Source organism: Phascolarctos cinereus, unplaced genomic scaffold, assembly GCF_003287225.1.
Source record: "Phascolarctos cinereus isolate Bilbo 61053 unplaced genomic scaffold, phaCin_HiC Scaffold_1;HRSCAF=81, whole genome shotgun sequence".
NCBI lineage: Eukaryota > Metazoa > Chordata > Mammalia > Diprotodontia > Phascolarctidae > Phascolarctos > Phascolarctos cinereus.
In genome coordinates, this window is record NW_027555514.1 from 198560416 (window position 1) to 198632504 (window position 72089).

Sequence of the window (72089 nt, forward strand, 5' to 3'; positions counted from 1 at the left end):
AATATGTAGTGTAGTCAAAAAGTCCCAGATTTGGAGTCAAAAGACTTGGGTCCAAGGCTTACCTCTGATTACTTACCACCTTCCTTACCTTTGTCACTTAATCTCTCTAAGCCTCACCTCATTTTCAAAATGAGGAGTCTGGACCATGTGATGGTGGTGATTTTAATGATCATAATTGCTTTAATACTTAAAGTTTTACAAAATCCTTTATACCCATGATCTCACTGTATCTTCATAATAAGTCTTTGAGGAATGCTGTCATTCATTTGAAGAGGACCACTTAACATCAAGGATGATGTCCTACCTTAAGCAAGAATTGGATTTAAGTGAGGCAGAGTGGCCCAAAGTCATCAGCTTCACTTTTGCTTCCAGAGTCATAGAAGTCCAGTGGCAAGACAACTATTATTTTCCCCATTAAATAGGTGAGGATACCAAGGCTGAGAGAGTGACTTGCCTAAGGTTACACAGATAGTGTTTGAGGTAAGATTCCAATCTGCACTTCCTAATGTCAAGTCTGTTCACTACAGTGACCAGTCAACCAGAGGTTCTTCCTGGGGGGTGCTGGAATTATCCAGGGTGGGCAGTAGCAGTCTTGGGTACTATTGGGGGGTGTTGAATAAAAATAAGTGGGCGATGGAAGGATAAAGAAAGGTAAGAAGAGAAGGAAGAAACTTTTGAAAAGCCATTTGTACATGTTTCATCTATTGTGTGACAGAGTTAAAGTTGTAGTGATTACATTTTTTTTTCCCAAATAAGCACACAAAATGCAAGTTATAACTGCTTAGTGGTCAAATCAACCTACAGATCTAACAAGCAAGTGTTGGCTGGCAAGTGTGTTGTTCATTGTCAGGAAGGCCAGAGTGTATGGGCAAGAATATGTGTGTGTAATGACTTGTTTACAATATGGCACTATACGGTTACATGATGCAATATTGAGTCATCAAAATTTCAAGGCAGGAAAAAACCCACAAATTTACAATAAATTATTAAATGTAAGATGTCTCATTTAAAAAAAACAGTTTTATGTTTTTTTTTTGAAATGACCCACCCTTGGGGGTCCTGAGTAATTTTGTTTTTGAAAAGGGGACAATAGGCCAAATAAGTTTGGAAACCTCTGCATTATGCTGCCTCTCCATAGATTATGTCTGAGGTTTCTTTCAGCAATAAATTTTATGATCTCTTAGGGTTCTAGGTGTCTGATTTTGAACTCACAAAGGAAGACATGGATGCCCTCCTCAGACTGAATAGAAAGCTTCTCTTGGATGAATTAAGGAATTTACTTAGGAATAAGTTAGCTTAGCTTCCCTTCCTTCTGCTTTAAACAGTGTGTATTCTTTCAATAATAATTACTGGACATGATTGCTTGTAGCAGGGAGGAGGATATTAACACTTTCATTGCTACAACAAAAGCCATTTAAATTGAGGATCAGCTTTGAAATACTTCAGATATGACAGATCTTACCCTAGATCCTAAATGCCTGATGTCAGGCAAGGTAATTCACTGGAATTTTGTGTGTTGCTGCTTATTTCAAGTTCATTTCCAATTTCAGAGAGTCAAATACTAGGGAACAGACATGGAGCATTTTCTGCTCAAGTTTTTCATTTTGCTGCCTAGGTGGTTGCAGGATTTGGGATGGGTTCTTGGCAGATCCAGATAATAATAACCAAAATAATAGCTAACAAAGAGCACATATGTTATAGTTTACAATTACTATCTCATTTGATCCCTATAAGAACCCTGAGAGGTAGGTGTTATTATTGCCATTTTACAGAGAGGAAAACAGGTAATCAGGTCATGTGACAGGCCCAGGGTCACATAGCTAGTCAGTGTCAGGGGGAAATTTGAATTTAGGGATTCCCAATTCTGGGTCCTGCTTTCTGTTCACAGCACCAACTGAGAAATTGAAGGTGGGACGGATTCCCATGGGGTGAGTGTTACCCTCTGTGAGCAGAGTAGTGTGGCTTCCAAGGGAAATCATCCTACTGGGGGACTGGTGAAAGATCTACAGGAAACTTCCCCACCTAGTTTGGGGAAGGTCAAGGGTTTTCCACAAGCTGCTTCCTTACACTTACTGAGGATGGATGTGTCTTAATACTGTTATGGGGAAATACCCCCTCTCTGAGTTCATGTGGCAGTTTTTTTTTTTAAGTTGATTAGTCATGTCCCACTCTTTGTGACCCCATTCGACGTTTTCTTGGTAAAGATATTGGAGTGGTTTGCCATTTCCTTCTCCAGCTCCTTTTACAGATGAGGAAACCAAGGCAAAGAGGGTTAAAAAAGTGTCTGAGGCTGGATTTGAACTCAGGTCCTCCCGACATTAGGGCTAGTGCTCTACCCACTGTACCACTGCATTACGTGGTAGGTAACTACTGCTAAATATACATTTACCATCTCACAGAAATTATAGAGGTAAAAACCTAGATTTGGGGGCTAGGTAGCACAGTGGATAGAGTCAGGCCCTGGAGTCAGGAGGACCTGAGTTCAAATCTGGTCTTTATACTCATACCAGCTGTGTGACTCTAGGCAAGTTACACCCCCAATGGCCTCAAAAAAAAAAATAGAACCGAGCCATAGGTTTGATTATTATTATCCTTTAGCATGGATTATACCTGAACAATTATTAGGATTCTAAACATACTTCTCTAGGCAAAATTATAGCATTGACATTGAAATCATTGTTTTACAAATTTCAATCCAAGCCTATGCTTCCTTCCATGCCATAAAAATTGAACAAACTTAGGTAAAGACACTGATGACATCATACATCCCCTAAAGAAACAAACCTCAGCAAACCAACTCTCCAGGTAAACTAAGTCAGGTACAGATTAGAGTGTTCACAGCCTGATTCAGGAGGAGAATTTACATGTCACCACAGAGGCTGTTGCTGTTGCTGTTTGTCCTTTGCTCTCCAAGAGGACCATGACATGAGGGAGGTGATGCCAAGACATGCAAGTGAATTGGATTTAAGTGAGGAGGCTGTGCACAGTCACCAGCCTCACTTTCTCCTCTGAAACCATCTGGGTTCAGTGGAAAGATACAGATCAGGATGACTGGGCATGGTGCTGTGCGGTGGAAAACCTTTGCCTTTTTAAGCTAAGGTTTTGAACAGATCTCAGTTTCACTGAGACAACACCCATTCAGTGATTAAGGCTAGGTTAGAAGGTCTTTAACATATCTCAGTTTGAGGCAACACCCATTCAGTGATTAAGGCTAGGTTAGAAGGTCTTTAACAGATCTCACTTTGACTGAGGCAACACCCATTTAGTGGCTAAGACTGGGTTAGAAAGTCTTTAACAGATCTCAGTTTGACTGAGGCAATGCCCATTCAGTGATCAAGGCTAGGCAAGAAATGAAGCAGAGGATGACCTCTTTACCTAGTCCATAAAACAACAACCAATCTGGGAGAAACTCCTCAGGGTCTCAGACCAAAGCAGAAAGGATTACTGTTTACATTCACTCTGAACCAATCAGGGCCAAAACCCTGACCACGTGGGACTAGGCCTGGGACCTTTTGTTGGCCAATCAATGACAGCCAGAGGGATTTGGGTCACTGAAGAGTCAAGGACAGTTTAGATCAGGCCCATGGGCTGCTTCCAGCCCACCAAAGGATTTTGGGCAGCCCACAAAAAATGGACAGGATGTAAAAGAAAGTAAACACATAAGGAGTGCTTTGTCTCTGCCCCACTCAACTCACTATTGTGCCCATCATATAACTTCGCAGGTGGGTTGCCACTGCTCACTCTCTCCTGTTTGTCACATGACCTCCAGCAACCAACCATTATCAGTCTATCTCTAGCCTGAGAGGAGCGATTTCATGATAAATAAAAATTTTAATAATTGTACTTAATTGGTGTTAGTTGAAATTTCCTTTTTTTAAAAATATAGTTTATTTGCAAAATAGTGTATTCATTAATTATACCTTTCCTTGGAAAGTGAGCTGCTAAAAACCCATCTGCAGCTTGAAAAAGTTTAGCCCACTTTAATTTTGGCCCCTACCTAATGCCAAGTTGTACAGATACTTTTTAGTATACTTTTCAGAAACTTCCTCTGGCTTCTCATCTAAGGAATGTTGAAGGCTCCAAGTAAATTTTCACATCCCATAGGGCAAATTTTGGTGAGGTGAGTTTGATTTTGAGAAACACTTTCAGTTAAATGAAATTTGCAGTAGAAATGGCCCTGAGTCCTGAATAATAAAAGGCAATTTCAAAATTTCCATAAGGATACCTGAAAGCCCATACAAGGAAACATGGAGCTCACAAGACAGAAAAACAGGGCAGCTTTATTGAGGGGAGATACTCAAAAGTGAATGCAATGGTTAGGGTCCCTGGGGGAATGCAGCACATTCCCAGGAAAATCTAATGCATTTGTATGTATAGATTTCTCATCTGGATTTAGCTGGAGCAGACTTTGAGGGAAGGGAGTGAGGAGCCTGGACCTGGGCTGATGGAGTGGAGGAGGAGTGGGAGTGAGAAGAAACTTAAGAGGAATTGGAGGCCCTTAAAATTTATACCCAGATTAGCTTTGGGCACTTACTGCTGTTCTTACTCTGATAGAGATTTGTTTTTTTCTTGAGCTCAATAAGGTTTGTTCCTTTAATGGGTTGGAAAGGTTACAGTATAGCTTACAAGGTAGTTTGAGGAAGGCTCAGGCGTGTTTTCTGGTTTAGGCAGAGCCCAATGAGATCCATTAGTGATACAGGAAACCTTGAGTCAGTAGAAGCTGTACACAAGAGAGATGACTGATCTCACTTGAGCCCCTCATCACCTGAAGAGGGCCAAAAACCTGCACTAGCTAATTGGAGAGTATGATCTGAGCCCTTATCAATAATCCTTTGCAATACCAAAGTTCTCCTGCTGTGTCAGCAACCCCAAGAATGGATTAAACCAACTGGGAGCTTTTCCCTGTTCAGACTGACTCTACATCACTATCACAGGATCATTATCTTGATTAATGGCATGTCTTTTGTTATCTTGTTGTTTTATGGCCCTCTCTTGTTAAGACACTACCTTGTTATGACACTCTCTTGTTTTGTGACATTCCCTTGTTTATGGTTGACAGAAACCAGATTTGCTGGGGCTACTTTCTTGTTCTATGGAACCTAATTTTGACTGAGAAAAGACAGGCATCCTGAGTTAGGTGAGGAGGGAGGAGGGAACACTTCTTTTATCTATGGGTATGTAATCTCCTTCAACTCACCCTTTTTTTGAACTCAGTTCAACTGCAGTTCCCGTGCATGGATGCCTGCATGCTGCCCACTTTGAAAGAAACCTAATTGTATTTGTCTTTCTTTTATTAGACTGAGCTCTGGAGGTTGACAATAGGCACTCAGCATTCTAGCTACCAGGAGAAAGGAAAGGAGGAGCAGGTGGGGCTTACTGCTCTGCCAGTTTCTTAGGGTTATTATGTCTTTATCATTGACTCAGGAACTCAATCAAGCCCACTGACCAAAAGACATTTAGGCTGTTGAGGATGTAAAGAGCCACATTTCAAGGTCATTTGGTCATGGAGGGGAGGGAATATGTTGGTAGGGTGACTAGCATGATTGGAATACTGTTCCTCTTCATATCTACCTTCTGGATTCTGCCTTATTTTGTCCCTAAGTGGACCTCAAAATGGTGCTGGTTGTAAGGCAGCTCCTTCAGCATTTGGCATAGTTTTAGCAGGTGGGGTTAAGAGAGAAGGCAGCCTCCTGGCTCACATCATGATGGAGTTGAGGTAAGAATCCTGAAAATAAAGAGGAGACTAGGTTAATCAGATGGGGGTGGGAGGACATTGCATGGCTCCCTATCAACAGACAGCCGTCTTGATTTGGTATGGGGAGTGTTCTCTCTAGGACTGGAGCAGGCTCCCACTCAGCCTGAGGGATTAGCTGAATAGGTATAGCAGGAGACTGTCTGGGAGGATAGAGAAATTGCTAAAGCCAACATTCCCTGGCTGTTGGCTTTTTGACAGAAATTGGGCTCCAGCATAGTAAGACTGAAAGTAAACTAAGTCAGTAGATTCAGTAGTTAGAGGCTTTCTGAGACCTCAAAATGAAAGGGGAGGGCAGCTAATGGAGCCACTTAAATGAATGGTTCTCTTCTGAAGGAATACTGACAGGTTCCAGTGAGTAAACTCCCCTGTGATCTGTGACCCAAGATGATGATTCTGCTGGGGTTGGAATCCTGAGGTTGGAGGAGAGCAGATGTAGTAAAGACTGGGAAGCTCCCACTAGTGTTAAGAAAGTGCTAAGCTTATGCCCATCAGTGCTTGTGGAGGAAGAGGATGGTTGTAGAAGTTCAAGCTGAAACCTGAGGAGTCTCTGGAAGGATGGTTTCCAGGGGCATGATCCAGTGGAGAAATGCTGAGAGGCTCTCAGTACAGGACTTCCATAGCCTAGAGGCTCTTTGAGGTTATAGATTTAGAGAGCCAACTAAATTTATTAGAACCTCCAGAAAGTGGATATTTTTTGTCCCTTTTTAGGTAGTTGAGATGGGGAGTTATTCGGACTTCACCTTGTAAAGATGAATTCCGGGTTGCAGTCAGCTTGCTAGTGGGCATCTGGATGGATGGGAATGAAGTTCCTAAAGGAAGTGGATTTGAAAGACTAGATTTATGCACACTTCACCCCACCACCTGCCCTCTAGCCTGGCACATCTTATGTTTAGCCTGTCTCAGATATAATTGGATAGTGCTTTCTCCAAAAGTTCAGACTCTAGCTATGGGTCTCCCACACCACACAACAATACAGGTATGGGTTGATGAATTAGTGAAATATGAGCAGGAGGCTGGGACAGTTTTGACTTGAGCAAATATGGCCAAATCAGCTCACGAACTTAGCTTTCTTCTCTTTTCCCCCCTTCCCATCATGTTGCTCCCTCTCTGTGATCTCTCCCTCCCCAACCACTTCTTCCCTATTCTAGCCTTCCATCTGCAGTCCTCCCACTCAGACTCCCCCACCATTCTTTAGGAATAGCTACTGAAAAAGGGATAGCAATCAAATTTAAGTCAAATGGAGACTTTGTTTACTCACTTTAACATTTCAATGCAGCCATTTTTGTGGGGAAGCTGTAGAAAGGTGATCATGACTTGCTGTTCCCCCACCCCACCCCATGCAACTTAATAACCATGCCACTCCCTCTGAGCTTTATTGAGCAATAGAGTATAAATATAAACAGCCAGCGATTCTGTCCATTAGTCTTTGCCACAGCGTGAGAGGTTTCTGACTTTGCACAGAACTGACCTGACCTGTGAGGTGAAAGAAATGGCTCTTTCCAGCTCTCATAGAGTGACAATGAATGATGGGAATACCATCCCAGTGCTGGGACTTGGTACTTATGCACCTAGGAGTGTAAGTATAGAGAGCATTGGGGTTTGCGGGTGAGGGTGAGTTGGACACTGGAAGGGTAGATGAGGTATGTTATTCTAATTCCCTTCTCATAACATAGCACTCAGTATGGCACAGAGACTCTGGGGTAGAAATACATAATTACATGTCAAATACGGGACAGCGAATTTCTGTATAAACCTGACACTGTAGTAAATACATCACATCTTGAAGTTAACCATCACCGGCAGGCCAGAGAGCCTGGAGTTGTAGTTCTTCCCAGGTTGGAAAAAGACAGCTAAGGTGAGATCAGCCCTCGGGTGGGAGGGAGGAAGGTTTTTCACTAAGCCCAGAGTTTGCAAAAGCTCTTGGGAGTGTGTGAGGAAAGGAGAGGACCATCTGTGGCACACAGTGTCTGCTGTATCTGCCTTTCCCATCTTTGAGACCTTGACAAATAATAATTAAATGATCCAGTAGAGAGAATGTGGGGCTGTATATGATGCATGCTTGATCCAGGAGCCAAAGTGCTAAGAGAAAAATAGAGGTTTTGTCACCTGCCTTACTTCTGCTTAGTCATGTTTTTTTAAAAAATTCTGTTGTAGAATATTTGCCAGATTTAATATTATTTTTTAATTATTTTCATTGTGTTTATAAATTATACAAATCTTATAAACTATAATTATTACATAAAATTAATTTAATTTAAATTTAATTGTATTTTTTTTTCAATACAATTTTTCACCTGTAGTTGACTTGGTCCTTAATTTTTCCTAGTATTCCTTTGACTGAAGCTTGTGGTCGAAAACAGAACCACACTGGAGAGAAAGACCTTGCCCAGGGCAAGGCAAGGAGCTCTTTTGGCTGTGAAGGCATAAGCACAACCCATTTCATAATTACACTTTCAGTCACAAAATTACTATGAAGGTGCACCATCTTTGAAGTAAATTTCTACCAGAGACAGTGTCTTATAAGAGTAACGGTTGTAGTCTATGGACAGATTACTTATTGAACCTGTGTGCCTCGGGGCGGGGGAGGGGTAACATGGATGTTGGAAGATGTGTGGATGGATTCCCCTGACTTCCTGGGGGGTGAGGAGAAGGGACAGCTTTATTTCAAATACAGGTGCAGAAAATGCAGGGTCAGCATGAGGGCATCTGGATATTGAAGGAGTCTGAGCATTAGGAAAAAGAATGTATGTCAAGCGAAGCTGTTTTGGGGAAGTATCCATGATGCTGTGTAAATATTGCAGCTAGTAAAGGGGAAAGAGACAGAAAGGTAATTGTGGGGTTGTATTTTGCTTAACATCTGAGCGCAGATGGGAGCCAGCCAAGAGAAAGAGGTTTTTTCCAGCCCCATCCTTGTCTCTGCTTCCACATAGTGGTCTCCAGAGAGCAGGCAGTTTATTTCTTCCTTCATTCAGGATGGCTGGGCTCTTGAAGTACTTTGGGTTTTGTGGGGAAATAGCCCAGGTGTGGAGAGATCAGAAGTCACAGCTCTGAACCCGTTCTCTCCGTAGGTGTCACTGTCTCACTGTTAGACATGCTTTGTCTGCCTCCTCCCCTTTAGTTCTGAGGTGAAACCAGGACTTTTGGGGGGAAGGCAAGGGATGGAAGAAGGAGAAGGAGTTGGCAGTTATCTGCACTAAATTTTATGATTGGTTGAGGTTACATACGATGAAGGTCTGGACTTGCTGATTGAGTAGCTGAGGAAGGGTACAAGCCAAAGCAGGGCTACCCTAACAAGAAAATGGAACATGGTATCTGGAGACCTTCAGGCTAGGGAGAACAAGATGGAATCCCGTTAATACTTTCTGGTCTGTTAGCTAAGACACTGCCCCTAATTTCATGAAACATACAAACCAAAAGAGAAATAAGACACAGACACAGAAAAACTATAAATATACGTTATATGATAACTACATTAGAGAGTTATACTGCAAAGAATTATGAGAAGTTTGAAGTAGAGATAATAACCAAGTGGGGAGATGGAGAAATGGGATAAGGGAAGGTTTTCTGGACAAAATGATATTTAAATGAAGCTTTGTGGTATGGTTAGGAATGCTGGCTGTTCTGCATTGCTCTTATGTGTAATTCTTCTCCTGGGGTAGCTATATGGCTCAGTGGATTAAGCCCGGAGTTAGGACGACTTGAGTTAAAATCTGGCCCCAAGCACTAACTAGCTATGTGACTCTGGCCAAGTTCTTTAACCTGTTTTCCTCAACTATAAAATGGGGTTAATAATAGCAGCTACCTTCAAAGTTCCTTGGAGTAGGAAGTCCACAAAGTAGTCATGATAGTAAATCAAAGTCCAAGTGTGAGAAAGGACTAATTATGGGATAGTCCTTCTCATTTTTTACATGAGCCTGTGAAAAAATTTGAATCTGTCTGTGACCTGGAGACATCATCAAAAGTTTGATTACTAGGTGATGAATATTTTTTGTTCACAGAACTTCATGAAGTATTTTCCGCTAAGGAGTGCAAGGGTTGCTATCTGCATTAGGCCCTGCTATACCTTCAAACCAGAGTTTTTCAATGTTTTATTAAAAACAAAAAAATGCATAGTCTTTTTTATCAGGTTACTTAATAATCTATACATAATATTCTTTTGTATTTATTCATTAAGTGTATACAATAATAATAAAATTTCCCCCAAACTTCCAAAATATAATTTACATTTTATACTTACAATTTAAAAAGAAAACATTTTATTCTACCTACACTTAGGAAAATTCAAAATATAAAACAATAAAATGCTAATTACAAACTAGTTATTAATAAGTTATATTTTATATAGACCAATCTGTAAGAAAGAAATGCAGCAATATTTCATATACTTATTATATTTATAAAACTTCATGTTATATTTCTTTATTTTGTAAATTTTGTTGAATGTAAGTAACATTTAAAAAAATAAGTTACAACTTGAAAGATGTTTAATATGATAATCAGATATAAACAATACAAGACAATCCTTCCAAACTTTTTCATCCCTTTTCAAATCTCCTGGGGCTCTTCCCCACCTAGGATCTCAGTTGAGAACCTTGCCTCACGTTTTACTAAAATAATTGAGGCCAAATGCCAAGAGCTCCCTCTGAGACATCTTCTGCCACTATTTCTTCCTTGCCCCTATCTCACATGAAGACTTACCTTTCTCCTCAACAAAGCAAACCCCTCTGTGATTCCATCCCATCTTCCTCTCACTTATCTTCAATCTCTCCTACTGGCTGTTTCCTTTCTGTCTACAAACATGCTTTAAAAAAAAAGCCTCACTTGATCCCTGCTAATTATTGTTTCATATCTCCTCTCTCCATCTATAATGTCTCTACTTCCTTTCTTATCTCCAACTGCCTTTCAGATAAGTCAAACTGGATTTATAGTAGAAGTCTTAAACTAAACATACTCAAAACAACTTTCCCCCTAAACCTTTCTCCTATCTTGCTATGGAGGGCTGTAATCCTCCCAGTCCTGCAGATCACTCCTAACTCTACTTGTCCCTGTCTCTCACCCTTCATTGTTTTGCCAAGGCCTGTTGATTTTACCTTTGCAACATCTCTCATATACGCCTACTTCTCTCCTCTGACTCTGCCATTACTCTAGTGAAGGCTGTCACCTCACACCTGGGCTATTATAATAACCTTTGATGAATCTACCTGCCATAAGTCTTTATTCATTGCAATTCATCTTTCATTCAACCACTAAAGTGATTGTCCTAAAGCTCTGGTCCAATCATATCACTCCCCTGCTCTATAAATTCCAAGGGCTTTTTATTGCTTACAGTATCTGGTATATTATTATAAGTAAAGTGATATATGCACATATTTTTTTCTACATTTGATCTTGATCTTAAGTCATGATCAAGTTTTGCAAAGGAGTCATACACAGCTGAGAAATAGGAATACTCATTTCTATTTCCTTTCAATAATCATTAGAGGTCTATCATATTTAAGTTACATAAGATTCTATTCATGTTCTTAATTTTTCATTTATTTTTTGCTATACTTATCTATAGCTGATGGGGTAAATTGAAGTCCTTATTATTATAGTTTTATGGTTTGTTTCTCCTTATACTTCATTTAGTTTTTAATTTGTTTTTAATACTTCTGCCCATCGATTACATGTATATTAATTATGAAATCAATCCATTGTGTAACCTTTCAGTAAAATGTAGTTTTGTCTTTATCTCTTTTAAATTAAGTCTATTTTTGCTAATACCTTGACTAAAATCATAATTGCTACCCCAGCTGTTTTGTGCTCCGCTGAGTCATAACAGATTTTGTCCGAACCCCATATTTTAATTCTTCGTGTGTCTGTGTCAAGGATGTTTCTTATAAACAATATATTGTTAGATTTTATTTTCCAAGTCCATTCCAACTTCTTCTATTTTATGGATGAATTCATCCCATTCACATTCACTATATTTTCTAATTTTGACATTTCTTTTGACTTTGTTTTAAGAATTGTGTTGTCTCCTAGAATCATTCATTTCTGTTTGATCCATTCTGATTTGTAAAGTTTGTACCTCTTCTGTTAAGCTACTGGTTTTCAGTTCTCTCCTCCATAATTCTGGTTTCTTTTGTAATACCTTTTTTAAACTCATATTATTTTTTCAAAGAATAAGAAGTTTTCTTGTGAGCAAGCCTTTTTTTCCTTTGTGGTTTTGATCATAGAAGTTTTTGCATCATTCTCTTTGGTTTATTCCTTTGTCATCTCGGTATTCATAAAAGTTTTATACTTTAATTTTTGTGTAATTCATTTTTATTGCTGAGGCCCTAGGTGTTGAATTCTAGGTCTCCTCTACTCTGGGGGATCAGATCAAGTTGAGTATCTTTCCTTTACAACCTCAATTTTCTTTCTTTAGGCCTTTTTCTTTACTATGGACTCCAAAGTTCTCACTTGTGGTCAGCCTTAGTTAACAGCTTTTCCTTTGAATAGACAGAGAAAAGAAGGAGAAGCCTTTCCCTTAATTCGTATTTATTCCATGCATACCCTCCTCTGGTGGGAGAAACCTAGTTGAAGATTTTTCCTTAAGAAGGAGAAGGAGCAGGACAGCTAAGTGGCACAGTGGATAGAGCACCGGCCCTGAAGTCAGGAGGACTTGAGTTCAAATCCGGCCTCAGAGCAAACACTTGACACTTACTAACTGTGTGACCCTGGGCAAGTCACTTAACCCCAATCGCCTAAAAACAAAAAAAAACAAAAACAAGCAAAAAAAAAAGAAGAAGAAAGAAGGAGAAGGAGAAGGAGAATGCCAGGATCAAAGACATCTCCAAAGGTCTTGTGATGGAAAATACTATCCACATCCAAAGAAAGAACTTTGGAGTTTGAACGCAGATTAAAGCAGAGTATTTGCTATTTTTTCTTCTGTTTTGTTCCTCTTTCTGATGGTTCCTCCTATTGCTGCTAATTCTTCCTTACAACATCACTAATGTGAAAATGAGTTTAATAGGAATTATATGTATAGCCTATATTAGATTGTGAGCCATCTTGGGGAGGGATGGTGGGAGGGAGAGGGAGAAAAATTTAAAACTCAAAAGCTTATGGAAATGATTGTTGATACATCAAAATAAATTAATAAAACACTTTTTTAAAGGGAAAAAAAGAGGAGAGGTTAATGTCTTTTTCTGCCACAATCTTTTTTTCCCTTCTTTTTATTCTCTCTTACAAATATAGTGATAGTACCTAGACTCTGTGGGAAAAGCTGCTAAACTGGGTGCTATATTCCTTGCAACCCCATAATTTTATTTCCTGAAAATCATTTTGGGATATATATCATTTACCCTAATGTGACATATAATGTTTGTTGTTGTGCAGTCATGTGTGACTCTTTGTGACCCTATGGACGACAGTACACCAGGCCCTTCACTATCTCTCAAAGTCTGTCCAAGTTCATGTTCATTGTTTCCATGGCACTATGTATCCATCTCATCCTTTGCTGTCTCCTTTTCCCTTTAATCTTTTCCAATATCAGGTCTTTTCCACTGTGTCCTGTCTTCTCATTATGTGGCCAAAGCCTTTAAGCTTCAGCTTCAGTATTTGAACTAATTTAAGTATTGCCTGATTTGATCTCTCTCCTTGCTGTTTAAGGGACTCTCAAAAGTCTTCTCCAGCAACACAATTTGAAAGCATCAGTTCTGTGGCTCTAAGCTTTCCTTATAGTGCAACTCTCAGAGCCATACAGAAATATAGTATACGTGTAATACAGATATCACATTTCAAAGCACCACTTAACAAGCTACTTCAAATCAGGCTAACTCTAGCAAGTGTAAAAAAACATACATAATGACAACATACATACAGTATTACATATACATGTGAAAAAAGTGTAAAACATTGTTACATGTAAATCAAAACTAAGTAACATTGAGCTGAGTAAGTAGCCAGTTACACTTCAACATCATTATTTAGCCTATTTATTGGTTTGATGGTTCTAATTCTTTTATGATTAATTGGTCTTTCCATATCTGTACCTAAAGTGGTTGTTGGCAAAATCTCACTACCAATAGTTCTAAACTCTGTGGTTTGCCCTCTTATCCTCATTAATACTATACCTGAGGTTGTAGGTATAAACTCCCTAACAGTAATTCTAAACTTTTTGCCCTGCCCCTTTAGGTGATTCTAGAATTTTAATTTAAATGAGTGGTTATGGATAGCAGACATCAAGTTAATTTTCTTTCTTTTTTTTCCTTCAATCCATGATTGGTAGTGACTCTCTCAAGTTTATCTTTTTTTCATTTTCCCTCCTAATGCCCTAAAAATCCTTCCAAACTTTTCATTGTTGAAAGCTTTTCTCCTTGTCCTTTAAGCCTTACTGGTTTTGCAATGCGAATTCGGATTGGTCAGTTTTCTGGCAAGGTATTCTGCTCTCATGTGGTAGCCTGGAGCTCAATATACTTAAAACAAAACTTTCTATTCAACTATGGGCTGTGGGAGGAGTAAAAGCATGCAATGTAGCAGCATATCCTAAAATTGAAGTCTAAACCAAAAAATTCAGCTGACCTGGGCATCTGTCTATCTGGCAAAATGTTTAATTCTCTCTATTACCTAATAGCCCCTTACTTCTTAGAATGACCAAGTGGAAAAATAAACAAGCATTAGGATCTAAAGAAAACAATTACAAAAAGCAGCTGTGTGTGGAAGAACTTGAGTAGTACTTGACTAAGGGAAAGACAAGCAAGGGAGAAAGTGGAACTGGAGAGATAAGAGTAGAGGGAAGGAGAAACAATACTTAAAGGGCCATGTTTAGGGAAAGAGGTCCATTGGACTAAGCTGTCTTTATCCAGGTTGAAACTCTCTCCCTTTGAATCCTTAGGTTCCCAAAAGTGAAAGTGAGATGGCCACAAAGATAGCTATTGAAGCTGGCTACCGCCACATTGATGGGGCTTTTGTATACGAAAATGCAAAAGAAATTGGACGGGCAATCCAAGCGAAGATTGCAGATGGGACAGTGACCAGAAAGGACATGTTCTACACGGGGAAGGTATTGTTGGGAGGAAATCAGGGATTGAGTTTTGTGGGATTTTTTTCATGGTAAAAAAATGTGACCAAATATAAACAATATCCTATGTGGAACAAAGAAGAAGCCTCCAAACCAAGAAAATCTGAAAAAAGAAAAATGAATTATGCTGCATAAAGGAAAAGAGGAACGCTAGCTAGTGCTGATGAGAAACAATGGAATTGAACTCCCGGTCATTTAATTTCAAAAGCAGAGTGGCCATTAAGCAAGACTCACACTTGCACAGGGATATTGATTATTAACAGATACCATCTTTGCTCTTTAGGAGCTTACACTCCTATAAAGCAGTGTAAAATAGCTAGACATTTAATTTCTCAAATAAATAATTAAGAAATCACCTCAGGGACAATGAGAGAAATGAGCATCTCCAGGAAGAACTATTAAGTAGGTATAGTGACCATATTTTCTGAATGAGCAGCTGTGAGCTTATTCTTCTCATTATGACATGCCAAATGGCATTTTCTTTTTTTTTTTTTATTCAGTGGACTCACTGCTCTGAACTGACAATTTCATAATTATACCAGTAGTTTAAATTTCATCTTGAAGACTAAAATCTAAATTATTCCTACTTCTCCTCCTTATCTTTCTAGCTCCAGGCTTGTCTGATATTTTTTGTAAAACCCCTGATTCAGAGATGTCTCCATACTGGGTGTACATTCACTCCCAACCTCCTTCAACAGGCAGTTCAAGACCCTTGCTGTAGTGGATAAATTTCTCTACTTCCCAAAGAGGTCCCTTTTGCAGTTTGCAGAGCATGTGGCATCTGTTTTGAACCTCATAAGAACTCTTGAAGGTAGATAGAATTTATTCATTGTCTCTCATTTTACAAACAAAGAAACACAGGCACAGAGAGGTTAAGTGACAAGGATGAATTTCAGCTATTTCGTAATTTTTTTGTAAATTGGCCACTCTGGGGAACTCAGTCTGCTCTCCTGGTATTGCCACAATTTGCTGTTCTGCTAGGAATTGCTTTGATAAAGAATACTCCAGGTTACTTTGAATGTTCTTTCACTCCCTTTAGCTTTGGAATACGTACCACCGCCCAGAAATGGTCAGGCCGGTCCTGGAAGAGACTCTGAAAAACCTGCAGCTTGATTACATTGACCTTTACCTTATCCATTTTCCCATCTCTTTTAAAGTAAGTACTAGACCCCCTCTAGGTATACAAAGACATTTTGACCACATTTCTCCCTTTTCAGCCTTGGCATTTTCAGCCCTGCTTCTGTAAGAAGTGAAGGAATGCTTTGTCCTAATTTGGGCTTTGTCTCTAGAGGACTGCAGATTAATGCTTTGACAGGAAAAAAAATCATTGTTGATAGGATTGGGTGTCAGTGTCCTCATATTTAAAGTAGATGCCTACAAGTAAACATTTCCTAAATATCCTGATTTAACCTTAAGAGATAAGGCTGGTCATGGTGGTGAATGCCTATAGTCCCTGTGTTGGGAATTCTCTTGACTTGTGGGAGAGGCATACTGTCAGCAGGACCAGTGAGTATGGGTCAAAGATAGGAGGAAAAAACTTAGAGATTTATTAGAGTACTAAGGAATCTGTCTTCTGATAGCAATTCATATTCTTTGATTGAGTATAGATTTGGTTTTATGACTTCAGGCTTCTTAGAGTACACAGCCAATCAAACATTGCATAACAATTAGGATAGAAAAAAAGCATTCACAGAAAAGGCTTGGGGTATCAGTCAAAGGAGAAAAAAAGGAGTATTTGAATGCAAGTGTGGGATTTACTATCAGAATAAACAATGTTTAAAGGCAGAGGATAAGGGAAGAGAACAAGTTTTACAATTAGTCTTTGACAATTGTGTGAACAGTCTTTTAGAGAAAAACTTCAGTGTCTCTTATCCAAGGATAGGAAGAAACCCCAACAGTGGAATAAGTCCATTGTCAAGGTCATACTCACATTGCATAGGCTGAGGGACTTTCTAATGTTAGACCACCAGGAGGTTTGGGGATTCTACATTTTTATCCATCAGGATATACATGACTATTTGTGTTGCTTATTTTTTCTCCCTACCTGCTGTTCGGTAGGCTAAGGCTGGTAGATCCCTTGAGTTCTGAGCTCTGCCTATCTATTGTCTCCACCAAAGCCAGCACAGACCTGGTAAGGCCCCAGGTTGCCTCAGGGAGAGCAAACCTGCCTAGGTAGAAACAAGCAAGATTGTCCAATTAATTTATGTTAAAGTTTTATAGATAGGTCCATACACATTGGAGTTATCTTTGCACAAGGTATGAGGTGTTCTAAATCTAATTTCTTCCATCCTACTATCCAATATTCCCAGCAGTTTTTGTTAAATAGTGAGTACCTACTCCAGTAACTGGAGTCTTCTTTTTGTTGCATATCAAGGGATTAGATATATTTGCACCAGTATGTGGTATACTTAATCTGTTACACTGATAAATCTCTCTCTTCTTTTTTTTTAGTTGGATTTACAATACTTTTAAAAATTATTTTGGGTGTTTGATTTAGTCATCTCTGAATTCAGTTTCTTAAATGGGGCTTTGTTCCAGGGCCAGGCAAGGGCTCTTGCTGGACTTTTGGGTCAAGTGGCTTGCTCTGCTTGGTCTTGGCTTGGGCTCTTGCACTGACCTCTATCTTCTAGAGTTTGGCTCCCCATGTTCTTTGAGGTTTAGAGAGCTGGGTTTTCTAGGCTATCTGAGAACAGAATGTTCAGATCCCCTTAGCTTTGGCCTTGGCTGTTCTGACCTAAGTTCAGTAGCACCTCAGTATTTCTTCCATCTGTTCCACCCCAAGGTTTTCAAGGCCTGCACCCTAGGGCTTACTCAGGTGAGTCCTCCGTTCTTGCTAAACCTAGACTGAGAGCATTGCAGACTAGAGATGCCACATCTCTCTAGGAAGCTTTGCTTGGGGGGAGAGAAAGGGCTTTTCTTGTCTTTGGGCTGCTGGATGAATTTTTGTGTTCTGGAGTAGAAGATTTCATTACTTGTTTTTCTCATTAATTTCTTGATCATTATTCAGTGTGAATGAAGTTTAGTTGTGCTTGAGTGGGTATGTGGCAGCTGGGCTGCCTGCCTCTACTTTTGGAGGCTGTCTTCTTTAACAGTTTTTGAAATGCAAAGGAGAGGGGCAGCTAAGTGGCACAGTAGATAGAGCATTGGCCCTGGACTAAGGAGGACTTGAGTCCAAATCTGACCTCACATATTTACTAGATGTATGACCCTGGGCAAGTCATTTAACCCCAATTGCGTCCCAAAAAATGCAAGAGACAAAAGAAATATGAGAAATTTCAAGAAGTCCAAGTAGCCTTAAGAGTCTGGGTGATGGTCCAGTGCTTCCATACTAAAAGGGGAACTCAACTGTGTCTATTGGGTCAGTGAGGAGCAAAAAGAAACTGTGGGTATAGGTGTTTAAAGGAGATACACTACAGAAAGAGAGGGTTGGGGATTGAAGGGATACTTGAACCATCCTATCATCCATGCTGGGAAAGGGAAGTTTAAGAAATGAACAGGGGAGTCGATTGGACTGAGGAAGGACAAGAGGGGAGTCAGAGAGGGAAGAGGAATAAATGTGTTAGGGGAGGGGAGAATTTCTTCAAGCAAAACAAGGTGCAACTATGGAAAGCTGATTAACTGGGAAATGAATAAAAATGAACCAAGGATTTAGCAGTTTGATTCTGGGCCATGGGTAATAAAAGAGGAATTACTAAAACTAACCTGTAGTGAATTGTTTCCTTTTGGTACATATCATAGGTGATTAATAAGTGCTTTATGAGTGAATGAGTGAAAGGATATACATGACTACAATCGTATAAAACATTCTAAACTATTCAAGTTAAAGGACACATATTTTCTTTTTAAATATGGTAGACTACTAAATTAAAAAGTGACACACTATCAGTCAGAACCGTGTAATTAAATTAGGCAGTTTTGCTTAATTGTTTCAGAAAATGTGCCTTTTTATGAGGCTTAATTTAATGTTTGTAGAGAATCGTTTTGTGTCCCAAATTATCAATAAAGTTTTAGGTATATAATAAAAAGAGAGGGTTTGATTAGATGATCTCTAAGATTTTTTTTCTAGGTCTACATCTCTAATCCTGTGGACTTGTATTATAATTGCCTATGTACTTGATTGCCACTAGTAGAAGGTAAACTCCTCCAAGGCAAGAACTATATCGCCATTTCATGTTTTATTTGTGGCATCTGGCTCAGTGCCTCATTTGGCATTTTTTATTTGATATTAAGTGTTTGATAAATGTTCATTGAGTTGAATAGAATAACTCACTTGCTTGAGTGTCTCAAGAAGAACAGTCTCCTTTCTCTAATTACAGCCTGGCAAAGATATGTTCCCATTCGATGAAAATAAGAAAGTTATCAGTGACTCTGTGGATTTGCGTGATACTTGGGAGGTAGGTGACTTGTGGAAGCAGACAACAAATATGCTGTGGCTTTGAGGTCAAGATAGCCCTGCTGAATAGTGGTTGTGACTGGAGAGGAAGATCCTCAGGTAGCTGGAAGCAAATTTTCTCAAATGAAAAGATGGAAGGCAGCTTGTTAAGTGGAACAGGTGCAAGGCTAGAAACCTAGACTTCTAATTTTAGCTCTGACACTGATTTGGGGATGTTGAGTGAGTCATCTCAACTATGACTTGAAGAATGAGGGCAGCTGGACTAAAAGATAGTGAAGTCTGTTGACATTAAAGGTTTACTCTCTTATTCTATATTAATATAAAAAGTATGTAAGTGTGGATTAATGAGGATTGGCAGGCTAATCAGAAAATCCAGGGAATTATGTACTTTAAGGTATTGCTGAAGCAGCCTCTGTGGGTGACAGTGGGATCTTGGGTCCCCTGAGGTGGGCTATAGAATGGGGAGGGCAAAGAGAAGAGTCACACTCCCAGGGTTTCTTACAAACTCCAAGAAATTTAGACATCTTGTCAGATTGAGATCGAGGGGAAAGAACCCATGACAAATTGAATGGGAATGGCATGGAAGAGAGTAATTAGGGTGCTGGAAAATAACAGAAATTAAAAACAAGAGAAAGTAGTTAGAAGTTGGAGGGGGGTTGTTTTTCTGGTGTTTGTTACCACTTTTGTTTCTTGACAGTGTGGATTTTATCACCCTTTTCAAAGAATAAAAGGCTAATTTGATATTTCTGAGTATCTTGGCTTTGGCTCCTATGATTTTAAATGTCATTTCCTGAAATAATCACTTAACTCCAGATATTCATAGTTTGATGGGAAAGGTAGTCACGTAGATGAAGTTCAGTTAACATATTTCTTTTAAAACCAGAAATATGGCTGATAAAGAGCTGTCCACTGAACCAGCATAGTAAAAAAGTCAGAAGATCTGAACTCAAATCATGGTTTGGTTACTTATATGATATTTGGCAATAACTTCTGTAGATGTTAGTTTCCTTGACCAAAAGAGAAAAAAAAATGAGGAAGTTCAACTAAATTGTATCTAAAGCCCCTTCCAGGTTTGAATTCTGTGAAGTGTCCTCTCCTGAGGTTCTTTTTTTCAAATCAGAGGAGAGGAAGCGAAAAGATCAAGGCTAGGTGATGCATGGGGAAAGGGTTCTACTCCACATGTCCTCCAGGAATCTATAGGCATTCACAATCCCTCTCTACTCAGGCCATGGAGAAATGTAAGGATGCAGGCCTCGTGAAATCCATTGGAGTGTCCAACTTCAACCGCAGGCAATTGGAGATGATCCTGAATAAACGTGGGCTTAAGTATAAACCTGTCTGCAATCAGGTAAAACAATTATTATTCTAGTGCAGTTTCTTTCCTATCCTTCCCTTCCTGATAAATGAGGGGAGGGACTACAGCTCCCTGCAATTCCTACCTTCATCATGGTTCTAAATCATTTTTTGTTTTTGAAACTGTTTCTTTCTACTCACATTTTCCCAGCTTTAAATAAATAAAACTTATTTCTTTGATTCTTTAAACCATAAAACTTTTCACAGACATGTAAGGTTTCATTCTATATAATCCATAAGGTCATTTGAGTCTATTTTTATCACACAGTGATTTTCTATTCAAAACTGCTCAAATCATCTCTGAAACCAGTGTTTCTTCAAACACATTTAAACATTTTTATTAAACAAAGTTCTTTTCCTACTTCTTTCAGGCATCAAACTATTCATCAATGGCAGTATCTGAATCTTACATTCTTGATTAACTAATTTAAATCTTTTCCTTAACTGAAAACTGCCTTTTCTGCTCCTTTCAGCACTAAGGGCTCTGTGTGAAAAGGGCCTTAAATAGACATGCTAACATTCTGTGCTTTGGGTTGTAGCTAGGTAATTCCAAAGTCCTTTGATTACCAAAAAGCTTAATATTGTCCTTTTTGGCCTCATGCATCTTATTTTTATAAGCCCAAACTTCAGTATGTATTGTACTGCAGGTGGAATGCCATCCTTACCTGAACCAGAGCAAATTGTTGGAGTTCTGCAAGTCAAATGATATCATTTTGGTAGCATATAGTGCCTTGGGAACCCACAGAGAGGCTGCATGGTGAGAAAGGGGGTCTGTAATGGATTCCTTAATCACTAATACAGTTGACTGCCCAAATTTTTGCATGCTTACAAATTGTGCAACATTGAGTAGTAGAAACAGCATTATGTGGGTTCTAATTAACTGGATTTGCCTCCCATCTGACTTCTGGCATTTTACTAATTGCATGGTCTTGAAGAAAGAATTTAACCTTTCCAAGCCCCATTTCACCATATGTAAAAAGAAGATAATAACAGTTGCCCTACCCCCTCATGATATTATTATAGGTTCAAATGATATGTCTATGGAAATGCTTTGAAAAATGTAAAAAAAGCTAAAGGATGATTACTATCTACATGGCATTGAAATCTTCCCCACTTCCCTGACCACAGATTTCAACATGTTTGTTTTCCCCTGCAGGGTAGATCAAAATTCTCCCTTGTCCTAGAAGACCCAGTGCTGGGAGCCATTGCTAAGAAGCACAATCGAACCCCAGCCCAGGTTGCTCTCCGATACCAGATTCAGCGAGGGGTGGTAGTCTTGGCAAAGAGCTTCACTGAAAAGCGTATCAAAGAGAACTTTCAGGTAAAGAGGCATGTTGGGTTAAGCAGCTGCAGAAACTGTGGTGTTGATGAATGGAATATTGGAGAAAATGATGAAAAGTAGAGACGTCTGAAAGCTGGTCACTAGGAAGCTGACTCCTAAAGAGTCTAGTGGACTTCAGTGATTGAATCTGGTGGAGAGAAGTGTGAATTCACCAACATTCTCCTACTTTCAAAAAACTCCAAGAAACTAGTTGTTCATTTCAATTTTCTGAGGAGACAGTGTATGTGGTGTTTATGTAACACACACTTTGGAATAACTGCTTGATAGTTATTCACTTTATATCATGTTTGTTTAAAAAAAGAGATGCAAAGTAGGTAAATACATAGTAGTTTGGGAGGGAGAGCATTCGCAGTTAAGGGAATCAGAAAAGACTTCATATGGAAGTTGGTACTTGAGATATACCAAAGGAAGAAAGGGATTCTGTGAGGTAGAAGTGAAGAGAGAATGCATTTCAGGCATAGGGGATGGCCAGTGCAAAGGGAAGGAGATAGCAGATGCAATGTTGTGTGTGAGGAACCAAGAGAAAGATAGGGTGGGGCCAGATTGTGGAGGAGTTTATATTTTATCCTCAAGACAATAAGGATTTGATTGAATAAGATAATGACAGAGTGAGATCTGCCCTTAAGGGTAATGACTTTGTCAGCAATAGGAGAATGGACTAAACTGGGGAGTCACTTGAAGGAGAGTGATCAATAATCCAGGTGAGAAGTGATGATGGTAGCTGTTTGAGCAAAGGATGAGATATAAGAGATGTTGAAGCAGAAACAGCAAGATTTGGCAACTAATTATATTTGTAGGGTGAGGGAAAGTGAGGAATTAAGGGTAAAACCAAGATTATGAACCTGGGAGACTGGACAACTAATGGTTCTTTATACAGAAATTGGGAAAGTTGGAATGATTGTTGCTTTGGGAATAATGATAATGACTTCTGTTTGGGACGTATTAAATTTCAGAGGTCTTAAACATCTCGTTTGAAATGTCTCCTTGGGGGATCTGGTAAAAGTGTGCTCTGTCTCTCCTTCCTACCTCTCCTATCATTCTCCCCAGTCTTTTGGCTGCCTGAGATGGCAGACATTAAATCCAAAACTTCTTTAAAATTGTTAAGTTTTCATTTAATTGGTACTTCAGCTGCAGGGTAATGGATTCTTCTCCAGCCCCTTCCCTTTACTCTCTCTGTCTCTCTCTGTCTCTGTGTCTGTCTGTCTCTGTCTCTGCCTCTATGTTTCTCTTCCTCTCTCTGTCACTCTGTCTCTCTCTCTCTCTCTCTCTCTCTCTCTCTCTCTCTCTGTGCCTCTCCCTCTGTTTCTCTCTCTCTCTTCTTCAAATGTGTTTCTTGACAACAACATATTGTAGGATTCTGGTTTTTAATCCTCTCTGCTGTCTCCTTCCATTTTATGGGTGAATACATTCCATTCACATTCACAGTCGTGATTACTGTGTGTTTCCTTCCATTCTATTTTCCCTCTGTTTATCCTTCTCGTTCTTATTACTCTGTGCCTCCTCACCCGCATTTGCTTCTGACCACCATTTCTCTCAATCTGCTCTCCCTTTTATCAGTCCCCCTGCTGCTGTTATTCCCCACCCCTTCTACTTCCCTATATAGTAAGCTAGGTTCTTATATCCGAAAGAGTATATGTTATTATCTTTTAAAGCCTCTTCCTTGTGAGATAATTTACCCCATTGTACCTCTCTTTCCCCTGCTCCCAGTGCAATCCTCTTTTCCATCCCTTATTTCATTTTTATGTCATCACATCAAAATCCACTTATAGCTGACCCTCCCTCTATGTATACTCCTTCTAACTGGACTAACACTGACACACTTCTTAAGAATTAGACGTATCACCTTTCCTTGTAAACAGTTTAACTTTATTGAATCCTTTATGTCTTTTCCTCTTTCCTGTTTGCCTTTTATGCTTCTCTTCAGTCTTGTATTTGAAAATCACATTTTTGTTCAGCTGTTGTCTTTTTCTCAGGAATGCTTGAAAGCCCTCTACTTCATCAAATAAACATTTTCCCACTTGAGGGTGATATATTCAGTTTTTATAAGTAGGTGATTCTTGGTTGCGATGCTAGCTCTTTTGCCTTCTGGAATATAATATTCCAAGCCCTTTAGTCCTTTAATGTGGAAGCTGCTAAATCCTGTATAATCCTGACTATGGCTCCACAACATTCCAATTGTTTCTTTCTGGCTGCTTGAAGTATTATTTCCTTGACCTGGGAGTTCTAGAGTTTGGCTATAATATTCCTGGGAGTTTTCATTTGAGGATCTCTTTCAACAGCTGTTTGGTGGATTCTTTCAATTTCTATTTTACCTTCTGGTTCTAGGATATCAGGGGAATTTTCATTGATAATTTCTTGAAATATGTCCAGGCTTTTTTTTTTTATTATAGTTTCAAATGTTTTCAATTGTCTCCCTTGAATCTATTTTCCAGGTCAGTTCTTTTTTCAATGAGACTTTTAACATTTTCTTCTATTTTTCATTAAAAAAATTTTTTTTGATTGATTCCTGATGTTTCATGGGTCTTTAGCTTCCACTTGCCCAATTCTAATTTTTAAGGAATTATTTTCTTCAGTGACCTTTTGTACCTCCTTTTCCATTTGGCCAATTATTTTTAAGGAGTTGTTTTCTTCAGTGAATTTTTGTATGCATTTTTCTATTTTCTGTGCTTCCTTTCCCAAGCTGTTGACTCTTTTTTCATGATTCTTTTGCATCGCTCTCATTTTGTTTTCAAATTTTTCTTCTACTTCTCTTATTTAACTTTAAAAATCCTTTTAAAGCTCTTCCAGGAGTTCTTTTTGAGCATGCTAGTAGTTTTTTTGGGGGGTCCTGAAACTAATTTCACATTTTTTCTTTGAGGCTTGGCATATAGGTGTTTTGACATTGTTGCCTTCTTCTGAGTTTGTGTTTTAATTGTTCCTGTCACCATAGTAACTTTCTATGGTCAGTTTTTTTTTGTTTGTTTGTTTTTGGTCTTTGCTCATTTCCCAGTCTATTATGTGACTTAAAGTTGGAGTCTGTTCTTTGGGTGGAGGGGACACTATCCAAAGCTTCTTGTACTGGGATAGAGGGACCTCACCACTGGTCTGTTGTTCTTGGGGTGAGAGGTCTCTCAGCTGCCTGCTGCTCAGGGACTGTGGGGACTGGCTTCTGGCCTACTGTGCCAGAGTCATTGACCTGAGCCTAGACTCAGGACTTTGATGCTGGTTTGACTGGATGCTGCCTGCATTGTACTGTGTTCCCCTTTTACCTGTGAGACAGACTTTTCCTACCAACTTTCCAAGTTGTGTTTGGCTGGAAAATTTTTTCACTCTGTCTTTTCATTGGTTCTAATGCTCTAGAATTCATTTTGAGACATTATAGTTATTGGGAGGTGAACTGCATATTCTACCTTAATCTGCAGTCTTCTGTTTTAATTAATACTAAAGCTAACTTAAAGTGATAGATCCTAAATGTTGGTTCTTTGCTAAATTATTCATCTCCGGGGAGTGCAAAGAAGAGGAAGAGGGCTTTGACCTTAGCACTTGATGAAGAATAGGAAAACTGGGCAGAGGGCATAGAGCCTTTCAGCCTGAATTTTAATAGAGGGATCCAGTTAGGGGCATGGTAGCTATATGAGAGGGAATCTCGATGATTTAAAAATGTTTTACAAATTTCTCAAGTTGGGTGACAACCATATAATTAAGATGTCATGTTCCACCCTGCTAACACCTTCAAAACCAGAACAAAGAAGGAGTGAAAGCAATAGCATTAGGGAAAAGAGAATGAATAAGTATAAGAAATTTCAGGCACATTTACTTCTCACATTGTAGAAATGTTGACTATGGCAGCAGTTCCCAACTTTTTTGTTCCCCAAACCCTTTCCAACAACAACATACAGTGTGTTGTGTACCACCAGTGTAATTCCATATACTGTTCATAATATTGTTTTAGATTTATTTATGACGTGCTTAAAATGCCAGTAATAAATTTTACAAAAGAAGCTCCAAATTGAAATTTACATTATGTAATTATAATTCTACTCATAATTATGAAAACTCTAAATACAAAATAAAACTCTAATTATAATTATGAATTATATTATGTGAGAAATTTGCCAAGAATTTATAAAAAAAGTATTCCAGTAAGACCTCATATTCTTACAATTATCGGCAAGACTTCATATTAAATTTATTTGACCAACTTTGTTGAATATGACTAACATAATGAAATATGTTACAATTTGGTATATGTTTAACCTAATATAGTAATCATATGTAAATTTAATTTTGACATATGACCTTTTTATTTGGATAGAACTGTATAATATTTGATCTAATATTAGATAAACACAATCTTAAAACTGTTTTCACATCAAGTTTATCTCCATATTTTCATTTAAAATAAGTTTAAAGTGAAAATGCTTGCTCCCATAAATAACGTGGTGGAAAATAGTAGGAGAATTTTATAAGCTATCTTTCTTTAAAGATGGAAGTTCATTTAAAATTTTTAGCTACCTAACTAATTAATGAAAATACATAGCTAGTTAAGATATAAAAGACTTACTTTTCTACTAAGTAGCATAGTATTAAATGATAAATATACTTAAGGTGTAATTACATATATTGCTTAATTTTTTTAACAATTTTTATATCTACACTAATCTTTGTAAGGAGAGAATCTCTTCAGATATAACTTCATTCTTCTATATCACTGGCATACTGGCTATACCCTCAAAGACACTCTGCTGAAACACTGATGAGTGTTGACAACCAGTTCATTTAACTGAAGAATAGTATCATAAGTGGAAGATATAGTTAAATCAGAAAACAGCCTTAATATTACAATGAGAGGCAATATAAGGTTTGTTTCTTCTGAATGCTTGTGATAATGAAATAATTTCAGATGGCTTATAAGTGCTCATGGATTTCAAACAGCCTGAGATTTATTTGCACTGCAAGAATGCAAATATTCATAGCATCTTGATCATATGATTATGCCACTGATGAGATAGAATTATATGGTAACAAAGGGGAATGAAGGAGCTCTCTGGTGTGGTATATAGAGAGCAAATAAGAGTATGCTTATACATCTGATCATCTATTGGAAATCGGTTTGCACTCAAATATTGGACTCCTGTGACCATAGCTGTTTGGAAACAATTTGATGACAGGTTGAGAAACTTCAAGAACATGTTGTGCTAAGTCAGAAGTGATCAGTATGGTGTCAGCCATACAGACACAGAAATCATTGTGTGTAGGATGGTTTTGAATATTTTCAGAAACAAAACTATATTGCTTCAAATATACATATGGTTGTTGTCACAGGGGAAAATATGTTTGCAACAAATTTGGGGCAATTATTTGCTACATAAAGCAGACTTAAAAATTTGTAAACATGAACCTGTTGTATCAATATCCTGAATCCCCAAGGGGTTCATGATCAGGTAAATGCAAAGTTCTAGATTAAGGGGAAGTCTACAACTCTGAAAGGAGGAGTTAGAAAAGGGTGACTCCACCCACAAGAAGATGGGAACTATCAAGTGGCAGTAGCTAGTTTTCAGTTAGCCTAATCACCTCCAACACCAGAAGAGAATTATAAGAGTCTCAGTGGAGAATGTGACTGATTCAATGAATTAAGTTGCCTATTCCATTCTAAGGTGCTACAAGCAGATCCTACTTATTATAATATCGTTTCTTCCCTGGCAGGTGTTTGACTTCCAGTTGACTCCAGAAGACATGAAAGCCATTGATGGCCTTAACAAAAACCTTCGTTACCTAACCTTTAATCAGTGAGTTTTGCTTTTAATATCTAACTTTTTCTTAGAGGTGTGTTACTGTAGGGATGAAGGGTAGCACTTTAGAGGAAGGAGTCCTTTTTCAAGTCCTTCATGGAGAAGTTACAAATCTATGAAGTATAATATTTTGCAGTGGTCATCACATCTCCTCTTCCTGTTCTCTGAAGCTACATTCTGAACCTATCTTATGCTAGGTCAGGTCTGAAAAAAATTTTCAGCAATTGATGGTCAAATGTAAAACTGCAATAAGGTATTTGCAACTTCAGTCATTTGTCTGCCTTCAGACATGGCTGTTCAGTTCTCTATGTAGTCCTCTCTCTGTCTTTATAGTTTAATAGAAAACTCGTATTTTATCATAGATGGATTTTTATCATTTTTTCATGCACAATGGCTTTTTTTTTTCACTTTCAGTAACTAAACTTCTCCCACACAAAAGGTATCTCTGATACCTTGCATTGGAAACAGGTTCTAGTTATGTTTTTGATGCTTACTAGCTATGAGACAAGGAACAAGTCCATTTTCCTCTCTGAATCTCAGTTTCTTGGAAAATTTGGAAAAAGAAGGGTTTGGATTAGATGATGTCTAAAGTCTCCAAATAAGGTCTGAAGGGTGCTGTAGAGCCTCGATTCCGTGAAGTTGAACACTAGAGCAACATTCTTTAATGTTACCATGGAAGAGTACAGTCATAGGCATGCAAGGATAGATAAAGGAAACTGGGTGTAGCTTCCTTCAAACCCATTTCCTATGAGGATTGTTGCACTCGTCTATCATTCCTCAGGAAGTGAGGTTCAGAGAAGCCCCACACCTCTTCCCATGACTGCTTTTCTTCTCAGTAGGTGACTGGCTCCACATTAGCCTAGGGCTTTTGGGTAATTATATAAACGTGATCATTTAAATAAGCATGGTCCATATCTTTGGTTTTCTGTCTCCTAACTTTGCAACCTTATTTTTCACATTTAAAATTGAACTCATTATCTTTTCTTCACACACTCCTCACCTCCAAACTTCCCCTATTACCATTCCAGCCCCAAGGCTTACAACCTAGGTGTCATCATTGACTCCTCACTCTCTCTCACTCCCACCCCTTCTCACGGTCAATCTATTGCCAAGCGCTGTTGATTTCACCTTTGCAGCATCTTTTGAATATACTGCTTTCTCTCCTCTGATACTGCCACCACTGTGGTGCAGGCCCTCTTCACCTCATACCTGAACCATTGTAATAGGCTTCTGGTAAGTCTGCCTGCCTTAAGTCTCTCCTCATTCCAGTCCATTCTCCATTAGGCCACCATTAAGTCAAACACCTGTCAGCTAAGAAACCCTCATGGCTGCTTGTCATCTCCAGGAGCATATACGAAATTATCTGTTCGGCATTTAGAGTTCCTCCTCCCCATTCTTTCCAATCTTCTCCCACTTTGCTCCCTGCCATTTACTCAAGCATCCAGTGACACTGGCCTCTTGTTATTTATTAAGAAGGCATGACATCTTAGGCTCTGGATGTTTTCTCTGGCTCTCCTCTATTCTTGGAATACTCTTCCCCTCACCTCTGTCTCCTGGCTTCACTGGTTTTCTTCATGTCCCAACTAGACTGCTACCTTTTGCAGGAAGCCTCTCCCAACCCCTCTTAATTCTGGTGCCTTCCCTCTTTTTTTTATTCCCCCACCCCACTTAATAGTATTTTATTTTTCCCATTTACACGTAAAGATAGTTTTCAACATTCACTTTCATAAGATTTTGAGTTCCAAATATTTTTCTCCCTCCCTTCCCCCCTCTTTCGCCAAGACAGCATGCAATCTGATATTATTAAGAAAGTCCAGCAGAAGATCTAGAAAGAGAAATTCCATTTAAAATAACTGTAGAGAATATAAATATTGAGAGTCTACTTGCCAAGACAAACTCAGAAACTATATGAATACAATTACAAAACACTTTTCATGCAAATAAAGTCAGATCTAAATAACTGAGAAAATATCAGTTGCTCATGTGTGGGCTGAGATAATATAAAAAAAATGACAATTCTACCTAAATTAATTTACTTACTCAGTGACATACCAATTAAACTGCCAAAAATTATTCTATTGGGCCAGAAAAAATAATAAAAAAATTTGTCCAGAAAAAAAAAGTCAAGAATATGAAGGTAATTAATGAAAATAAATGTGAGGGAAGATAGATTAACTGTACCAGATATGAAATTGTTTCATAAAGCAGCAACCACCAAAACTGTTTGGTACTGGCTAAGAAACAGAGTGGTAGATCAGTGGAATAAATTAGGTACTTAAGACACAGTAGTCAATGACTGTAGTAATGTAATATTTGATAAACCTAAATATTCCAGCTTGTGGGACAAGAACTCAGTATTCGACAACAAGTGTTGGGAAAACTGGAAAACAGTAAGGCTGAAACTAGACATAGAGCAACATCTTACACAGTATACCAAGATAAGGTCAACATGAGTGCATGATTTAGACATAAAGAATGATACCATAAGCAATTTAAGAAAGCAAGGAACGGTTTACCTGTCAGACCTATGGAGAAGAGAAGAGCTTATGACGAAACAAGAGGTAGAGAGCATTAGGAAGTACAAAATGGATAATTTTGATTGCTTTCAAAAGTTTTTACTCAAAGCCAACGCAGTTAAGATTAGAAAGTAAGCAGAAAGCTGGGAAAGAATTTTTAGAACCAGCTTCTCTGATAAAGGCCTCACTTCTTTTTTTCTTTTTTCCCCCATGTTTTCTCTCTTTTTTATTGTTTTCATCATCTTCATCATTGTTGTCATCTTCATCTGCATCATTGTCTTTGGGTAGCACCCAGCTGCCCCTTGTCATCATCATTATTCCATTTCTTTTTTTTCCTTTTTTTCTTTATTTTTAGTTTTCAACATTCACTTCCATAAGCTTTTGAGTTTTAAATTTTCTCTGCTTCCCTCCCTACCCCCCTTCCCAAGACTACACAAAATCTGATATAGCCTCTACATATATATTCCTATTAAGCATATTTTCACATTAGTCATGTTGTAAAGAAGAATTAGAACCAATAGGAAGAACCACAAGAAAGAAGAAAAGGAACAAAACAGAAGAGAAAAAAAGAACAAATAGTATGCATGAATCTGCATTCAAGCTCCATAGTTCTTTCTCTGGATGTGGACAGCATTTTCCATCATGTGACCTTTGGAAATGTCTTAGATCCTTTAAAGGCTTCATTTCTAAAATATATAGAGAAATGATTTAAATTTATAAAAATACAAGTCATTCCCCAACTGAGAAATGGTCAAAAGATATAAACAGGCAGTTTTCAGATGAAGAAATCAAAGCTATCTATATTCTTCTTAAAATTTTTTTCACTCTCAACTCTTTCAATGCTTCTTAAACTGTGGGTCACGACCTACATGTGTGGGTTGTGACGCACAGTTTAAAAAGCAATACTCTAAATCACTATTGCTTAGAGAAACGTAAATTAAAGCAACTCTGAGGTAGCACCTTACACCTATCAGATTGGCTAATATGACAGAAAGGAAAATGATAAATGATGGAGAAGGTGTGGGAAAATTGTAATGCTAATGCATTGTTGGTGGAGTTGTGAACTGATGCAACCATTCTGGGGAACAATTTGGAACTATGCCCAAAGGGCTATAAAACTATGCATACCCTTTGATCCAGCAATACCACTACTAAATCTGTATCCCAAAGAGATTATAAAAAATGGAAAATGTACAAGAAAATTTACAGTGCCTTCACTCTTTTGATTATTTCTTGTATATAGTTGTTTTACATATTTGTTTGCTTGCGGTCTTTCCCATTAGATTGTGTGCTCTGCAAGGGCAGAGATTGTCCTTTGCTTTTCTTTGCATCCTCATCGCTTAGCACAGTGCCTCACATATGGTAGCCATAGTAAATGCTTATTGACTGACTGACTTGCAGCATAGTGGAATAGTTACTATGCTCTTGATTGCCCTTGGAATATCTCCTCCCTCTGATTGTATAGAAACAATCAGAATTTAATGGAGTTCATAGTACAGCCTGTCCAAAGTCCACCACAATACTGTTCCTGCTCTAAAATTCCCTCTATGCTGTGGGAGCAAAGCTTGTTTTGTGAATTGATATGGATAAAGTATGCCGTGGTTTAGGGAGGCAATGTGACAATTATCATGGGAAAAGCACTGAATTTTAAGTCTTAAGTTTAGCTTTGATTCCTCTCTCTGCCACTTACTACCAGTTTGACTCAAGGGAGGTGACTTCCACTCTGTTGACATTTACATAGTGATTTATGGTTGCAAAGTCCTTTGTACCCATAGTGTCAAGTGAACCTTGCAATAACCCTGTAAAACAAGTTGTCCAAAAATATTATTTTCCATTTTAAAAATGAGGAAATGGAGCTTCTGAGACGTTTTGGTAATTTGCTCATAGTCATACAGCTAATAATTGAGAGCCACAGCTTGAATCCAAGTCTTCTGATTCCAGAGCCAGGATCTTTTGTTTACTCTTCAGTTGATTCAGTCATGTTTGACTCTTTGTGACCCCATTTGGGATTTTCTTGGCAAAGATACTGCAGTGGTTTGCCATATCCTTCTCTAGGTCTAGTATTCTAGCCATTTATTTTCCTTGTGTCTCAGAAATGCTTTCTGTTTAAGGAAACTGAACAAAACCTGCTTGAACCCAAGGCAAGAGGGATCTATAGCTAAGTGTTCATTCAGTAGTTAGATGCATGGCCAAAGAAAACAAACCACTACAAAGACTATATTTCTTAATTCGGGAAAGGGTGTATTTGAGCAGGTGGGTTTGGGAGAAGGGAAGTTGTTGGAGTTGGTGTGTTAGAGAGATTTCTTTAATGAATGAGACCTGTATATGTATGTTTCTCTCCTTTTAGATTCCAAGACATTCCCAACTATCCTTTTAATGATGAATATTAATGAAGTTTTGACTCAGAAGATTTGTGGCCCTAAGACATTGCAGTTCTTTCAAAGGAATAGCTTGCATTCTGCTGGTTTTTATGGAAATTAAATCCAGTATTATGGTTAAGTCATGCACCATGGCTAAACCTACACCAAAGCACAGGTTAAAGGCAGTTGTTCTATTATAAGCTCTGCCTTTCCTGCCCTCAAGAAGACAGATATGATGGTACACATTTATGTAGCATTTCAAAGTTTACCATACAGTAGTGAAAGTATTATCCACTTTTTTCCAAAAAAGGTAACCTTCCCCTCAGAGAGGTTGTCTCAGAGTTAGCATCTGGCTCACAGTCTTACTCTTTCCTGAGATCTTACCATTATTTGAAGTACTTCAACATATCAATATTGATATCTCCTCCAGCATCCTAACTACTCAATTTCTTAATTTCCTCAACTCTCATGGACAACTTCTTCACTGTACCACCCATATAGTAGTGTAGATGTGCTGTCCTAGGAATGGCAGTCCCCTTCAGTTCTCTACAATTTCATTACAGCTACTTTTGTATACAGCATGAATGCAGTAATTTCTGTAACTCTTCTGGAATGAGATTTGCCAGTACTATGGGGTATGGAAGAAAGCCAATCATATTCATACATACATACATATACATAGTAAGAAAACAATCACATGCTATGATTTCGCTCAAATAATGAATAGGTGATAGATTGCTCAAAACCCAGAAGAAGACTAACCCCTGTATGCCTTGAGGATAACAAATATTCATATCTGAGGTAACTCCTAAGGCAAAAGTAGATCTTTGAAGCTGGGATTTGCCTGTAGTAAAGAAGATGTAACTTCAATACACATTATTCCAGGTGCACTCTAACGATTTTAATAATTAATGGCCAATGTATCAAATAAAAATCTATTACACTAAATCTATGAAATAAAAAGTATTATTTGTAAAATAAACTTGTAAGTCTAACAATAACATAACCAGTATTATGGATTTTTAAACTTATTGCCAGTCAAACAAAAATTTGGTCCAATGCATTTATGAATCATCTTACATAAAACATCACTTCATCCCCTATCAATTTGGTATTTTACACCAAAGAGTAGTATAAAGCAACTAAACTTTTAATTCTTATTCATGCAGTTTCTAGGTATATCAACTTAATGACAAATATCAAATGGTTCTTTCATTAACGTATGATCTACCTATAGAGGGTAAAACATTATGATTATCTCCCTTTAAATAAATCACATGATTTAGTTTGTATTTGCAATCACAAATTATCTCATTGAAAATCTCAATTTCCCAAAGACCATTAGCTGCCAGCACCCCAAATTATGGAGGCCACTCTTTGAAATTAGCTCCATTCCTATGATTTATGGTGGAAGTTTCACATTCTTATCTCCTTTTTAAAATATCTCAGCCTTTGTAAAAACTTTAAACTATGATTTTGAAATTTACAGTAAAGATATTTTATTTCAGTTACAAATTTGTTCTGTAATTAGTTTATAATGCTGTAAATTTTTACTAACCAAGAAAAATATTTCCTTTCTTTACTTCTCTGACTTTATCTCTGTAACCCCAATCTGACTAGTGAAATGACAGAGAGAAAGTATCTTGAAGTTTTTTATCTTTCTCTTTTTAAATTCCTAAAACCTTATATTGCGCTAGAAGTCTGAAATGGGAGTAAATCTCTGGTTATTGAGAAGGAGAGTTTAGCATCAGATGATAGAAAGCTGGGAGAACCGTTTCAAGTATCAAATTTCATTAATCTTCCCCACTGTCCATTTTAAACTCCTTTTCTGCATGTTTTTTCAGCAGACTTTCTTGCTCAGCTGTGCTTTCCCCTTAGAAATCTTCCAATGTAGCAGAACCTACAAATATGCCAGACATGACACAACACATTTTCCTGAGAACATCACAGGTGGGAAAAAACAGGTTTTCTCCTATAGGGGTACTGATGTTTGGCCCATAAACACCCAACCCTGGTCAGTAGTTCACCTGACTTATCCACCGTGGTGCTTCCATCATTAACCTGGGGTTATCCTTAGGGAATAGGTGTAGTACTGATATTAAGTGAGCTGTTTATAAGGTCACTTAGTCAACTAAAGGACATTAGGACATGGTGAAGACACAACACAAATATCCAATAAAATATTGCCTCTGGGCAGGACATGTGGTTCAACTGGTGGCCTTTGCATTTGAGTCCTGGATCCCAGTGTCATAGTCACCAGTATATCAGGGTGGCTACCACCAGACACAGGTGTCCAGTTTATTTCTAATGGCCACAGTAGGGTTGCAGGAAATGCAGGGAGAGACAGATAGGAAGAGATTGAGAGAGAATATTGATGGCCAAATTTAACAGATGGCAGCATTGCCTCAAGAGTCCTTAGGTAATCAATCTTGTAGGACTACTAATTTGCTGATACAGGTAGCTAGGCTTATTCTAAACCTTCTCAGAACATTCTGAGTCAGGATGTCCTAAGGACTCCTAATGCCCCCTGAATTATATAGAGTTCAAACAAGGGAACAAATACTACATTCCACTGGATTATGAAGGTTCCTCATCATACACATTGATCTCATCTAGCTCAGTCCTGATGTACTTTGTGCTGTGAGTGCCTGTGGCCATGGCCTTGGTCTAAACTAATCCGACTGAGTGTGAAGAGAAAAAATCATGTGGGCCAGGTGGGAGATGTAAATACCAAACTCCGTTTATTAATCTGAAGGAAAGGGTTTATATATCTTTTACCTAGGGCAACAACAAACATATGTGCAACAATAAGTATATTTCTCATGGGAACATCACCCAAAATAACAACAAGTGTATTGTTTCTCACTTCCTTGTAATCTCCCAAGGTTATACTGTTGTAAAGAGACAGAACATGGGGTTTCCTTGCTTTCTTGTAATCTCCAAAGTGATCCTGTTCTCAAGTACAGGGGGGTGGTGAGCAAACATCCTGAGTTTACATAGCCATCAGATAGAGGACACGTACCGGGAAAACCTGGTCTGGCCTGAATCCTCTGACTCTTCAGAGCTGGCCCTCAAAATCTCCCCCTTTTTTCTGTACTAACTTGAGATAATGAAGGGATGCCTGAAACTCAGCTAAGATGTGGCTAACGTATCTTAAAAAATAGGGAAGAAGGAAACATAAAACTAATACAAAACATAGCCAAGGTAGAAAATGTAGCAGGAGGCTCAATACATTATTAAAAGGATTAAGTTGATGTATCCAATTTAACAGTTTGGTTGCAATATCTCAAGGGTCGGTACCATCAATATGAGAATCAGCTATCTCATGTTGTATGCTGGATAACTGGCTAATTTCCCACGTAACATTTTCAGAGTGCCATGCACCCTGAAGCTTATTCAATATTTGTTCAATAGTCACATTAGTGAAATTTGAACACACGTAGGGAGTCACACAGATAAAAGAATAGCGACAATCATATTTCAATATAAACATTGTTTTCAAGGTTTCTAACTCATCTCCTAAATACAATACAGATTGCTCTAATAAATTGACTTTATACAATATATCTCTGTCAATAGCTTCTTTTGTTTTAAGCCCTAAGCTCATATGTTTTGTATTTGCTAAGTCATTTACAAAGGGTGCAGTTTGAATTTCAGATTGTAGCACAACAGATGAAACAGTAGTAGATACAATAAAAGAAGCAACAATGATTAAACCAGTAATAAGGAGACCAATAAATTGCTTTGATTGACTTAAGGAGGAAGTAATAATTTGAGGAGCATGTTCACCAGAGTTCTGGAACTATTTATGTGAGATGTTAGTAGGCAAAATAGCAAATGATTATTGTTCTACCGAAAGTACAATACAGTAATTATTATCAATACACTGTTTGAGAGTACAATTGACACAAGTAACATTCTATTCAAAAGTAGTATTAGCTTGAGTAAAATTTACATATCCATTGGACAAACTGGTATAAAAAGTGATATAACAAGAAAAAGACAGGGTTCAATATTGTTGCTAAATTTTGAAAGACATGTAGGTGTCCTGGATGCTAGAGATCTGAGGGTACTTGTAACATTGGCTCTGTTGTGGAGAAAGAGATATTCTCACCTTCCGAATATATGGGTGATATTAGTATATATAGTCCCAATTTGTCCACATGTGTGAGGGGTCACAACCAGGGTGGAAAAGGAAAATAAGTGTAGTGCTGTGCACTCTGTACATTACACACTTGAGCAGAAAGTAAAGCTACTATTGCTAAAAATACAAGTTCAGGAGTCTTCCATTGCTCGATGAGAGGGAACTTTCACTTGACTCCACGTGGGAAGGCAACTCATCACTGTAGATCGGCTCCTTCTGTGCTTTCCCTTAATCCTCATACTTTGCATTCGAGCTGTGAGTTGTGGTACACGCTTGGGCATTTTTATCCAGTATCCAGACAGGTTTGTCAAAGTTTTCTGAAAAAATACAAATATACCCTTGTCCCCTCGTTTGTAGTGGATCTGGGCCTCTGGATGTTTATTTTTCTCAAGATGTTTTTTGGCTGGAGTGTACCCATCTTTGTTAATATTATTAAAAAATTAATAGCCAATTGTCAATGAGGGATAATAGCCCAGATACCCCCCTTTTAAGAAGAATTTTTTAATATCTTTGTTTTTAATTATATAGAATGCCTGTGATCAGAGAAATGTTATAAAAGATAAAAGGAAGAAAATATTTTGCTAATGTAAGCAGGAGCATTATGTATTTTAATTTGTTTAAGTACACCCTTAACTGCGAAGGCTTGTAAAATATGATTGATCACATTTTAATTGTTCCACTTACTTGTAAAGTGGCAAAAATGAAAGAAGAAAGTATCAATTATAACATGAATATAAGAAAGCTTTTCAAAAGAAGGCATATAAGTTACATTCATTTGTCAAATATGTTTGGGAGAAAAAACTCTGGATTCAATGGCAAAAGAAGGAGGGTTAATAAAATGATATATTTGGAACAGCCTTTCCAAAAAATTATATTATTTTTTATACTATGTTTCTAATACTGCAGGAGTTTATATAGAAAAATAGTCATAAAATGTTATCCTCCTACAATTAAGGTGGTTGTATTGGCAGAACATAGTTAATAAAAAGCTCAATAAAAGCTTAATAAAAAGTTAAGTGGCAGCCTCCTAAAAGTTGGTGTTCAACTAATTGTTTTAATGCAAAAAGCTTCTCTTTTGTCAAAAGCCACTGTTCCACCCGAAAGGTTTATCAGATTTCCATTGTATTTTATCAGCTTTATGGATAGGAGAAGCACAAGGTGGGAGTGGGGCAGGAGAAAATAACAGCTCCCCTTTGATGTAAATATCACGCCCCACAAATTAAGGGAAATATTCTTGATGAGGTGTCTGAGGGTGGTAAAAAGATTAAATAATTGATTAGTGGTGATCTACTAGGCAGGCTAATCAATATCTTGAAGAATTTTTTTGAAAATGATTACGAGTTTTTAAGGAATCTTGCCTAATTTGTAATATTTTGGGGGTCTAATTGCAGACTGTGAAACAATATGTCTAAAATAAGCAAAGGTGATTTGTACCTTTTCAGGGGCAATTATAATGCTATGAGACTGAAGGGCTTGTTAAAGCTCAGGCATTAATAAGGAGAGTTTGCAAGTAGTAGAACAACTGCAAAGTATATCATCCATATAATGAATAATTTTTGTCTGAGGATATCTCTGCCTAACAGGTTTAATAGTGTTACGAGCAAAATTTTGGCATATGGTGGGAAACATTCTTTCTTAAAGGAACATGATGGGGAAACTTCAGATACTGATTTAATAGAGACAACTATACTCAAATTCAAACTCAAAACAAAATTAGTTATAGTCCTAAGCGTTTTTTACCTCAAACAGCATTCACTAATCATAGCTTAAAGCCAGATACAGTTAATTTTATTCCAATGGAGTTGTAATAAGTAATAAAGATATAGTAGGACTCACATATATAAGAGATTTCACTTAACATCCCTTTTCCTCAAATTTAAACTTGTTCTGGTGTAAAAGCCAAGTATTAGAAATCATTTCTATCTATTGTACATTAAGTTGCAACTTCTCAGTAAGCAAAATGAATTGTTTAGGAACTCTATAACACAAACAAGTTATTTTCTCAGGGCAGATGACCTTGCCCACACAGATGGTTTCTAGGGACCTTGACAAGTTTACAAAGGAAAGGGAATTGCCTTATGCCCCTCCTTTTCACTCTTAAGTAATTAAAAATTTTAGGTTTTAACATTAAAACAGTGAGTTTAAATAACTTAATTAACAATCTGGTAGTTTTCATAAGTGATAGTCAAATTGTTTTAACTTTTAGCTGTTTTTAAATTACAGATAAAGATGAAAATACCTGATTTTCTAATTGACAGTTATAAAACATTATAAGAGAAGATTAACAGGGCTTGATAAAATAATTTAAATGGTTTTACACAGTTCTTCCACCATCCTTTAGTTTCTTTTAGTTCACATTTTAATAACATCCAAATTAGGAAAAATTGCTTGACAGAACAATACAAAAGTTTACCAATTAGAAACAATACTAGATTTTTAAAATCTAAAAGAAACACATTACTAATTAGAATGAACTAAATTATCTCTTGGTTGTGTTCCAATACATAAAAACTTTTCTTTTTGATCTGAGGGAAAAAATTCACCCTCCTTTCGTATTTTCTTGTCTCTCTCCCGCACCCAGCCCTGGCCAGTTGGGTGCCACAACCCAGCCAAGCTGAATACGGAAGAGGGAAGAGAAAATTTTCCAACAACTTTTTTTTTTTCTTTCCATCTACACTCAAAACTTTGGCCAGAGTCCAGAATGTAAAAGGATACAGAATTTCTTTTATTAATTGTCCAAAATTTTCCAAATCTTTTACTCTCAAACCCTATGTTCCCACTGTTCATGCAAACAGCTTATGCCTTTCTTTTACCCATACTTCTCTCATTCCTACATGCTTAAAATTCTTGCCTTTCCTTCTCTATCTACTTATCCCTCTAATGGACTTGATTAAAGTCCCTTTAAAACATGTATCTTATTTCTTTCTAATTCTGACCCGACACTTTGAGGATCCTTCTCTACTTGCCTTTTACCAATCATACAACCTAAATAATAAAGCATAAAGCATTTTTCTCTCCTTGTCTCTCCCATCCACCCACTCCTCTGAGGTTGCTGTTATCAGGGAGGGAGGACGGGGAGAAAACAAGGCCACATTCCAGCTACTTGGCTGCAAAAGGTTTCAGATTACACACACGGACACTCACTCACACTACATAGACACACAGAGAGCAAATAACATGCTAATAACAGGGAAAATTCAAAAGCTCAGGGGGTTTGCTAGAAATTCCTTGCACAAATCAAATAATATTCATTTTTATTTTATTTTATTTTTTGTTTTCATGGTTTTCCAGATGTTATGGAAAGCAGGCAAAATTTTACTTAAGGTCTTGGTTCTATAACAGGCAAAGCAATCTGTAGTTCTATAGGGACCTGTTGTCCTGCTGCTTGAGCCTGTCTTACAGCTCTGGTCACAATGTCTTCCTCCTCCAACAAAGATTTAGCTGGGTTGAATACTTTGGAGGAGCTGTAGGGTATGGAGAGTGTGGATGGGCTTTGAAACTTCAGCTACCTCATCACTTACTTCATCTTAATTTCTGTTTTCATTAACATTTCTGCAACTTCTTCCTCCTTCATAGTACCACAAGAGGCTTCTACTTAATTACTTTATGGCAAAGGCACTCTTCTGGTTTTGGGACATATTTTAAGTATATTCCATATTGAGAAAGTGGACACCAGAAAAGCACCAGGTCCGCATTTTCAATAATATTCACTTAATTGTTTACCTACTATTTCCCATTTTTTCCATGTTTATCATCCTTCTTTGGGAAACCAAGGACAGCATTGTTCCACTGTATCTAAGAATCAAGTAACTGTCCAGAAGTGATCAACAATCCCCTGTCTTTTACTAATGATTTTAACACTTTCAAATAATATTCTCTGTCTCTCTTTTCTGCTGATAAACTATGTCCCATCTCAACTAGTTATATTTTTCTACACACTTACTTGGCCCGTGTAATTTCACCTTCACTGTGAACCAAATGTCACAAGGCACTTCGATTCAAAAGTGAAAGTAAAACACACACACCGACCTGTGGCTCTAATCCCCACTAAACCTGGTGAAAAAACTTACGTATAGAAAATTATTGCCATACCTTGTTAGTCGTCCTTTTTTGATGACCAGAGCTCCTTTTCTAGGGATGTTGGCCAAACAGCCCGCCTTGTCCAGGGCCACTCTTTTGGGGGAAGCCACTCTTTCAGGTCCCTGTTTGTGCGCCACTTGCTGTGAACACCTGCTTCCACGGCCATGCTAATCTAATCCGACTGAGTGCGAGGAGAGAAAAAATCATGCAGGCCAGGTGGGAAATGTAAAGAACAAACTCTGTTTATTAATCTGAGGGAAAGGGTTTATGTATCTTTTAAATAGGGCAAGAACAAGCATATTTGCAACAGCAAGTATATTTCTCATGAGAACATCACCCAAAGTAACAAGAAGTGTATTCCTTGTCTCTTCCTTATAATATCCAAGGTTATCTCGTTCTCAAGAGACAGAACGGGGTTTCCTCGCTTCCTTGTAATCTCCAAGGTTATCCTGTTCTCAAGAGACAGTACAGGGGGGTGGTGAGCCAAGATCCTGAGTTTACACAGCCATCAGATAGAGGACAATCTATAGGAAAAACCTGAGATGGCCTGAATTCTCTGACTCTTCAGAGATGGCCCTCAACAACTTTGGGCTTCTCAAATTGACCATCAGAGATCCCACTTCTGACATCAAAAGTTTTTGGGAGAAAGAAATGAAGAGGAAAAAAAAATGTGAAGTTTATCAAGTCATCTAGCAGGTGAAAGAGTTGGAAAAAGGTGGCCTGCTTTCCCAGGTGTCTTAAGTATATTATAGGATTATGTAAGATTCAAAGAAGGAACAAGGAAACAACAGTTGAATGTTCAGCACTTTCCAGATTAAGACACATCCTCACACCAGTCTGTGGATCTACTTCCACTAGACGATTTCTAGTCAGTGTAACCTGTAGTTCTGAGTTAAAAATAATCTGTTCTATAAAAACAGATTTGGTCTTTCAGCCCCACAGGGTTCTGTTCACGCAATGCAATAAAGATTTCCCATACCATCATATAACTTTTTTAGTGTGCCAATCTCATTTCTATTTAGTTTTATTACTGAATTTGCCCTCTAGTCCAAAGTTATCCTAGGGGATGAAACACTCCTAGGAAAGCCAATATCCTCTTGATTGAGAAATTCCCCAACACATGTCTAAGTCCACTACCTCAGTTTATTCTTCTCAGACCTAGATAAATAAAAGCAAAAACTAAACTAATGAGAAGTTGAAGACTTGAATAGAATTTTAGAAGGGTTAGGTATAATGCACCTCTGGAGATCACTGAATGGAAATAAAAGGAGGTATGATATATTTGTGTTGTATGTAGTACCTTCATAAGTTGACCATATATTGGGGCATTAAAAGTTCACAAACAAATTTAGAAAAACAAACATATCTTTAATGGACTGTGATGAAATAAAATATATTTAAGAAGGGGCAATGAAAAAATTATTTAATTGTGGACTTGTCTTAAAGAATGGGTAGATTGAAGAACAAATCATAGAAAAAATCATCAATTTCATTGAGGCAGCAAGGTGGCACAGTGGATAGTATACCAGCCTGGAGTCAGAAAGACCTGAGTTCCAATCTGGTAACCCTGGGTAAGTCACTTGCTTACATTTCCCTTAATTTCCTCATTTATGAAATGGAGATAACAGCACCTACCTTGCAGGGTTGTTGTGTGGATAAAACGAGACATTTATAAAGCACATAGCATAATGGTTGGCACATAGTAGGTATTACATAAATGCATATTTCTCCTCCCCTTCTCTTCATTAAAGGTAATTACAAAAAGATAATATCTAAAAATGTGAGGATGTAGCCAAAGCAGTCCTTAGGGAAAAAGTGTCTATATATACAATTTTATCAATGAAAGGGGAAAATAAGAGGTTAATGACTTCAGCATAGAACTAAAAAAATCTTGGAAAACTGAATAAATCAAAAATGTCCAATTAGATACCAAAATAGAAATCTCAAAAATCAAAGAAAGGACTAACAAAATTGAAAGTAAAAAATAAAATTAAGACTAGGAGCTTTTTCCCCCCTCAAATGACCAACAAAATAAATAAAATGCAAACTAACTCAGTTTTTAAAAAGAAAGAAAATCAAATTACCAATATCAAAAATTAAAAAGATGAATTCACAATTAATGAAGAAATAGTTTAGAAATATTTGCTAAGTTAAATGCAAATTAAAAGTACAATCTAAAAGAAATATGATTATTTACAAAAGTATTGCAAAGTCCTTTGTACCCATAGTGTCAAGTGAACCTTGCAATAACCCTGTAAAACAAGTTGTCCAAAAATATTATTTTCCATTTTAAAAATGAGGAAATGGAGCTTCTGAGACGTTTTGGTAATTTGCTCATAGTCATACAGCTAATAATTGAGAGCCACAGCTTGAATCCAAGTCTTCTGATTCCAGAGCCAGGATCTTTTGTTTACTCTTCAGTTGATTCAGTCATGTTTGACTCTTTGTGACCCCATTTGGGATTTTCTTGGCAAAGATACTGCAGTGGTTTGCCATATCCTTCTCTAGGTCTAGTATTCTAGCCATTTATTTTCCTTGTGTCTCAGAAATGCTTTCTGTTTAAGGAAACTGAACAAAACCTGCTTGAACCCAAGGCAAGAGGGATCTATAGCTAAGTGTTCATTCAGTAGTTAGATGCATGGGCCAAAGAAAACAAACCACTACAAAGACTATATTTCTTAATTTGGGAAAGGGTGTATTTGAGCAGGTGGGTTTGGGAGAAGGGAAGTTGTTGGAGTTGGTGTGTTAGAGAGATTTCTTTAATGAATGAGACCTGTATATGTATGTTTCTCTCCTTTTAGATTCCAAGACATTCCCAACTATCCTTTTAATGATGAATATTAATGAAGTTTTGACTCAGAAGATTTGTGGCCCTAAGACATTGCAGTTCTTTCAAAGGAATAGCTTGCATTCTGCTGGTTTTTATGGAAATTAAATCCAGTATTATGGTTAAGCCATGCACCATGGCTAAACCTACACCAAAGCACAGGTTAAAGGCAGTTGTTCTATCATAAGCTCTGCCTTTCCCGCCCTCAAGAAGACAGATATGATGGTACACATTTATGTAGCATTTCAAAGTTTACCATACAGTAGTGAAAGTATTATCCACTTTTTTTCTGAGAAAGGTAACCTTCCTCAGAGATTGTATCAGAGTTAGCATCTGGCTCACAGTCCTCCTCCTTCCTGAGATCTTACCATTATTTGAAGTACTTCAACATATCAATATTGATATCTCCTCCAGCATCCTAACTACTCAATTTCTTAATTTCCTCAACTCTCATGGACAACTTCTTCACTGTACCACCCATATAGTAGTGTAGATGTGCTGTCCTAGGAATGGCAGTCCCCTTCAGTTCTCTACAATTTCATTACAGCTACTTTTGTATACAGCATGAATGCAGTAATTTCTGTAACTCTTCTGGAATGAGATTTGCCAGTACTATGGGGTATGGAAGAAAGCCAATCATATTCATACATACATACATATACATAGTAAGAAAACAATCACATGCTATGATTTCGCTCAAATAATGAATAGGTGATAGATTGCTCAAAACCCAGAAGAAGACTAACCCCTAAGCCTTGAGGATAACAAATATCCATATCTGAGGTAACTCCTAAGGCAAAAGTAGATCTTTGAAGCTGGGATTTGCCTGTAGTAAAGAAGATGTAACTTCAATACACATTATTCCAGGTGCACTCTAATGATTTTAATAATTAATGGCCAATGTATCAAATAAAAATCTATTACACTAAATCTATGAAATAAAAAGTATTATTTGTAAAATAAACTTGTAAGTCTAACAATAACATAACCAGTATTATGGATTTTTAAACTTATTGCCAGTCAAACAAAAATTTGGTCCAATGCATTTATGAATCATCTTACATAAAACATCACTTCATCCCTATCAATTTGGTTTTACACCAAAGAGTAGTATAAAGCAACTAAATTTTAATTCTTATTCATGCAGTTTCTAGGTATATCAACTTAATGACAAATATCAAATGGTTCTTTCATTAAGTATGATCTACCTATAGAGGGTAAAACATTATGATTATCTCCCTTTAAATAAATCACATGATTTATTGTATTTGCAATCACAAATGATCTCATTGAAAATCTCAATTTCCCAAAGACCATTAGCTGCCAGCACCCAAATTATGGAGGCCACTCTTTGAAATTAGCTCCATTCCTATGATTTATGGTGGAAGTTTCACATTCTTATCTCCTTTTTAAAATATCTCAGCCTTTGTAAAAACTTTAAACTATGATTTTGAAATTTACAGTAAAGATATTTTATTTCAGTTACAAATTTGTTCTGTAATTAGTTTATAATGCTGTAAATTTTTACTAACCAAGAAAAATATTTCCTTTCTTTACTTCTCTGACTTTATCTCTGTAACCCCAATCTGACTAGTGAAATGACAGAGAGAAAGTATCTTGAAGTTTTTTATCTTTCTCTTTTAAATTCCTAAAACCTTATATTGCGCTAGAAGTCTGAAATGGGAGTAAATCTCTGGTTATTGAGAAGGAGAGTTTAGCATCAGATGATAGAAAGCTGGGAGAACCGTTTCAAGTATCAAATTTCATTAATCTTCCCCACTGTCCATTTTAAACTCCTTTTCTGCATGTTTTTTCAGCAGACTTTCTTGCTCAGCTGTGCTTTCCCCTTAGAAATCTTCCAATGTAGCAGAACCTACAAATATGCCAGACATGACACAACACATTTTCCTGAGAACATCACAGGTGGGAAAAAACAGGTTTTCTCCTATAGGGGTACTGATGTTTGGCCCATAAACACCCAACCCTGGTCAGTAGTTCACCTGACTTATCCACCGTGGTGCTTCCATCATTAACCTGGGGTTATCCTTAGGGAATAGGTGTAGTACTGATATTAAGTGAGCTGTTTATCAAGGTCACTTAGTCAACTAAAGGGACATTAGGACATGGTGAAGACACAACACAAATATCCAATAAAATATTGCCTCTGGGCAGGACATGTGGTTCAACTGGTGGCCTTTGCATTTGAGTCCTGGATCCAGTGTCATAGTCACCAGTATATCAGGGTGGCTACCACCAGACACAGGTGTCCAGTTTATTTCTAATGGCCACAGTAGGGTTGCAGGAAATGCAGGGAGAGACAGATAGGAAGAGATTGAGAGAGAATATTGATGGCCAAATTTAACAGATGGCAGCATTGCCTCAAGAGTCCTTAGGTAATCAATCTTGTAGGACTACTCATTTGCTGATACAGGTAGCTAGGCTTATTCTAAACCTTCTCAGAACATTCTGAGTCAGGATGTCCTAAGGACTCCTAATGCCCCCTGAATTATATAGAGTTCAAACAAGGGAACAAATACTACATTCCACTGGATTATGAAGGTTCCTCATCATACACATTGATCTCATCTAGCTCAGTCCTGATGTACTTTGTGCTGTGAGTGCCTGTGGCCATGGCCTTGGTCTAAACTAATCCGACTGAGTGTGAAGAAGAGGGAAAAAATCATGTGGGCCAGGTGGGAGATGTAAATACCAAACTCCGTTTATTAATCTGAAGGAAAGGGTTTATATATCTTTTACCTAGGGCAACAACAAACATATGTGCAACAATAAGTATATTTCTCATGGGAACATCACCCAAAATAACAACAAGTGTATTCTTTCTCACTTCCTTGTAATCTCCCCAGGTTATACTGTTGTAAAGAGACAGAACATGGGGTTTCCTTGCTTTCTTGTAATCTCCAAAGTGATCCTGTTCTCAAGTACAGGGGGTGGTGAGCAAACATCCTGAGTTTACATAGCCATCAGATAGAGGACACGTACGGGAAAACCTGGTCTGGCCTGAATCCTCTGACTCTTCAGAGCCCTCAAAATCTCCCCCTTTTTTCTGTACTAACTTGAGATAATGAAGGGATGCCTGAAACTCAGCTAAGATGTGGCTAACGTATCTTAAAAAATAGGGAAGAAGGAAACATAAAACTAATACAAAACATAGCCAAGGTAGAAAATGTAGCAGGAGGCTCAATACATTATTAAAAGGATTAAGTTGATGTATCCAATTTAACAGTTTGGTTGCAATATCTCAAGGGTCGGTACCATCAATATGAGAATCAGCTATCTCATGTTGTATGCTGGATAACTGGCTAATTTCCCACGTAACATTTTTAGAGTGCCATGCACCCTGAAGCTTATTCAATATTTGTTCGATAGTCACATTAGTGAAATTTGAACACACGTAGGGAGTCACACAGATAAAAGAATAGCGACAATCATATTTCAATATAAACATTGTTTTCAAGGTTTCTAACTCATCTCCTAAATACAATACAGATTGCTCTAATAAGTTGACTTTATACAATATATCTCTGTCAATAGCTTCTTTTGTTTTAAGCCTAAGCTCATATGTTTTGTATTTGCTAAGTCATTTACAAAGGGTGCAGTTTGAATTTCAGATTGTAGCACAACAGATGAAACAGTAGTAGATACAATAAAAGAAGCAACAATGATTAAACCAGTAATAAGGAGACCAATAAATTGCTTTGATTGACTTAAGGAGGAAGTAATAATTTGAGGAGCATGTTCACCAGAGTTCTGGAACTATTTATGTGAGATGTTAGTAGGCAAAATAGCAAATGATTATTGTTCTACCGAAAGTACAATACAGTAATTATTATCAATACACTGTTTGAGAGTACAATTGACACAAGTAACATTCTATTCAAAAGTAGTATTAGCTTGAGTAAAATTTACATATCCATTGGACAAACTGGTAAAAAGTGATATAACAAGAAAAAGACAGGGTTCAATATTGTTGCTAAATTTTGAAAGACATGTAGGTGTCCTGGATGCTAGAGATCTGAGGGTACTTGTAACATTGGCTCTGTTGTGGAGAAAGAGATATTCTCACCTTCCGAATATATGGGTGATATTAGTATATATAGTCCCCAATTTGTCCACATGTGTGAGGGGTCACAACCAGGGTGGAAAAGGAAAATAAGTGTAGTGCTGTGCACTCTGTACATTACACACTTGAGCAGAAAGTAAAGCTACTATTGCTAAAAATACAAGTTCAGGAATCTTCCATTGCTCGATGAGAGGGAACTTTCACTTGACTCCACGTGGGAAGGCAACTCATCACTGTAGATCGGCTCCTTCTGTGCTTTCCCTTAATCCTCATACTTTGCATTCGAGCTGTGAGTTGTGGTACATGCTTGGGCATTTTTATCCAGTATCCAGACAGGTTTGTCAAAGTTTTCTGAAAAAATACAAATATACCCTTGTCCCCTCGTTTCTAGTGGATCTGGGCCTCTGGATGTTTATTTTTCTCAAGATGTTTTTTGGCTGGAGTGTACCCATCTTTGTTAATATTATTAAAAAATTAATAGCCAATTGTCAATGAGGGATAATAGCCCAGATACCCCCCCCTTTTAAAGAAGAATTCTTTTAATATCTTTGTTTCTAATTATATAGAAAGCCTGTGATCAGAGAAATGTTATAAAAAGAATAAAAGGAAGAAAATATTTTGCTAATGTAAGCAGGAACATTATGTATTTTAATTTGTTTAAGTACACCCTTAACTGCGAAGGCTTGTAAAATATGATTGATCACATATTTAATTGTTCCACTTACTTGTAAAGTGGCAAAAATGAAAGAAGAGAAGTATCAATTATAACATGAATATAAGAAAGCTTTTCAAAAGAAGTCATATAAGTTACATTCATTTGTCAAATATGTTTGGGAGAAAAGCCTCTGCGATTCATGGCAAAAGAAGGAGGGTTAATAAAATTGATATATTTGGAACAGCCTATTCCAAAAAAATTATATTATTTTTTATACTATGTTTCTAATACTGCAGGAGTTTACATATAGAAAAATAGTCATAAAATGTTATCCTCCCTACAATTAAGGTGGTTGTATTGGCAGAACATAGTTAATAAAAAGCTCAATAAAAGCTTAATAAAAAGTTAAGTGGCAGCCTCCTAAAAGTTGGTGTTCAACTAATTGTTTTAATGCAAAAAGCTTCTCTTTTGTCAAAAGCCACTGTTTCACCCGAAGAGGTTTATCAGATTTCCATTGTATTTTATCAGCTTTATGGTAGGAGAAGCACAAGGTGGGAGTTGGGCCAGGAGAAAATAACAGCTCCCCTTTGATGTATAATATCACGCCCCCACAAATTAAGGAGAAATATCCTTGATGAGGTGTCTGAGGGTGGTAAAGAGATTAAATAATTGATTAGTGGTGATCTGCTGGGCAGGCTAAAGCTAATTAATATCTTGAAGACATTTTTTGAAAATGATTAAGATTTTTAAGGAATCTTGCCTAATTTGTAATATTTTGGGGGTCTAATTGCAGACTGTGAAACAATATGTCTAAAATAAGCAAAGGTGATTTGTACCTTTTCAGGGGCAATTATAATGCTATGAGACTGAAGGGCTTGTTAAAGCTCAGGCATTAATAAGGAGAGTTTGCAAGTAGTAGAACAACTGCAAAGTATATCATCCATATAATGAATAATTTTTGTCTGAGGATATCTCTGCCTAACAGGTTTAATAGTGTTACGAGCAAAATTTTGGCATATGGTGGGAAACATTCTTTCTTAAAGGAACATGATGGGGAAACTTCAGATACTGATTTAATAGAGACAACTATACTCAAATTCAAACTCAAAACAAAATTAGTTATAGTCCTAAGCGTTTTTTACCTCAAACAGCATTCACTAATCATAGCTTAAAGCCAGATACAGTTAATTTTATTCCAATGGAGTTGTAATAAGTAATAAAGATATAGTAGGACTCACATATATAAGAGATTTCACTTAACATCCCTTTTCCTCAAATTTAAACTTGTTCTGGTGTAAAAGCCAAGTATTAGAAATCATTTCTATCTATTGTACATTAAGTTGCAACTTCTCAGTAAGCAAAATGAATTGTTTAGGAACTCTATAACACAAACAAGTTATTTTCTCAGGGCAGATGACCTTGCCCACACAGATGGTTTCTAGGGACCTTGACAAGTTTACAAAGGAAAGGGAATTGCCTTATGCCCCTCCTTTTCACTCTTAAGTAATTAAAAATTTTAGGTTTTAACATTAAAACAGTGAGTTTAAATAACTTAATTAACAATCTGGTAGTTTTCATAAGTGATAGTCAAATTGTTTTAACTTTTAGCTGTTTTTAAATTACAGATAAAGATGAAAATACCTGATTTTCTAATTGACATAAAACATTATAAGAAGATTAACAGGGCTTGATAAAATAATTTAAATGGTTTTACACAGTTCTTCCACCATCCTTTAGTTTCTTTTAGTTCACATTTTAATAACATCCAAATTAGGAAAAATTGCTTGACAGAACAATACAAAAGTTTACCAATTAGAAACAATACTAGATTTTTAAAATCTAAAAGAAACACATTACTAATTAGAATGAACTAAATTATCTCTTGGTTGTGTTCCAATACATAAAAACTTTTCTTTTTGATCTGAGAGGAAAAAATTCACCCTCCTTTCGTATTTTCTTGTCCTCTCTCCCGCATCCCAGCCCTGGCCAAGTTGGGTGCCACAACCCGGCCTAAGCTGAATACGGAAGAGGGGAAGAGAAAATTTTCCAACAACTTTTTTTTTCTTATCTTTCCATCTACACTCAAAACTTTGGCCAGAGTCCAGAATGTAAAAGGATACAGAATTTCTTTTATTAATTGTCCAAAATTTTCCAAATCTTTTACTCTCAAACCCTATGTTCCCACTGTTCATGCAAACAGCCCATGCCTTTCTTTTTACCCATACTTCTCTCATTCCTACATGCTTAAAATTTCTTGCCTGTCCTTCTCTATCTACTTATCCCTCTAATGGACTTTGATTAAAGACCCTTTAAAACATGTATCTTATTTCTTTCTAATTCTGACCCGACACTTTGAGGATCCTTCTCTACTTGCCTTTTACCAATCATACAACCTAAATAATAAAGCATAAAGCATTTTTCTCTCCTTGTCTCTCCCATCCACCCACTCCTCTGAGGTTGCTGTTATCAGGGAGGGAGGACGGGGAGAGAAACAAGGCCACATTCCAGCTACTTGGCTGCAAAAGGTTTCAGATTACACACACGGACACTCACTCACACTACATAGACACACAGAGAGCAAATAACATGCTAATAACAAGGAAAATTCAAAAGCTCAGGGGGGTATGCTAGAAATTCCTTGCACAAATCAAATAATATTCATTTTTATTTTATTTTATTTTTTGTTTTCATGGTTTTCCAGATGTTATGGAAAGCAGGCAAAATTTTACTTAAGGTCTTGGTTCCTATAACAGGCAAAGCAATCTGTAGTTCTATAGGGACCTGTTGTCCTGCTGCTTGAGCCTGTCTTACAGCTCTGGTCACAATGTCTTCCTCTTCCTGACAAAGATTTAGCTGGGTTGAATACTTTGGAGGAGCTGTAGGGTATGGAGAGTGTGGATGGGGCTTTGAAACTTCAGCTACCTCATCACTTACTTCATCATTAATTTCTGTTTTCATTAACATTTCCGCAACTTCTTCCTCCTTCATAGTACCACAAGAGGCTTCTATCTTAATTACTTCTATGGGCAAAGGCGACTGTTCTGGTTTTGGGGTACATATTTTTAGTATATTCCATATTGAGAAAGTGGACACCAGAAAAGCACCAGGTCCGCATTTTCAATAATATTCACTTAATTGTTTACCTACTATTTCCCATTTTTTCATGTTTATCATCTCTTCTTTGGGAAACAAAGGACAGCATTGTTCCACTGTATCTAAGAAATCAAGTAACTGTCCAGAAGTGATCAACAATCCCCTGTCTTTTACTAATGATTTTAACACTTTCAAATAATATTCTCTGTCTCTCTTTTCTGCTGATAAACTATGTCCCATCTCAACTAGTTATATTTTTCTACACACTTACTTGGCCCGTGTAATTTCACCTTCACTGTGAACCAAATGTCACAAGGCACTTCGATTCAAAGTGAAAGTAAAACACACACACCGACCTGTGGCTCTAATCCCCACTAAACCTGGTGAAAAAACTTACGTATAGAAAATTATTGCCATACCTTGTTAGTCGTCCTTTTTTGATGACCAGAGCTCCTTTTCTAGGGATGTTGGCCAAACAGCCCGCCTTGTCCAGGGCCACTCTTTTGGGGGAAGCCACTCTTTCAGGTCCCTGTTTGTGCGCCACTTGCTGTGAACACCTGCTTCCACGGCCATGCTAATCTAATCCGACTGAGTGCGAGGAGAGAAAAAATCATGCAGGCCAGGTGGGAAATGTAAAGAACAAACTCTGTTTATTAATCTGAGGGAAAGGGTTTATGTATCTTTTAAATAGGGCAAGAACAAGCATATTTGCAACAGCAAGTATATTTCTCATGAGAACATCACCCAAAGTAACAAGAAGTGTATTCCTTGTCTCTTCCTTATAATATCCAAGGTTATCTCGTTCTCAAGAGACAGAACTGGGGGTTTCCTCGCTTCCTTGTAATCTCCAAGGTTATCCTGTTCTCAAGAGACAGTACAGGGGGGTGGTGAGCCAAGATCCTGAGTTTACACAGCCATCAGATAGAGGACAATCTATAGGAAAAACCTGAGATGGCCTGAATTCTCTGACTCTTCAGAGATGGCCCTCAACAACTTTGGGCTTCTCAAATTGACCATCAGAGATCCCACTTCTGACATCAAAAGTTTTTGGGAGAAAGAAATGAAGAGGAAAAAAAAATGTGAAGTTTATCAAGTCATCTAGCAGGTGAAAGAGTTGGAAAAAGGTGGCCTGCTTTCCCAGGTGTCTTAAGTATATTATAGGATTATGTAAGATTCAAAGAAGGAACAAGGAAACAACAGTTGAATGTTCAGCACTTTCCAGATTAAGACACATCCTCACACCAGTCTGTGGATCTACTTCCACTAGACGATTTCTAGTCAGTGTAACCTGTAGTTCTGAGTTAAAAATAATCTGTTCTATAAAAACAGATTTGGTCTTTCAGCCCCACAGGGTTCTGTTCACGCAATGCAATAAAGATTTCCCATACCATCATATAACTTTTTTAGTGTGCCAATCTCATTTCTATTTAGTTTTATTACTGAATTTGCCCTCTAGTCCAAAGTTATCCTAGGGGATGAAACACTCCTAGGAAAGCCAATATCCTCTTGATTGAGAAATTCCCCAACACATGTCTAAGTCCACTACCTCAGTTTATTCTTCTCAGACCTAGATAAATAAAAGCAAAAACTAAACTAATGAGAAGTTGAAGACTTGAATAGAATTTTAGAAGGGTTAGGTATAATGCACCTCTGGAGATCACTGAATGGAAATAAAAGGAGGTATGATATATTTGTGTTGTATGTAGTACCTTCATAAGTTGACCATATATTGGGGCATTAAAAGTTCACAAACAAATTTAGAAAAACAAACATATCTTTAATGGACTGTGATGAAATAAAATATATTTAAGAAGGGGCAATGAAAAAATTATTTAATTGTGGACTTGTCTTAAAGAATGGGTAGATTGAAGAACAAATCATAGAAAAAATCATCAATTTCATTGAGGCAGCAAGGTGGCACAGTGGATAGTATACCAGCCTGGAGTCAGAAAGACCTGAGTTCCAATCTGGTAACCCTGGGTAAGTCACTTGCTTACATTTCCCTTAATTTCCTCATTTATGAAATGGAGATAACAGCACCTACCTTGCAGGGTTGTTGTGTGGATAAAACGAGACATTTATAAAGCACATAGCATAATGGTTGGCACATAGTAGGTATTACATAAATGCATATTTCTCCTCCCCTTCTCTTCATTAAAGGTAATTACAAAAAGATAATATCTAAAAATGTGAGGATGTAGCCAAAGCAGTCCTTAGGGAAAAAGTGTCTATATATACAATTTTATCAATGAAAGGGGAAAATAAGAGGTTAATGACTTCAGCATAGAACTAAAAAAATCTTGGAAAACTGAATAAATCAAAAATGTCCAATTAGATACCAAAATAGAAATCTCAAAAATCAAAGAAAGGACTAACAAAATTGAAAGTAAAAAATAAAATTAAGACTAGGAGCTTTTTCCCCCCTCAAATGACCAACAAAATAAATAAAATGCAAACTAACTCAGTTTTTAAAAAGAAAGAAAATCAAATTACCAATATCAAAAATTAAAAAGATGAATTCACAATTAATGAAGAAATAGTTTAGAAATATTTGCTAAGTTAAATGCAAATTAAAAGTACAATCTAAAAGAAATATGATTATTTACAAAAGTATAAAATACCTAGATTAACAGAGCAAGAAATAGGACTCAAATAACCCAATCCTATAAAAAAATATAAATTGAAGAATCTGTAAATGAGCTCCCAAATTAAAAAAAAAATAACCTTAGAATTTTTTGGATTTTTATGAATTATATCAATTCATTCCAGTATTACATTGTGTGGGGGAATCGGAGGGGTCCTATGAAATTCCTTCTATGAAAAATATGATATTAATACCTAAACCAAGGACAGCCAAGACAGAGGGAGGAAACCTATAAAACAAATATTAGCAAGGAGGCAATGGCAACATATCTCAAAGATTATCTGCTGTGACCAGGTTGGATTTCTGCCATTTATTATTAGGCACACCATAAGCATAATAGACCATATGATTTTTGCAGTGGATGCAGAAAAGGCTTTTTATAATCTATAAAATCCATTCATGTTAAAAAAAAAAACACCAAAAGGCAAGGTAATAAGTGGATCTTTCTTTAAAATAACAAGTGAGATCTACCTCAAACCAAGAGCCAACACTATCTGTAATGGGGTTTTCCAATAAAGATCATAAAAGCAAGGAGGTTAAAAAGCAAGGATGTCCATTGCTATTCAGTGTAGTGCTAGAAATGCCATCTATAGCAGTAATATGAAAGGAAATTGAGTAAATAGGCACAGACAAAGAAGAAAATAATCACTTTTTACAGATGATGTGTTGGTTTACTTAGAGAACACTAGAGAGTTTACTAAAAATTAATTGAATCAATATCCTTGGAAAAGTTGCTGGCTATAAAATGATCCCTATGTAAATAGCTAGCATTTCTATATTTTCATATATATATATACAGCAGAAAGAGCTGGAAAGAGAAAGTCCATGTAAAGTAACTACAGAGGAGTCACATGATCAGCAAGATGGAGGATGATCAACCACTAAATAAAAATTTATTAAACACCTTCTATGTACCAAACATTGTGTTAAGTGCTGAGGATACAAAATGAGGCAGAAGATAGTCCCTGCCCTCCAGGAACTTACAGTCTAATGGAGGACACAATATGTAAACAAATATATTCAAAGCAAGCTATATGTGGGACAAATAGGAAATAATTAACATTGAGAAGGCAGTAGAGTTAGTGGGAGTGACATGGGTGATGATCCAGCAAAGGAGATGAAGAAGAGTACCTGATGGGTAAGAGAACCAAGAGAAATGTCAGAAAATCTCAGGGAGGGGAGAGTATCCAGGACATCATTAATACTGTCAAATGCTCCAGAGGGTCCAAGGAGAAAAGAATATATAATTCAATTCAAACCAACAAGCATGTATTAAGCAGTCATTATGCACAGGGACTAGAAAGACCAAAAAAGAAGAAAAAGAAAGAAAAACAGTCTATCTTTGTCTCTGTCTTTGCTTGTGTCTCTGCCTGACTGTCTGTCTGTTGATCTCTCTTTCTCTCTCTCTCTCTCTCTCCAGCCAGTAAACTTATAAGAGATCAAGAAATAATAAAACAAAATATAAAGAATGAAAACATAGAAGAGAATATGAAACATCCCATAAGAAAAACAAGTGATCTTGAGAACAGATCAAAAAAACATAAGAATAATTGGACTACCTGAAAGGTATGATCCAAAAAAGAATCTTGATACAACAATACAAGAAATAATTAAAGAAAATCATCCTGCAGCATTAGAACAAGAAGGGAAAGTAGAAATAGAAAAAAAAATCAACCTGAAAAAGATCTTACAAGGAAATCCCACAGGAATATCATAGTCAAATTCTGAAACCCCCACTCAAGGATAAGACATAATGAGCAGGGTGGCATAGTGGATAGAGCCATACTAAAAGACTGTAGGTCTTGGAACACTATGTATTGAAGAACAAAAGAACTGGGATTCTGGCTGAAAATACCGTACCCAGCAAAGCTAAGCATATTCCTGAATGAAAAAAAAAAGGGCATTTAAAGAATTGTCAGACTTTCATGATTTTATTAAAAACAAAACAAAACAAAACAAAAAACAACCAAACCAAAACCTTGAACTTAATAGAAGATTCGATATACAAGAGCCAAAAGAAATATAAGGTACATACCAAAGACTAATTACAAGGGACTCAGTAAGGATATACTTTCCTTTTTTTACAAGGAAATATAAAATGTATGTCTAAGATTGTTATTACTAATTGGGTAGTTCATAAGAAAGAATGGGGTGAACTTGAGTATGAGATGATTTTAAAAAGTAAAACCATTTAAGAATAGCTAAAAAGAGTAAATATTTTGTACAAATGAGGTGTGAGAGGAAGAACTGACACAGAGGAATTAGATGAGGGAGGAGGGCTGGTAGTTATGGAAACCTACTTTCATGGGGAATAGGTTCAAAAGGGAACAATATATTTATATCCAGAAGATCATAAAAGTCTTCTAAATTCAGAAAGAAAGAAAACGCTAAGAGGATAGGGAAGAGGGAGAGGATGAGGGAGTTATTTTTAGAGGGGAGGGTGAGGGAATAGGTTCAAAGTGGGTGTGGGAGGGTGTTTAGATTAATGGAAATTGGAGTATAAGAGAGGGATCTTTGAAGAGGGGGTAGGTTAAGTAGTAGGAGGGCAGGGCAGCAGGTAAAGGAGTCAGGAGGGTTAGGAAATAAGAGATACACACAAACATAAAATAAAGATCAGGAATAGAATTTGTTAGGGAAGAAGGAGCAGGGATAGTAAACCTAATCTTGGACAAAGTTAAGACTAAAATAGATTTAACCAAAAGAGAAAAATAGGGAAACTATACTATGTATCAGCCAATTTATCAATGTTGTTTTGGACTATTTAAAGTGACTAGATAGTATAGGGTGGGAATATTGCTGTGATGTATGAAACGATGGGTTGGTGGACTTGGAAATATATGGAAGGTCTTGGACTTATGAAGGAAGAGGTTATCCACCCTCAGAGAAACAGAGGAGAAATTAGTTTAGTATACACAGATGCATATAAATATATATGTCTATATATGACTAGGATTATCATATCTAAGTATATGTATGTATAAGTAAATGTACATTTGCATAGGCATATGAGTGTACATGTATATATGTATATCTTTGTGTGTATGTACACATGTATGTATATGTATGTGTATGTGTACATGTCTATATCTATATGTAAATAAATACATGTTTAATTTTAGTCTTCTGGGGTGGAGAGGAGAAAGGAGGAAAAAGAACAAAGGAAAAAGTGCACATCAGAGAGCAAAAGAAAATTTACAAGCAAGCAAAGAAAAGATGGACAGCTCTCAACACAATGTATAGTGGTTATCATATAGGCTTTCTTGATATGGAAATTTATTGCTGTATATTTTGAATCCTCTCTTATGTTCTGCTCTGCACATGGCAATGCTTCCCCCCTCTTATTTTCATTATTTTAGTCTTAGCATATAAGTTTCTTTCTTTTTTCTTTTCTTATTTTGTATGTAAGTTTGAAATAAAAAAACATACAGCAAATGAGTATTTGTTATGGCAGTATTATTGGTATAAAACATCTCCTCTTGATGTGAAAAAAAAAATAGGTACACTAATGCACTGCTGGCGGAGTTGTGAACTGGCCCAACCATTCTGGAGAATTACTTGGAACTATGTCCAAAGAGGTATAAAACTGTGCATACTCTTTGATCCAGAAAGACCATTTCTAGCTCTGTATCCAAAAAAGATTAAAGAAAAGGGAAAAGGACCTATTTGTACAAAATTATTTATAGAGGCTCTTTCTGTGGTGACAAAGGATTGGAAATTTAGGAGATGTCCATTAATTGGGGAGGAGGTGAAGAAGTTGTGGTATATAATTGTGATGTAATACTGAGAAGACTTATATGAACTGATGTCAAGTGAAGTGAGCAGAAACAGGAGAACACAGTACACACTAACAACAACAGCAAAATTGTAATTATGGTCAACTGTGGAAGACTTAATTACACTAATCAAGATAATGATCCAAGAAAATGATCTAAAGCATGATAAAAAATACTACCCACCTTTAGAGAGAGAGATTAGAGCAGATTGAAGTGTCCCTTTTTCCATTTTATGTTTCTTGCTTTTTATTGTTGGTTTGTTTTTTGTGTTTTGCAATATGGCTAATATGGACATAGGTTTTGCATGACTTGTATAATTGGACTGGTATCATATTGCTTGCCTTCTCAATGGGTAGGGGAGTGGTAGAAGGAGAGACAGAATTTGGAACTTGAAATTTTTAGAAAAGAATGTTAAAAGATCCTTCCTGTTTCTGTAATAGTCTCCCCACCAGTAAATAAGGAAAAGTGGTCTCAAGTTTGGAGAGCATATGTGGCAAGAGGGCGTAATATGAGCCCTACAAGTCGTTCTGTTGGAATTCTCAGAATGTTTTCTTCGGGTTATTGTAACTTGTCTGCTGAGCTCCTTGCAAAATATTGAATCTGCATTTCCTCATCCCATCTAGTCTGTCCTGACTCCCTTTGCACCTCTATCAGGTGTTGCTATCCTAGGGATACTGCTAGAATATGCCAACAAAAAATCCATATCCTCTAGTACTCTGAAGTTCACAAACCCCTCTTCTGGCCAAGAAGAGAGGAGGAGACCCAGATAAAGGCTGAGTGTGAGAGGCTCTCCTTTCCTCCTCTTCTCCCTTCCGAAGTGATATCTTCATTCCTTTCTGCTGCAGGTTGGTGCTTTCTCTGCAACATTATTAGACAGTTATCCAGAGCATAAACAGGTTAATTGTCTTTCCCAGGGTCACAGCTGAATCGAGACCTTTCTGGCTTTAACACCAACTCTCAGGCCATTGCACCATATGCTTCTCATTTTAGGACATTCTTTACCAGAAAAATATAAATGCACACACACATTTAAACATAGCCATGTACTAATACCTTTCTCTCCTTCTTAGGAACATTGTGACTAGAAGTTTATTCCCAGCCTTGTATAGAATCTGTTAGCATTAATATATAGAATCCAAAAGGGAAAAGCTATGTAGAACTTCACAAATGTTCCCTTTATCCTCACTTGAGAGAATAACTGAAGGTCATCCTCCCAGCACTCGCTAGTCAAAAATTTCTGGAATGATCCACGTTCAAATTAATTGGCTACTGACCTATTTACTTATGTAGTTTTAATTGCATATTCATTTCTTTTGCTTTCATTCTTGAAACCAGTGAAGAAGTTTGCCATCTGTTCTCCCCAATTATAACCCTAATAGGTAAGTGTCTACTAGGGCTTAAACATTCCCATAATACCTGGGATGATACCTAAGATCTTCCACATCCCCTTTGTTAGCCAACATTGAGTAAATTAAGAAACATTCTGTTCCCATATTCTAACACCACCCCAACCCCTGCAACCAATGATTGTACTCAAAGATCCCAAAGCATAGTTCTGGAAGCAGAGCCAATTATTCCTGAGTAATCACCATGTTGGAATGTCTGAAAAAGAAGGGGAAACTCCAACACATGTTAGAGATGACACTTTTCCTGTTCAAGAATATAAAGGTGAGATGCCATCTTTGCAGCTACTGTGTTATTGCAGCATCCCAGTCCCACCTCCACGCCACTGGAAGCTTTAGTCAGCTGTATAGATAATCTTTTACAAATCTCTTTCAGACACTAAGTGTTGAGTGCCAGTTTTCTCCTCTTCCACCTCCTTAGTGCATTTACCACATAATCACTCATAGGAGCAGTCTTTGCCGCAAAATACAGGAGCTCTTACAGAGAACCTTTCCATTTGGTGAATGGTTCTAATTCAGCTGCTAGGGAAAGAATACAAAGGTTAGCGTTTCAAATTCCATGAAAATGGAGGAGTTCCCAAGGACCTAATGATGTCAGGAACCAAGAATGTCATTTATGTCACTTACCTTGAGTATATATGGCAATGGTTTGGAAGCAGTTTGAATATAATTTTCTTTCCACTGTGTATTAGATTAGTAGGCAAGGCAATTCATGCTCATCTTATTCTTATCCTTTTCCCATCACCTAATTTCCTGTTACCTAAGCCAGGTAACTGACTTTTAATTCATTTTCTTGCTCTTGTCAACATTATGGTCATTGCTGTGCTCTGGGAATCCTTTGAGTATGGTGTAGGGAACTACCAGTCAGAAGACATAGGTTCAAGTTCCAGCTCTATTACTAACTGGCTATGTTTCATGGACAAGTCACTCAATTTCCTCATTTTAAAAAAATGACAGGATTTGACTGGTTGATATCTAAAGTTTTACTTAGCTCTACTACTCTGATTCTGTGGCTTTGCAGTCAGAAAATGTCAATTAATTTGAACAATTTATTGACTTAATTTAAGGAAGCAAATGTATTGAAGAATCATTTAATATATTGCAGAATCAATCTAATTTGTGGCAGGAGGTCCTTTCCTGTGACTTTCAAATTATACTGTGAAGCTGATTGTATTAACTGTCTATTTATAAAGCTGACTCTAATGTTCATGTGCAGGTTTCTGCTAATTGTATAATAAAGGGGTGCATGATGGTGGGGTGGTGAGGAAAGGGAGGGATTGTTTATTTTCCTAACCGGGATTTGGTCCAGGTTGGGAAATAGTGCTTTGGTCTCTTGGTGATCTGGCTTTTTCCTCTCACCAGCTATTTCCTTTTAAGCTATCTAGGTTGAGTTTTTTTGTTTTTTGGTTAGGCAATTGAGGTTAAGTGACTTGCCCAAGCTCACACAGCTAGTAAGTATCAAGTGTTTGGTCTGAGGACAAATTTGAATTGAGGTCCTCCTGACTCCAGGGTCAGGGCTCTAACCACTGCACCACCTAGCTGCCCAAGGATTTTGAGATCACTTTATCTCAGGATCCCATAATTTCTGAAACAGGAAATCCAAAAGAAAGAGTCACAGAAGGTTTGGTCAAAGAACCAGTTTTTTTTGCCCAATACTTCATAACGGATGTTCCCACCCCGGCTTATATTTAAGATACATTATTCAGGTGGCAGCTAGGTGGCGAAGTGGATAGAGCCCTGGCCCTGGAGTCAGGAGGACCTGAATTCAAATTTGGCCTTGGACACTTGAGATTTAGTAGCTGTGTGACCCTGGGCAAGCCACTTTATCCCCGTTGCCTTGCCAAAAAAACAAACAAAAAGAGCAATTCAGAGGAACATAACTGTTGATATAGGTCAAATAGCCTGGGTAAACAACCACAAAGTGTTATCATCTGTCTTTTTCTCTTTCCTTCTGACACACACAGCTATAGGGTCAGTTTGAGATCATTAACTTAGAGGCCTGGACATTCCTTGCTTTTATATGCTGCCCATTGGCAGCCTTGGAATGGGAGAGAGACTGATATCCACTGTAGACCTTTTGGCAGTAAGATCTGTCTTCATGCTCCTACAGCTAAGCTACTGTGCTTTTCCTGATTTTGTCAAGGAGAAAAGTGCCCTGAAAGAATTGCTCGGTAACCACGAGCAAGCTTGTGCAATTCCTCTAATGACTATCATATTGCAAAGGTTGATCTGATACAATGGTTTCCACTAATATTTTCCAAAGGTCACATCCGGCTGTGTACAAAGTAGTTGGGGGAGAGGAGATGTGGGAAATGAGCCCATATCTTAAATCTTGAAAAACCACACAACTTACATGTTTGCATTCAACATGTAATCTATTTTCCAAAAGTTTTTAACATGGCATTTTCTTCTTTTTCTTCTGTCACTGATGATTTTTATTATTCGTATTCCTACTCTCCTCTTCTGGGAACAATCTTTAATTGACCTAGACCCTCCACACTCTAAAGGTACAACAGAGAGAGGAAAAGCCTGTGAAGCTTAAAGAACTAGGAGTTTGAAAATAGGCTTATCAAATAGATTTTTGCTACAAGAAATCTTAGACATCATGTAATTCAATCTCTTGCAAGGACAACATGTTCTGTTTGGGATTTTTATTCCTGAAAATCTGTTTAGAACATAGAGGGTGATGGATCATATTATGAACATGTGTACTGTGGTTGGGAGGGGGCCATTTGCAGTACATCTGGTGAGAGGCTAACTGCCATGAAAAGATTGTGGAAGACTCAAATGTGAGAGGTAAGAGAGAGCCAGAGAACATACAAAAGAGGGAGGAGAGAGAGAAAAATTGATATGCCAGTAAATTTTCAGCAGATTCTCTTAATTCTTGATGTTAATAATAAAAAATTGTCATTCTGCTCTTGAAGCACTTTGCAAATATGGAAGCCAGTACTGTACTACTAGAAAAACAAGAGTTCTCTGACCCTACAATTTCACTAGCTCTATCTGAGAACCCAGGTCATCTTTCAGGCATCAAGACTTCAGCATTCGTCTTGGTGACAAGCCAGCATGGGAACTGGGAAATTTGAACATGTAACCTTCAGAACTGTAGGTGGGGAGAAAGTTGTTAAATAAATAGATGCTCAGAGTGTTTTTTGCTTGAGTTACCCTTTTATTGTTGTAGATATTTTTTCATTATTCTTAAGCAAATATTCTTTCATCTTACTATTTCGTGCTTTCAAATTCTCACTGACTTTTGAGAGGTTTGGAGGAAAATGGGAGTTTGAGAAAAGCAGTTTCGAACAGATCAGAAAACATAGAGCCAGATCTTGATGGGCTTTTAGAAGTCTAGTCCAATGGCTCCTTTTATAGATGAGGAAATCCAGAGAGGTTCCAGTAGCAGTTAGAATTCGAACTCCAGATCCAGGACCCTGGATGACAAAATCAAAGAAAACTTAAGTAAATTTATAGGTCCTGGGGCACCACACTTCATTTTACAAATTTAAGTCCTAGGGGTAAATGATTTTGCCAAGTTCGCACATGTAGCAAGTAGAGTCTGGAGAAGTCCAAGCTATAAACAGAGAAATCTGTGTCCCAGAAAGCTGTGCCAGTATGCAGCTGTTTATGATTTTGCTATGAATACGATTTTAAAAAAACTTTATCTTAACGCAAATAACAGAATTAGAGAAACTGTTATGTAATCTGGTGGGAAAACCCAAACGACTTATCTCATACATTGGTAAGGTTCCCAAAACTGTGTTTGTGAATGTAGAGATCCCTGGAAAATGAACTTGATGTAACCCTGCTTGCCATATAATTAATATGTACCAAAGAGGTAAATGGCATGAAAAGGATGAGTTTTATAAGGAAGTCATCACTGGAGCTCACTGAGAAGGAAGTGATGTGATCAGATCTACTGTTTAGAAAGATCTTCTTGACAGCAAATGGAGCATGGATTGCAGTAGAAAGAGACTTGAAGCAGGGGGACTCATTCAAAGGTTGTTGCAGTAATGCAGGAGTGAGATGATGAGAGCCTGAGCTAGGGTTGTGGCTGTGCCAGTGAAGGTAAGGGAACATGCATTCTGTTGTTGTTCAGTCCTTCTAGACATGTCCAACTCTTCATGAGCCCATTTTGGGATTTTGGTTTTGACAGAGATACTGGCGTGGTTTGCATTTCTTTCTCCAGCTCAGTTTACAGATGAAGAACTGTGGCAAATAGGGTTAAGTGACTTGCCGAGGGTCACACAGCCAGTAAGTGTCTGAGGATGGATTTCAACTCAGGAAGATGAATCTTCCTGATTCCAAGCCCAGTGCTCTATCCACTGTGCCACTTAGCTGCCATAGGGGACACACCTATATAATAGATATTTTGAAGGTAGAAACGAGATCAGGCAAAGGTTGGAAATGTGGAGTGAATGATGATGAATCAAGTGGATGTGGAGTCAGGGACGACATTGAAGGTGAGAGCTGGGTCCTTGACAGTTTCTGGAAAGTGTGGGAGGGAAGGGGGCTTGGGAGAAATGATATTGAGATATGAGGCTTCTATATGGCCTCCCAGTGGCCATTTTCACCATGGAAGATTTCTACATAGTCCCATTTTCCTATGCTGGATTAAGCACCATGGTAAAGTTTCAGACTGAAACTGCAGGTTGTGACTTGTTCTATATGCTCAGCACTAGCACAGGTGCCTCCGTCAGGTAGCCACCACAGGCATGTGCTCCAAACTTTGTTCCCTGACCCTTCTCTCGCTTCACACACAACCCTACCTTGGATCAGGTGCTCAATCTGTCCTTCCGTGTTGCTGTTTATTTCTAACTAGAGAATTGTGTCCAATAGACTCATCAGGTTATCTGGGTCAGCATGCCCTGTGTGGTCAGTTATCTTGGAGTTCATCATTCACTGCCTCCCATCTTCAAAATCTGTACCAAGACTGATTTTTTCCTAGCCCAAAAGGTGTTCAAAATGTCTCCTCCAAGGATCTCATACCATTTTATAGCCTGCGCAACATCCAAATTTTTCCCAGAAATCTACTTTAGAGTGTTGGCAGTTCTGTAGTAATGGACTCTCCCCTCTAACAAAGATGTTGTACAATCCAATGAAACAACCTTGAGTTTACCTGTGACTTCGGCTACTCTGGTCCATTCAGAACTGTCCAGAGTCTCCTTTTTTCCCTTAAGGAAGTTGGCATTTATCACAGGGTTTAGGGTCTTTGTATATGCTACATGGGAACCCGATAGGCAGTGTGTAACATTGTAACATTGGTCAACAACCACACCAAATCTCTCTTTCCTCTTTGTTAATGAATGAGCATTTATGAAAAGGTTATAATTTGCTAGATACTGTGCTCAGAGCCAGACATACAAATACAAGCAAAAAGAATGCAAGTTCTTCTCTCAAGGAGCTACCACTCACGTGGAGGAAGACAACACATGAAAAAGGAGCTGAAAAGTGATGAAGAAGGAAGGAGGCACCTGCATTTGGGTATGGTGGCTAAATCCAGAGAATGGAATCTGGTCTTTCTTCAAAATGAAGGTTCTGGGAAGAGCTCACCAGTGGGAGAAGGGGCCCATTTTACTTTCCTACCTCATTACAAGTTTTGAGATAATCAAGAAGTGCATGCTAACATTTCCTCATAATATAACATCTCTTTCATTATTTAATTAATAATTGCTGTGGCCCCATCCCAGTTTATGAAATATTATTTATGAAATAAACTGGAGAAACTTTTCCACTATAAGCTTTTGTTCATCTCTATATTTATATTAAGCTCCCTATTCTCCTGTGCTCAAGGAAACATAAAGGTTACTGGCTTTACAACTTATCAAAAACATAACAAACAAATAATTATTTATAATGCACCAGATATTAGTAGAGAATTACCTTTAACCAGTGTGCCTCGGTTCTGGAAATGTAGTTCCACCATTTAACTCTCTTAGAATGGCAGCCAAAGACTCTTAAGAATTCTCTTCATGTTTCTTTGAAAGATAAAAGTTAAATTCTTTGCTTTTAGGATCTAACTCCTTCTATTTTTTTTCTCCTTAACAGTTAACTCTGTCTTTAGGATAGAAGTTCTCTTTGTCCATAATCTCTATACTTCATCCAATCTATCTCCAGCCACAAAAGTTAACAGAATGGCAGTTATATTTTCAGTCTTATCTCCATTTTCTTATATATGACAATTAATCTGTACTCCCTGATATTTCATTTCATTATTCCAGGCACGGGGGATAGGCCATATGAAAAGTCGTATAGATAGGGGAAAGAATATCATGTACAGGGAACAGTAGAGTAGATAGTAAGATGCAAGAAGGGGGAGCAACATGCGATGTCTATGAAATTGAGCAAGGCCAGATTGTGTAGGGCTTTAAATGCCACTGAACACTTTGTATTTTGTCCTAGAAGTATTAGAAAGCTTCTATTTGATAATCCCAGGGAAGATTGGTTGGAAAGAGGATAGATGTGATACAAGGAAATCAATTAGGGGAGTAATGCAATAATTAAGGTAAGAGATGTGTTAAGGACATAAGCAAAGATTGTAGTCACGTGAATGAAGAAAAAGAGATAGATGGTGGAGACATAATGGAAGTGTACTTGAAAAGATTAGCAACTGATTGGATATAAGGTGGGAGCAACAGTGAAGACTCAGATAACTCTGGGACAGTTATCTGGACTATGTGGGATACTTGGGCAACTGGGTATATAGACTCTGCAAAGCAAACAGATTAGATCAGCTTACTGGTTGCTTAAGTTTAAGGAAAACTAGTACGGCACTGTAATAATTATTCTCCTACAAGGTATTATCATGTTGAATGTGTCCACCAGGTGGCAGCCTACTGAAGCCACAGATCCAGTTGGTTGAATACTTTATCATTCACGCTGACCAGGTTCTGAAATTAAAGTGGGAGATGGTATTAAGTATTGCCTCTCTGCTTTCTCCCTCCCTTTACATTCCACAGGACAAAGGCAACCAAAATATCCAGTCACATTAAAAAACAACAACAGCCACAACTGTTGTGCCCATGTCTGTTTTTCACCTTCAGTTTATTTTAAAGAAAATCAATTTGAAAAGAAAAAAAAAAGCCCTGGAAGAAATTTCCAGAGCATCACAAGGCATTATCATAATGCTCTGAGGGTCTGTTAACAAGTGGAGTTAGTGGCTCATGACCGAACAAACCGTGAGAGCCCTTCCAAAGACATTGTTTGGTGAGAAAGTAGGAAACCAGAAAGCTGCTCTGAGTTAGAGTTTCTGCTCCTAGGACATGATAGATTTTTTCATATCCATTTCTACTCAAATTAGCATTCAAAGTAGATGATTGAACAGAGTGAGTGCAGCAAGAATCCTCTCCAGGTGACTTGATCAATGGATTAAGGAGGGTCACTAGAGAAGCAAAAGATTTTGTTTCCCTGGGAATGATGCATACAAGAATCATCTGAACACTGGGGCCATGAAAATAACCTAGGGATAAAAGCTGCACAGTAGTGATGAAGGTACTTATGTTTTCTGAGGTCTCTCTCTTTTTTTTTTGATTAGAATATCCTGGCCTTTTAACCATGTCCTGTTTATCTAACAGATGGGCGAGGTAGACCCCTTTGATTGGTCCCCCGCATCTTTAAAACTGGTAGAACCAAAGTGACTTTTGGCATTCATACTGTTGCCAGAGGAGGAGGTCAGCACAGAGTATGCAGTGAATACTGAAAGTAGTTCATATTTCTGTACTGCTTTAAAATTTACAAAGCAATTTCCTCACAACAACACTATGAGGTAGGAAGTGCAAATGTGGTTATTCCCATTTTATAGATGAGGAAGCTGAGGTTCACTGAGGTTCACTTTCCAGTCTCACAGATAGCAAGTGCTAGAGCTCAGATTTTCATTTTTCATATCTGGGTGTTTTTCATTGTATAATATAGTACCATACATATGAACAATTTCACAGGATGGTCTGGAAGCAGAAGTCTTCTGTATGAAAATCTTCAGATGTAGGGCTGTACCATCAAAACTGTTTAAAAAATGTTTTTCTATATGTCTTTCTATGATAAAAAACAGAATGGGTAACACTTTTACAAAAGGAATGCAGTTACCACTTTTGTCCCTTTTAAGGCTGTCTTATGCTCAGCCTATTGAAAAGCACCTCTAATTTTGTCTTGTGGGAAACTCTTGAGTAGTCCTTTATGATTTCATGAATAAATTCTTGGGGATTTTCTGAAGCACATGGGGATCATATATCTAGTAAATGTCAGAAGTGAGGTTTGAACCCAGGACTTTTTGACTCGAAGCCCAGCACTGCTCCTCCTGATGCCTCTCCTAGAGTGCAGATACGGAGTTCAAAATAAGAAAAGATACTTACCTGTTAATCAGGTTTAGCTAGTCTTATAAAATTGTAGTGTTTCATTTGGAGGAAGTAGAGCTAGTGTCCCTTGATTATTGTTTGTTTGTTTATTTCTTTTTAGGATTTTAGTTGAAGTAGAAGGGTGGAAATCAGAGTGGATTTAAACCTAAAAGATCCAGGTTTGAGTTCAGGTCCTGTCACTTCCTGCGTGTCTTGAGCTAAGAAGACCCTGGCTGACGGATAGGTAATAGAGTAATTAAGGGAACCTATACGCAGGCTGCTTCTAGTGGGTTAAATATTCCTTGTTAAAGAGCATACAGGATTCTTCTGGGTCCCTTGGCCTACATTGCCTGGGGTTGGTGGGGGGAGGGGCAATACTGTGCTAAAGAGAATTAGTGTCCGCTCCAGGAAGCCTCCCACTTAATAGATTTTAAAATGAAGCCAGAGATCATCTGTCTGTCTGTCTCTCACTTCCTTCAACCCCTATGGTGATTTCTCTCCCCTTCCCCCAACCAGTGGCAGCTGCTGCAGCTATGTGCACTTGACAGTGAGTACAAGTTTTTTACACACAGTACCTTGTACAAATGAGCCTGAGACAATCCCTTAGTGAATCTTCTGCTTTGCTTCTCTTCCTGAGCACAGGTGGTCAAAAGTAATGCTGAGATGGATATATTTAGTCTTGGAGGGTATTTTGTATGTTCTAGAGGCTGGAAGTCCTTGGGTGCTGGCTGGCAGCAGGAGGTACACTTCGCAGCTATATCCATCTCAGAGGGGATGATACCATTGCCAGGAGAATGAGAAATCCATGCTCTGGCTCACCAGAAGACCTGGATTTTGAGCTATTGCTCAGATAGCGCAGATTGAGGTGAAAGTAAAATCTGTTTAGCAAAACTCTAAGTATCCCAAGAGTCTTCCTACTCCTGAGAAAGCAGATTAGGATTGAAGGGTTATTGTTTTCAGTGTTTGCCAGTGATTGCTTATGAGTCTTTTGTTATAAGCATTCCTTTTATAGTGGAGGAAATAAACGGCTTCTTATATGTGACAATTACTACTTTGTACATTGAATAACTTTTTTAGATGGAATGTTGTTAACAGCTAAACTCAAACATGAAGTTTTCCCTGGGACTCTAGGAAAGGGGCATGATGAGGTATAGAATTAAAAAAAAGCTTGACTCCTCCCTTTGGGGTCTCAGGCTAAGCCCAAGATAGAACCTGGTCCAAAGAAGTCCAGAACAAGGGAGGGAGGTGCCCACTGACATCCCCTCAACTCCTGTCAGAAGTCCAAGGTAGAGCTTTTGTGATATAAAGCTCCACGTTCGACTGAGCAGCTCTTCCCACACAGATGTCAATTATCTTTGACATAGTCCCCAGTGACAGAGACAATGGGGACCAACCAGTATCCTCTGGTCATACATCCTGTAGGAAGGAGCCTGAGCATAGGGCCAAATGAAAGGGGCCAGGGTGAAGGCTCAGCTTCCTGGGAAGTGCCCCAAGACTTGGGACAGATTTTGAAGATGGCAGGGAGTGAATGATGAACTCCAAGATAACTGACCACACAGGGCATGCTGACCCAGATAACCTGATGAGTCTATTGGACACAGTTCTCCACTTAGAAATAAACAGCAACATTGAAGGACAGATTGAGCACCTGATCCAAGGTAAGGTTATGTGTGAGGGGAGCGAAGGATCAGGAAACAAAGTTTGGAGCCCATGCCTGTGGTGGCTACTTGACAGAGGTATGTGAGCTAGTGCTGAGCATGCAGAGCAAGTCACAACCTGTACTTTCAGTCTGAAACTTTACGAGGGGTGCTTGATCCAGCATAGGAAAAAGGGACTATGTAGAAATCATCCATGGTGAAAATGGCCACTAGGAGGCCATATGGAAGCCTCATATCTTATTATCGTTTCTCCTAAGCCCCCTTTGCTCCCAAACTTTCCCATGACTGTCAAGGACCCAGCTCTCACCTTCGATGTCATCCATGACTCCACATTCACTTGACTCATCATTCACTCCACATTTCCAACCTTTGCAAAATCTTGTTGTTTCTACCTTCAAAATATCTATTATATAGGTGTGTCCCCTATGGCAGCTAAGTGGCACAGTGGATAGAGCACTGGGCTTGGAATCAGGAAGATTCACCTTCCTGAGTTCAAATCTGTCCTCAAACACTTACTAGCTGTGTGACCCTGGGCAAGTCACTTAACCCTATTTGCCTCAGGTCCTCATCTGTAAAATGAGCTGGAGAAAGAAATGCAAACCATGCCAGTATCTCTGTCAAAACCAAAATCCCAAAATGGGCTCATGAAGAGTTGGACATGTCTAGAAGGACTGAACAACAACAACAAAATGTATGTCTCCTTACCTTAACTCATACAACCACAACTCTAATTCAGGCTATCATCATCTCCCTGCTGCATTATTGCAACAATGAGTTCCCGTGCTTCAAGTCTCTTTCTACTGCAATCCATGCTCCATTTGCTCTCAAGATGATCTTTCTAAACAGTAGATCTGATCACATCACTTCCTGCTCAGTGAGCTCCAGTGATAACCTCCTTATAGTACTCATACTTTAAATGGAGTGTGCCTCTTTTGTACAAATTAATTATATGGCAAACAGGGTTGAATCAAGTTCAATTTCCAGGGATCTCCAGATTCACAAACACAGTTTTGGGAACCTTATCAAATGTATCAGATAAGTCCTTTGGTTTTTCCCACCAGATTACATGTTTCCCTAATTTTGTTACTTGCATTAAGAGAAAGATTTTCAAAAATTGTATTCATAGCAAAGTCATAAACAAGTGCATACTGGCATAGCTTTCTGGGACACAGCTTTCTCTGTTTATAGCTTGGACTTCTCCAGACTCTACTTGCTACCTATGTGAACTTGGCAAAGTCATTTCTTACCCCTAGGACTTAAATTTGTAAAATGAAATGTGGTGCCCCAGTACCTATAAATTTTCTTAAATTTTGTTTGATTTTGTCATCCAGGGTCCTGGATCTGGAGTTCAAATTCTAAGTGCTGTTGAAACCTTTCTGGATTTGCTCATTTATAAAGGAGTCATTGGACTAGACCTCTAAAGGCCCATCAAGATCTGGCTCTATGTTTTGTGATCTATGATCTGTTCAAAACTGCTTTTCTGAAACTCCCATTTTCCTCTGAACCTCTCAAAAGTCAGTGAGAATTTAAAAGCATGAAATACTAAGATGAAAGAATATTTACTTAAGAATAATGAAAAAATATCTACACAACAAAAGGGTAACTCAAGCAAAACACACTCTGAGCATCTATTTATTTAACAACTTTCTCCCCACCTACAGTTCTGAAGGTTACATGTTTAAATTTCCCAGTTGTCATGCTGGCCAGTCAGCAAGATGAATGCTGAAGTCTTGATGCCTGAAAGATGAACTTGTTTCTCAGATGGATGTAGTGAAATCTTAGGGTCAGAGAACTGTTGTTTTTCTAGTATTACAGTGCTGACGTCCATATTTGGAAAGTGCTTCAACAGCAGAATGAGGATTTTCTATTATTAAGAGGAGGAATTAAGAGCATCTCCTGAATGTCTATTGGCACTACATCAATTTTTCTCTGCCCCTTCCCCCTCTTTGCTCTCTGGCTTTCTCTTACCTCTCACATTTGAGTCTTCCAAAGTCTTTTTTCCCACGGGGGTAGCCTCTCACCTGATGTACTGCAAATGGCCCCCTCCCAACCAGAGTACACATGTTTGTAGTATCATCTATCACCCTCTATGTTCCCAACAGATTTTCAGGAATAAAAGTCTCGAAGAGAACATGTTGTTGTTACAAGAGATTGAATTAGATGATGTCTAAGATTTCTTGTGGTGAAAATCGATTTGATAAGCCTATTTTCAACCTCGTAGTTCTTTAAGCCTCACAGGCTTTTCCTCTCTCTGTTGTACCTCTACAAGTGTGGAGGGTCTAGGTCAATTAAAGATTGTGCCCAGAAGAGGAGAGAAGGAATAAGGATGATAAAAATCATCAGTGACACAAGAAGAAGGAGAAGAAAATGCCATGTTAAAAACTTTTGAAAAATAGATTACATGTTGAATGCAAACATGTAAATTATATGCTTTTTCAAGATTGAAGATGTAGGCTCATTTCCCATATCTCCTCTCCCTCAACTACTTTGTACACACTTGGATGTGACCTTTGCAAAATGTTAGTGGGAAACATTGTATGAAATCAACCTTTGTAATATGAGCCATTACAGGAAGTGCACAAGCTTGCTCATGGTTACTGAAGAATTCTGTCAGGGCACTTTTTTCCTTGCCAAAATCAGGAATAGCACAGTAGCTTAGCTGTGGGAGCATGATGAGAGAACTTATTGCCAAAAGGTCTACAGTGGATATCAGTCTCTCTCCATTCCAAGGCTGCTCATGGGCAGCATATAAAATCAAGAAATGTCCAGGCCTGTAAGTTACCAATCTTAAACTGACCCTATAGCTGTGTGTGTTAGAAGGAAGGAGAAAAAGACAGATGAGAACTCTTTGTGGTTGTTTAGCCAGCCCTC

At 37.8% G+C, this 72089-nt stretch overlaps 1 protein-coding gene across 1 annotated transcript; it reads left to right on the top strand.

Moving 5' to 3' along the window:
• The first annotated feature begins 7185 nt into the window (after positions 1-7185).
• On the top strand, positions 7186-33484 carry LOC110203693 (aldo-keto reductase family 1 member C1-like). Its single transcript, XM_078156277.1, is given in 10 exon segments — positions 7186-7331; positions 14616-14783; positions 15841-15957; positions 19118-19195; positions 20420-20542; positions 21195-21304; positions 21704-21720; positions 21723-21868; positions 27575-27657; positions 32524-33484. Coding segments are annotated over 10 exon segments (972 nt in total). The 5' UTR covers positions 7186-7244; the 3' UTR covers positions 32567-33484.
• Positions 33485-72089: the final 38605 nt, after the last annotated feature.